This window comes from Curcuma longa, chromosome 1 (genome assembly GCF_044706935.1).
Source record: "Curcuma longa cultivar G26 ecotype Majalengka, Jawa Barat chromosome 1, ITB_CL_G26_1.1, whole genome shotgun sequence".
In the NCBI taxonomy this organism is placed as follows: Eukaryota; Viridiplantae; Streptophyta; class Magnoliopsida; order Zingiberales; family Zingiberaceae; genus Curcuma; species Curcuma longa.
This window is the reverse complement of record NC_133861.1, coordinates 23,244,804-23,316,892: the sequence shown is the minus strand read 5'-3', so window position 1 is coordinate 23,316,892 and position 72,089 is coordinate 23,244,804. Positions and strand designations below refer to the sequence as shown.

At 37.3% G+C, this 72,089-nt stretch overlaps 5 protein-coding genes across 8 annotated transcripts; 4 read left to right on the top strand and 1 right to left on the bottom strand.

The window, feature by feature from the left end:
• The first annotated feature begins 4,150 nt into the window (after nucleotides 1-4,150).
• LOC141839656 (putative inactive leucine-rich repeat receptor-like protein kinase At3g03770) lies at nucleotides 4,151-9,663 on the top strand. 2 transcript variants are annotated; one of them, XM_074727465.1, is made up of 7 exons: nucleotides 4,151-5,835; nucleotides 6,796-6,929; nucleotides 7,584-7,824; nucleotides 7,903-8,114; nucleotides 8,240-8,286; nucleotides 8,537-8,648; nucleotides 9,176-9,663. In XM_074727465.1, exons 1-7 carry the CDS (start codon nucleotides 4,488-4,490, stop codon nucleotides 9,401-9,403), a joined length of 2,322 nt encoding a protein of 773 aa, XP_074583566.1. In that variant the 5' UTR covers nucleotides 4,151-4,487; the 3' UTR covers nucleotides 9,404-9,663. The 2 variants fall into 2 exon arrangements, with proteins under 2 accessions (XP_074583566.1, XP_074583559.1); XM_074727458.1 differs by having other exon boundaries at nucleotides 9,173-9,663.
• Nucleotides 9,664-13,292: 3,629 nt separating this feature from the next.
• On the bottom strand, nucleotides 13,293-19,081 carry LOC141811887 (uncharacterized). Its single transcript, XM_074699964.1, has 7 exons — nucleotides 18,944-19,081; nucleotides 16,934-17,288; nucleotides 14,853-15,080; nucleotides 14,423-14,777; nucleotides 14,211-14,335; nucleotides 13,998-14,133; nucleotides 13,293-13,774 (listed from the first exon to the last, which is right to left on the bottom strand). Exons 2-7 carry the CDS (start codon nucleotides 17,275-17,277, stop codon nucleotides 13,535-13,537), a joined length of 1,428 nt encoding a protein of 475 aa, XP_074556065.1. The 5' UTR covers nucleotides 17,278-17,288; nucleotides 18,944-19,081; the 3' UTR covers nucleotides 13,293-13,534.
• Nucleotides 19,082-32,060: 12,979 nt separating this feature from the next.
• LOC141813081 (protein HHL1, chloroplastic) lies at nucleotides 32,061-36,894 on the top strand. 3 transcript variants are annotated; one of them, XM_074700980.1, is made up of 6 exons: nucleotides 32,061-32,394; nucleotides 32,859-32,996; nucleotides 34,587-34,673; nucleotides 34,786-34,833; nucleotides 36,313-36,455; nucleotides 36,734-36,894. In XM_074700980.1, exons 1-6 carry the CDS (start codon nucleotides 32,095-32,097, stop codon nucleotides 36,744-36,746), a joined length of 729 nt encoding a protein of 242 aa, XP_074557081.1. In that variant the 5' UTR covers nucleotides 32,061-32,094; the 3' UTR covers nucleotides 36,747-36,894. The 3 variants fall into 3 exon arrangements, with proteins under 3 accessions (XP_074557081.1, XP_074557087.1, XP_074557095.1); XM_074700986.1 differs by lacking the exon at nucleotides 36,734-36,894 and having other exon boundaries at nucleotides 36,313-36,459; XM_074700994.1 differs by lacking the exons at nucleotides 36,313-36,455; nucleotides 36,734-36,894 and adding an exon at nucleotides 35,738-35,892.
• A 9,283-nt stretch (nucleotides 36,895-46,177) lies between these two features.
• On the top strand, nucleotides 46,178-47,860 carry LOC141812821 (adenine/guanine permease AZG2-like). Its single transcript, XM_074700784.1, has one exon. The coding sequence runs from the start codon at nucleotides 46,178-46,180 to the stop codon at nucleotides 47,858-47,860; it is 1,683 nt and encodes a 560-aa protein (XP_074556885.1).
• A 12,784-nt stretch (nucleotides 47,861-60,644) lies between these two features.
• On the top strand, nucleotides 60,645-61,499 carry LOC141841577 (uncharacterized). Its single transcript, XM_074729754.1, has 2 exons — nucleotides 60,645-60,823; nucleotides 60,908-61,499. Exons 1-2 carry the CDS (start codon nucleotides 60,718-60,720, stop codon nucleotides 61,357-61,359), a joined length of 558 nt encoding a protein of 185 aa, XP_074585855.1. The 5' UTR covers nucleotides 60,645-60,717; the 3' UTR covers nucleotides 61,360-61,499.
• Nucleotides 61,500-72,089: the final 10,590 nt, after the last annotated feature.

Genomic DNA, 72,089 nt, shown 5'->3' with positions numbered 1-72,089 from the left:
AAGGTAGTTTTATGTTATCACTGTTGTGTCAATTTTAATTAAAACTTTTATATGTTATAATAACTTTATTTAAAATTAATATAATATTATTTAAAATTTGTTTAAAATACATGGTTATAACGTATAGTAATTTTGTTTAAAATTATTATAATGTAGAAAATTTAATCAAAATTGCTTATAACAATTCAACTAAAATTATTATACCTAGAATTAGTTTTAAATAAAATAAAATCGACTAAAATCATTTAATAGTTTTAATTAAAATTAGTAATTTTAGAATACAAATAAGAAAAAAAAGTCCAATGTCCAATAAATAAATTATATATATATATTCTTTTTTTTTAATTTCAAATTCACATGTACTGAAGTTCTCGGACAACTTGACCTTTTTTTATTTTTATTTTTTAAAATTAGTATTGGATATTCATTTCTAATAATCGATTATTTTTAAGGATGATCGATCCGACTTTATAAAATTTTTCATCAACTATTAAAATAAATCAAAAAATAATCATAGAGGTTCATGCAAACCATTAACATTCTCATGGACGTCGCATTTGAGACTCAATTCTGAAATATTTGATTATCCATTGAAGGACTTAACCATTGCACTATAGTCCTGAGGCAACTCTAGGATTCTTATGTCGCAAATAGAGATAACGCTCACCTTAAACATCTCTCAATATCAATTCTACAATGATTTAAAGGGAGTAAATCATAGTGACTAAACGACCTTTTCATATAATAAAAATTTTATTCCTCAAGTGATTGTTTTTTCAAAAATTCAACCTATGTTCTCTTATAACAATCTACCAACTAAATATCAACTCAACTATATCCACGGAGGGCACATGAAAGGAATTATGGAATCTTTTTTAGTAAAAGGTAGATTTTGACATCCCACAGGTCTCACATGATCGTCTTCACAACTATTTATGAGGAGGTAAATTAAAAAATTATAATTGACCGCTAATGAGATAGATATTTTTTCGACTTCGTCAATGTTCCGGGGATAAACCAAGGGGATAACTATGATCAGACCTGAGTCTCAAGTTGGTTCCTTCATTAGGAGGCCCCACTAGCTGGCCGGATCCTCCTATCCGGCAGGAGCCGGACCGGATCCTCTCAACCGGCAGGAGTCTGGCCGGATCCTCTCAACCGGCAGGAGCTTGGCCGGATCCTCCTATCCGGCAGGAGCCGGACCGGATCCTCCTATCCGGCAGGAGCCGGACCGGATCCTTCCATCCGGCAGGAGCCGGCCACAACCCTAGCCGAATCCCCACTCGGCCACATCCACCGCCGAATCCCCATTCAGCTTTAGCAGAAGCCGAATCCCCACTCGGCCACATCCACCGCCGAATCCCCATTCAGCTGTAGCAGAGGCCGAATCCTCATTCGGCCGCACATCCACCGCTGAATCCCCATTCAGCTTTAGCAGAAGCCGAATCCCCACTCGGCCACATCCACCGCCCGAATCCCCATTCAGCTGTAGCAGAGGCCGACTCCTCATTCGGCCGCACATCCACCACCGAATCCCCATTCAGCTTTAGCAGAAGCCGAATCCCCACTCGGCCACACCCATCACCGAATCCCCATTCGGCTGTAGCAGAGGCCGAATCCTCATTCGACTGCATACCCCCGCCGAATCTTCAATCGGCCACACCCCTAGCCGAATCCCTATTCGCCCGCATCCCTCGCCGAACCATTCGGCCATAGTCGTAGCCGAACTCCCATTCGGCCATAGCCGTAGCCGAATTCCCATTCGGCCATAACCGTAGCCGAATTCACATTCGGCCATACTCCTCACCGAATCCTCCTTCGGCCATATCCTTAGCTGAATCCTCATTCGGCCGGAGCCTAATCGGATCCTCTCATCTGGCAGGAGCCTAGCCGGATCCTCTCATCCGGCAGGAGCCTGGCCGGATCCTCTCATCCGGCAGGAGCCTAACCGATCTGCCGGATCCTCTCATCCGGCAGGAGCCTGGCCGGATCCTCTCATCCGGCAGGAGCCTGGCCGGATCCTCTCATCCGGCAGGAGCCTGCCCGGATCCTCTCATCCGGCAGGAGCCTAGCCGGATCCGTCCATTCGACAGGAGCCTAGCCGGATCCATCCATCCGGTAGGAGCCTGGCCGGATCCTCTCATCCGGCAGGAGCCTGGCCGAATCATCTCATCCGGCAGGAGCCTAGCCAGATCCGTCCATCCGGCAGGAGTCTGGCCGAGTCCTCTCATGCAGCCGACACCTCGCCGGATCCTTGCACCCGATATCTCGCCGAATCCTCCCCCTTCAACCGACACCTCATGTTGCCTGTACTTACGTTTATCACTGGCTACATTTTCCACTGTGCCCTGGCCCACCTCATCATGATTCTCTGACAAGCCCACGCCTCTTATATTTAATGCCATCTCTCTGCGGCTTGCTCCGCTGTACAGCCAGACAGTGACCGGAGATGACTTTACCGGCGATGGGATAGTAAAATCGATTATTCCTGCCATCTCATTAATCATGATGAGACCTTTCTTAAATGATGACGTGACAGGTACACACGTTCATCCCTCTATAAACAGACCACTCCGCTCCGCAGGTATCTCTCTCGAACTCTCACTCCCTCAACTTCTTTACGCTCAAGCTCTACTGTTCATCTTCCTCCTCCTTCTTGCCCTAACTTGAGCGTCGGAGTGGTCGCGCCGGGGCACCCCTGGCCTTCCTACTGACGTTCTTCGTGATCGTAGGTTTCCCTGGAAGCTGGTGCTGCTCATCATCGACCCCGACGAGATCTCCGGTGGTTGTAGAGCTGTTCTCTCTCCCCTCATCAGTTCCTGTTCCTAACCAACAGCAAGGAGGTTCGGTGACGTGTCCTGAAGTAGTTCTTAATCGGAACAGTTAATATTCAATCCTTATTTATTATAATAATATCTATTCCGTAATAATCAACTCAATAATGCTTCTGGGGCAACTTCAAAACTCTTCCATCTATGGAAAATGGTGATTGAAGCATCAATCTGCCATCTCATCGAGGCAGCGGAAAGTATGTATATAGTTCATGGACAGGCTGTGCCTGTGTGTGAAGCATCATCAGTCTCTTTCTTGGAGCTTGTTACACTTCTCTTTTGATGGCAGCAGGCAACATGGGGCAGGGCACTGCCAACTTGTGATTTCATTTTTTTTTGTTTTTTTGTTTAAATTTTTTCTTTTCTGCCAACCACAACATGCAGCTTTGGATGGTTTCCCTCTGGAATGAAACTATTATCCTTAGCTTGGATTTATGATATAATAATAATGCAACTTTAATTAAAACTGCTTAAAAAAAAGTATTATGGGATATTTTAGATATTAAATTATAAATGAGATGTTTTAGTATTTTTTAAAAAGTATTTTTTATAAATACTTAAGGCAGCTTTTTTAATTTTCTACCTGCTCTATTAAATTTAAGTAGATAATAGGGTTTAAACATTAATATATTATTAAGGAGAAAAGTATTGAATGAGATTCCATGACATTAATTTATAGTACCAGGACTTTCTTTGACCTTTGTCTTTATCTTATTTTGTTCATCAACTTTTTTTTTTAAAGAAAATCACTTTGGATTTTTACAAATTATTTTTATCATGTATATTTTTCACAAAATATAATTGTGCTCAATCCTCTCAATTTCTTGAAGAAATCTATTTAAATATCCATGAATCTCAGAATTGAGACCTCTTCTTCTTTGTAATGTTGTGGACTTTATGATGGAGTGGAGAGAGAAGAGGTTTATCCCCAAAGATTGGATTTTTATGCTCCAAAACTCTGATTTTGATTTCCAGTCTGCCAAGCCTGTGTGCTCGCCTGTTCGCTACTGCGCTGTAGCTGCTGTGACCTCTGCGGCATTGCGCTGCTCTGCCCGCGACCGCCATTGGTGAGGCGGATGCCTCTCGTTTCGGGCGGAACCCATGTGCCTTCTTTATTGCGCGCTTTGCGTCTGTCCTCTGTCAAAGCCCTGGCCAGCTTCCTGAGTACTAGAGATTCCGAGGGAGGGTCGGTCTGCCATTAGTGTTCTTCCTGATTGGTTGGCCCTTTTCCTGTGCTGTTTCCGGTCCAGCATCGCGCGCGGGGTGTGATGGAAGGCGTTAGATTTCTTCCTTTCGTTTCCCCGCCGTTTTATTAGAGGTTTAAGCTGGGGTTTTTCTGGAAGTGGAGTAAACTCCTCTTGGGGCACGCCGGTGTCGAATTCCAGGCGTTCTGCTCCATTTTGGTTTTCTGCCGGTGGAATTACAGCTCATTATTGCAATTGAAGACACGGCTTGCTGCTTTTCTGGTATTATCCCAGCCGCCGCCGTTTTCCTGGACCCTATGCCGCCCTAATTAGGGCAGAGAAAGCAAAAAGATTTCAGATTTGTACAACTTTCATTTCCGTGGAAAATATCTTGTTTTCCCCTCGAATTGAAGGAACTGAACAGCACGTCAGCAAGGAAAGACTTCGCTTTCTCCAAGAATAGGAGCTGAAGATGACGCCCTCTTCTGTGTTCCTAACAATCTTCTTATTTTGCTTGTTCTTGTTCCCTCTAACGCAGCAATTCCAATCAACGCACACCCAGTTGTTGCTGCAGATGAGGAAGCAATTGGAGTACCCAAAGCTGCTTGATGCGTGGAATACCACTGACAATCTGTGTTATTCACCTTCTTCGCCAAACTTAAGCGTCACTTGCAATGGAAGCTCAGTCACAGAGCTCAAGATTGTGGGCGACAAGCTCGCGAAGCCTGGCAGGTATGACGGTTACTCAGTCCCAGGCAAGACACTATCCGAAGACTTCGTTGTCGATTCTTTTGTCACAACTCTGACTAGGTTGACTACTTTGAAAGTAGTTATCTTGGTTTCTTTGGGAATTTGGGGTCCTCTTCCAGACAAGATTCATAGGTTGTATTCACTTGAAGTGCTCGATCTGAGCTCTAATTTTTTCTACGGTTCCATCCCTCCTAAGATATCTGCCATGACAAAGATTCATACATTTTCTCTCGATGGAAACTATTTCAATGGCACAGTTCCGGGTTGGTTTGTATCATTGACGAACCTAACGGTTTTAAGCTTGCAGAGAAATAGCCTCAAGGGGCCGATCCCTGATTCAATAGGAAGAGTTAGCAAGCTAACAGAACTTGCTTTGTCCGGCAATAATATTTCTGGTAAAATCCCTGATCTTAGTAGACTAAGCAATCTTGAGATGTTGGACTTAAGAGACAACCGGTTAGATGCTGAACTGCCAGACATGCCAAATGGTATGGTTACCATCTTGCTTAGCAGAAACTTACTGGCAGGTGAGATTCCAAAACAAATCGGGGTGTTGGATCGGCTTCAGCAACTCGACTTATCATTTAACTTCCTTGAGGGCGTTCCACCTGCTGCTTTGTTTTCTTTGCAAAACATAAGCTATTTGAACCTGGCTTCTAATATGCTCAGTGGATCCCTCCCGGAAAGTTTAACTTGTAGTAGTCACCTTGGATATGTTGACATTTCTACTAACAGACTCACTGGTGAATTACCTTTTTGTTTGATCTCAAATGCTAATAAGATGGTTTTGAACTTCAGTTGGAATTGCTTGTCTATTGATGCTCAGAATCAGCATGATTCCAGATTCTGCCAATCAAGTTCCATGAATGAGAAAGATTCCAGAAAGAACAGACCACTGTTGGTTGCTATTGTTGGAGGAGTTCTCTTTGCGCTAGTATTGGCTTTGTTAGTTCTTTTTGTCTCTTGCAGAAGAAACTTTCATCGAGCTATAGTAGAACAACGACTGTTGCAAAAGCCACCACCAGATAATTCAGCTGCAGGAATATCATCTGAGCTTCTTGCCAATGCAAGTAAGTAGCATTCTAATGGTTTTCTTCTATTTTCGACACCCAATATCCTGTTTTGACGCTGAAACATGATTATAACAAACATTAGAGGATTTTATGCTTCACAAAGTATGTGGCGGTTGCTTTTTTCCTCTCTTTTTTTAATGCATTCCATTTTAGCTGATTCTCTGTCTTTATTCTTCTTTCTGAAGAAGATCAAACATTACGTAGGCGAAATACTTTTTCTTTGTTTGACTGTTAGGTGCTATTATCAGCTAAATGTAATCTTTTCTTGCCTCTAATGTACTTTTAGGCAGTTTTATGTTTTGAGTTTCATAGTGATCTTTACCGTCACTGCTCTAGTTCAAAGTAGCCATCAGGACTACATACGATTGATACAAGTGCTATCACATACTTGGACAGGACTTAGATCTACAGCTAGTTGCATTCTTATATAACCCTTATCTCTTATTGTTTATCTTTGTGGTAGCTGTCTCGAGAGAAGTACCAGTAAGTCTTAAATAAGAGTCAGTGACAGAATTTGTAGCCTGCACATGAGCACTTCTGTTTTTGTCCTTTGTGATGGTTTTTTATGATTAATATCTCTTGCCATCCTTGGTTTTATTAAATTCTTGAAGCAACTGCTATAAAATATTTTGGTTGAAGTAAATGTTAAGAACAACGTTCTATCTTGGTGTTGCGCATTTAACATATTTTCAAGTTTTTCTCAGAAGATCTTTTGGTTGTGCGAAATTACATGTGCAATACCGTTTCTTTTTTCAAAAGTGATGAGTGATACATGGATACTAGAATCCTGGATTTGGAATTAAATTGTGGACCCAAACACATTTCCTGTTATTGTTGAAGTAGTGTTTGATACTTATTTCTTCAGTCCATTGCTTAGGTTATTATTATGCAGAATGTGCCTTGCTATTTCTGACATTTTTGAAAAAAGAACTGATTGTTGTTACTATCCTTTTTCAGGGTATATTTCTCAAACAATGAAGCTTGGAACACAAGTATTGCCAACATATCGGACCTTTTCCTTCGAGGAATTGAAAGAAGCTACAAACAATTTTGAACAATCAGCATTTATTGGTGAGGGGTCAATTGGAAAGGTGCGTATATAAGAAACTTTAAAATCTTGCATGTACTTATGCTTTTATACATTTCATATTCAATCAAAAAACTCAAGTGTTGGTAAGATGTTCCATTTTGAACTTTTTTTATTTACTGAATTATAGAGATTGAAATGGAAGGGGAACACAAGTTCTCCTATTCGGAGGAACAGCAAAACACATTCAAGAAGTAGAAACAAATGAATGTGGAGGAAAAGTTATTCCTCCCCCTCTTTCAGTTTCATTTGAGGCAATATACACGTAAATATTGACTTGAAACTTGTTCCAACACCTCATTATGCTTACGATCAGGTCTAACTGTAACGCATAGCTAGCCCAGAATCATCCCTAATCGGTAGCATGTGAGACCCAATGGTGGTTACATCATCATGCAGACAACCCTTTCAAGCACCTTACTATGCCTAAGAATAAGGCCCACTTAGATGAGAGATCCATTAAGCTTATAAAATGCTTAAATCCAAGTTGACAGCGAACTCATGTAAGCTTATAAAGCGATTAGCCTACTACGCATCACGTGAGACTAAATTTGGGTGCTACATATTTCCTACCCTTTTTCTTGTGTATTTACACTTTCACTTTATATAACATATTTGTACTTCTAAAGCTATGGTACCACCACTGTCTTTGTTTCAGTTGTACAAAGGGAGATTGGAAAATGGAACCTTTGTAGCTATACGATGTTTGGCATTGTTCAAGAAGTACTCAATTAGAAATCTGAAGCTCCGTCTGGATCTGCTATCGAAACTTCGCCATCCCCACTTGGTCTACCTCTTGGGCCACTGCATTGATACTGAACAAGATGATTCTAATGTAAATAGAGTCTTCCTCATCTATGAATTTGTTGCTAATGGAGATCTCAGCACACATTTGTCTGGTAAAATTCTCCAGAAACATCAATGGTTTCTATTGCCTGTGATTATCTAGGGACTCATTTACCATGAACTTTCTGCAGAACACAGACTGGAGAGGGCTCTTAAGTGGTCTGATAGACTAGCAGTTTTAATAGGCATTGCGAAGGCGGTCCACTTCTTGCACACAGGAATAATTCCTGGCTTCTTCAACAATCGACTGAAAACAAACAATATCTTACTTGATGAGCATTTGATAGCTAAAGTAAGCGACTATGGGTTGTCAATTATAACAGAAGAAATCTACAAGCACGAGGTTGGTTTCTAAGTTAACGGAATTAACAATAATTATGCATTTATTGCAAGTATATGATATTGGCGGGATATTTCACATATTCGATTCGTTGATGCTTATGAGAATGTGCTTCTCCTAATCTGCAGGCAAAGGCGGAAGGCCAAACACCTAACTACAGAAGATCGCCACATCTGTAAGTATTGTCCTTGTGCATCCATGTTCAACAGCTACTTCCTGTTTCAGACATTGTGCTTGAATTTCCTGGTAAATTACATAAATCTTGATCAAATGCAAAAAAGATGACATATTTGAATATCCACATGCAACAAACTTACATTCCTGAACATGAATGCAAAAAAAAAAAAAAAAGAAAACTGATGGTTTTTGTAGTGTGCAATTAGCTTTTCTCCTACTAATATCTAATTATACATTCTGCTTTGCAGGGAAATGACACACTTGGAAGATGATGTTTATTCATTTGGCTTCATTTTACTTGAAGCACTCATGGGACCAGCATTTTCCAAGCAAGGTGCTGAACATTGCCTGAAAGAACTGGTAAGCTTAACTCTTTGTTGATATAATTATGCGACTGCAATTATTCGATGAGTATGTATGATTCAGATAGAGACAGCAAAAAGGAGACCTATATGTTATAATCTCTAACTACTTGACTACTTTACCTATACCTTGATTAAGGAGTTGCTTAGAATCCAAAGTAACTGACTATTATTGTAAAGCAACATAAAGCTAAATCCAACAATTATGAGAAATGAAACTAGAACAAATATGTTTCTGACAGAAGAAAAGGTTAATTCGACAGTCATGAGAAACAATTAGTGTGTACAAGGCTTTCAACAGTGACCAGTGCAGCTTCTAGAGCAACAATGTCCAATGGCACTTCCAAACTTTTTTTTTTTTAAACCTTTGCCATTCCAATCTACTACTACAGCATTCCATGATCCTTAAGCATATACCCTTTACAGGAAGTGATTTTATTGGTTAGTTTTTGGCACTTGTCTTATTGAAATTTGAAACATACTTTGCTTGCTGAAAAGAATTCCTTACGAACTTGATGTTAGCAGGCCATGTTATACGCCAGCCAAACAGAGCAAAGCCGCATTCTTGATCCAGTTCTAGCCTCTTCCTCTCAAGAGTCTCTATCAATTGTGATATCTATCACAACCAAATGCCTGTCCCAGGAGTCATCTCGCCCCTCGATCGAGGATGTCTTATGGAACCTGCAGTATGCCGCGCAGGTTCAGGCCACGTCTGATGGGGAACAGAAGTCAGACATCATATCACAAGCGTGATACTGGATTCAAATGCAAAGGTCATAAAGTTCGAACTTTATCAGGTCCTTCGACGCTCGACATAATTCCAGAGCCCGAGTACTTTGTCATCTGAGCTTGGGTGAGCACCAAGAGATGCCAAAAAGAGTGTCATTCCTTGGCCATGCATCTCAATTCGTTTTCCCTTAACTAGCTTATTCTTGTTATTTTGATGTACATCTAATTGTTCTCTGTAACAAATGTTGCTCATCAGAAATCAAAGTTGTTATTTTGATGTACACCACAAATATTGTTCTCTGTAACTTTATGGACGCGTGCTTAGGATTGGGTTCGCGACCAGTTTATCTTCAAGTCGAGCTTGGAAGGGGGTGTAGGAGTCTTCGGTTCTTCGGGAGCCAATGTGGTTGAGTGGCCGGTGCCCACAATTTAAATGGTGGGCAGCTTCGATAGTGAGCTTTTTGTTATCATAGTCTTCAATGTTATCGCATTCCAAGTGAAGCAGCTGATATGTTCTGTCTGACATTGAAAATATATGAAAAATATCCTTGCATTATAAGATTGAAAATATCTCATTGGTACGAGACCTTTTGCATAAAGTCTAAAAATAAAAATACGAGAACGTGGACTCAAAGTGGATAGAAAAAATCCTAAAATTTAAGTCCCACATTGAGTTAAAAATAAATGAAAAATATCCAAATCAAATTGTCACTTTGTTATCAAGTCTCCTAAAAGAATGAGCTAGAAAATGATTATATTGTCACTTTGTTATCAAATTGCCACTTTGTTATCAAGCGGGTTGGCTGCTGCGTGCGCTTCTCGATTTATCCTGGTGGTCGGTGGGAAACTTCCGTGGGACTGGACCGGTCACCCTCAGGGATTGAGTCAATACGACTGATTGGGATTTATCATTTTTTAAAAAAATGATTATATTACATTACATTATTGTATCAAAATTATGTTTTTTTCTTTCTATCTCTTCAAAAGTTCAAGACTTAAGCATGTTTAGTAAATACAGACCATACTAGACTTGTATATGTGTGCAAATTTTATTTTAAATTAAAATAATTTTGAGTCATTAATCCATTTTAACGTAAAATTGTTTGATAAACCAAACATTTATAGATTATAAACTAAGACCAAGAGCATATTGCAGTTGCCACGCTCCTAGAAACACATGATGAGCAATATGAATCATTTTAGCTCATCAAATAATTTTAAATTAAACCTACTTGTTTGATTAAAATATTTTATACCGATCATCCAAAACTTATATATATGCTGTTATAAAAACTCATGAATTTTTTTTATTAAAATTGCACTAATCGATGATATTAGTATCAACTCGATAATCTTAATCTTCTTGTAAAAAACACTAGAAAAACGAAGGAAAATAGAAACTTAATCTTTTAAAAAACACACTAATTAAACAAATAGTCAATACAGAAAACACACAGCCATAGAAAAAGAGAAGTAAACAAGGCGAGGTTGAAGGCATCGATCGTTTACTGCCTGCCTTCCTACATAGACGAAGGGTCACAGACAACGCAAGCCAAGAGGAGAATAGCAGAGCAAGTGGCATCCTCCTCGTCGCTGAAGCTGCTCCTCTTGAACTTGCACACCTTGTGCAGCCTCACCACCTCCTTCTTAGCAGTTGGCTCCTTTCCCCTTCGCCTCATCACTCCACTCACTCTGTTCCTTGCTCCTCCTCATGGACTCCTGCCTTCTCAGCCTGGACTCCTCCACCTTGGACACCATTTCGGCTCGCCCCTCAGGAAACAGAGCACACAAAGCAGAGTGAGGTGGCTGTGCATGGGGAGGGAAGAAGCCTACATTTAAGGAGCTTTTATAGATGACTAATTAATTGGAATCACGGGTTAATTATTCCTTAGTTAGTTTTGTATGATTACTTTTCTAATTATAGAAGAGACTTGAACTGCCCTAAGCATTTGTTTTCAATACTCTAAGCTTAGCTTAACTTTAAAAAGAACCCATAGATTAGTTTAGCTCGGGGTTTAGGGTGTTTAAGCCTATTCATTTATTTGATTGAGAATGTTTAAGTTTGTTTATTAAAAATTTTATTATTATTATATTATAATTTAGATGTGTTATATTTTTCATATATTCAGTAACTTTATTTATTTGATTGTGCTAGTGAAGTAGGCACCAACGGCTCTTAGTCCATGACATAAATTTCATTAACTTCCCTCTCTATCCTGAGGGCTCTCCACCTTGGTAAACAAGCCCAGAGATTGTTCAGGAGGAACACCTCCTAAATTTTAGTTATGTAATACAGTTGTAATTATGCTCTCAAATAAATAATCAATTCAATAATCTATGAATTGCATGAATTGACATGTAGAATATTGAACGATCAATATATTTTTTTTCATCAAAAAATAATGCAGGCTGTTAATAAACGAACAAACAAAAACAACGGCAAACCACATGATTGGCATGTTATGCAGCTGACAAAAGGACAAGGGCATGAGCCTCCTGTGATTTACATCAATAATAAAAAAGGGGGAAATTTTATAAAACGAAGGTAATTCATTGATTCTAGTCTCTAGCTACTGTTTTTTTTAAAACAAAACAAAAATAAAATTGTTTTACAGTAAAAACAATAAAAATAAAGAAATTGCTTCACACTCCATGAGAACTACCTTTCATGTGCATCTCCATGTGAACATGTTTTTTTTGTGACCCTACCTCATGTCTTGGATTCTGATGCCAATTTTTGTTCATTTAAGTATTGCTTTTCATATGTTTTTTATAAATTTGTTAACCATAAATTATCAATAATAACGTGGAAGGTGAGCAACAATTATTGATAATTAGAGTCAAACACAAACTCTGACTGTGTATTGAGATAGGATCTCAATAATACATGTTTTAGCTACTATAGCTCTCACCAAATTTGACATCCAATTATTTTTCTCTATGCTTAAAGGAATCCTATGTGTTCGGCCTTAAAAAAAAAACTGATTTCCATCAGGTGCAATTCATTGATTGAGCCTGCAGACACTAGATGTTCACTTAGTCCGGGATTTTAAGTAATTGTTAGAGTCTAGATGATGCAATGTGCAATGTTACATCACATTCCTCAACAATGAGAAATCACATGAGTCTTTATGAAGGTCCACCGCTCAGCCATCATCTAAATTTAATTCTGGTCGTTCGATGAGTAAAATCACCGTAATGAGTGCTAGGAACACAGAGACAAGAGACACAAATTATGGGTTCAGAAAGGTTTGGTTTCATGTCCCATCCCGCCCACATGTGACATGTCTTGGGTTTTCTAACAATAATTACTACAATTATAACAGAATAATTGGCGTAACTATCAAATTGAAGGCCATGTTATTCATCAGGAAGATCCTTTATTGAATATGGGTGATCAAGTTGAGTAGTAAATCGGTCTATAGAAACTAGAAGACTTACTTGACTTAACTGGCCAGTCTGGAAGTAGTGTCGTCTGGTGTTTCTTTAATAATAACAAACAATGCAAAATGTAGCATCTGACCCCGTAGGTGTGTTCTCCCACGGCCTCAATTATCTGTTGGTGGCGCAAGCTGCAGCAATAAGATTAGGATGAAGAAGAGTCAAAGAAACACAGTGGCAGTCCAAGCATGAACTGGCAGGGCGGCGGCCGCTGATGTTTCAGAATAATTGGAGCATACAGTTGGAGATTAAATAAGTACAATCTACTTCGACCCAAATAAAAGTACAATGTATATGGGGAAAAAAACAAACAGCATGATAAGATTGTACCTATCGGTGTTTGCCATCCATAGTAGAAACATTGTGGATGTTTAATTTACCTTTTTCTCCGTTGGGGGAATATTGCAAAGATATCTGGCTGGGGCTCATTAGAATTTGTAAGCATAAATTGGCATCAGAACATGAGACTTAATTTGGGCAAAAAGAGTTAGAAATTAAGGCGTCATTACAATTCAGGAATTGGCCCAACTGTTAGCTTAAACATACACTGACTAGACTAGAGCAGATCTTATGTAGACTGTGCCGGAGAAAGTTTTAGAAAAAAACTTGCATTTAAGCATGGGACTCAGACTAAGATTGACTAACTGTTTCAGTTTAAATTAAATCTGTCATGGGAGATTGAAAACCGCCAAACATATCATTAGAACTTCCAGATCACAGGCCAAAGAACCCAAGCTCACTGGCTCTCTCCTTCTCAAACGTCTCAAAGTATTGATATATGATTGTAACGGCGAGAAGGATTCCGGTCCCAGAACCAATTGCTCCCATGAAATCAGCTAGAACTGTCAATGCACCAATGCACACTCCACCGAATGCGGCAGCAGTAGGGATGTAGCGGTTCAATTCCTTCTGTAAGTTGGACTCCCGATGACCTGGCATAACCATTTGTTGTTCCTGTGTAACACCAAATTTAATTTTAGAAAATAATATAACAAATAAAAATAGTCAGATTCTTGGAAGCTTACTCACCTAATCCAATCTAATATAGGGATGGGCTGGAGCACCCAAATCAATAGAATTATTGTACATGTTTATTAGGCTTTTAGTATTTCTAGGTTTTGAATTGTCAATGCATGCATGCCAGATTCAATATAATGGGATAAGGTCAGGATGGTACCTTAAGTTGCTTGGCTACATCCCTTGCAGATGATCCAGAAACTTCTATCCAAGTTTTGGAGAAAAGTGCACAAGCTGTGAGCATAAAGACTATATAGAAAAGTGCATGAAATGGATTCGCTGCCATATCCGCCAAGCTGCATAGTGTAGTTCCAAATTGAATGTGAGAAGCATTACAAGAATATAGGATATCAAAATGGAGCAAGATGATCACCTTGATGGAGCAGTGATATAGTAAGCTATACCGCCAACAGGAATGGATTGACCAGAATACTCTGATTCTTTCCACTTCCCCAGCAGATTAACAAGGAAGTTTCCACTGTACCTTCTATACAGCAACTACAGTGGACATAGAAGAGTTCAGATATCACAATGGAACCTAAGACCACTACTAGTTTTACAAGCACAACTGCAAAGAAGATCTACCTGGGATATGAAGTAAAGATTTGATACAAGAGCAGACTGCAGGATGATGGGCATATTAGAGGTATAGAACAACTTGATAGGGTAAGAACCTTGCTGCCCACGAGCATTCTTCGACCTCACAGGCAATACAACCCGAAAACCTTGGAAGTAAATGACAATTAGAAAGACCAATACTGTGGCGAGTAAGTTGGTCACATTTGGAAGATTCTGACGGTAGAAAGCCTCGCGAAGAGCACGGACTTTGTCTGTCCGCGTAATTAATAGATGGAATAGGGCAATAACAGCACCTTCAAATTCAGCTCCACGCCCACTGTTGATGGTAGTTGGGCTAAATGCCTTCCAGATTATATTTTCACTGAAAAATAGGTACAACTGAATTAGGATTAACCACTATATAAAGGCAGGCATAGAAAATATTTGAGAGAATTACCAGATATTGGTCGCTATGAACAATGAAATACCAGATCCAAGACCATATCCTTTCTGTAAAAGTTCATCCAAACAGATGACAATGATGCCAGCAAAGAAAAGTTGAAGTATTATGAGAATGGCATTCCCAGTCCCAAGTTGGCTGACACTGCCGTACATTCCAGATAGAACATATGCAACTGCCTCTCCAATGGCAATTAGAATACCAAGTAACTTTTGCGCACCATTTCTGAAAAAAGAGAGCACCATCAGATAAAGAGAGCACATCATGATGAAATGTAACATATAATTTATCTGAAATTAGTGATTACTCTTCAGGCATCACTGGCACCATCCAACAGAGAAATGAGAGACAAAAGGGCAAAGATATGGAATACTTTGCATATTCAACATTTTCTGACAAAAGAATTATGTATTATACAGCAGTAATTAATTAAAGACCAAGACATCTAAGATATTCGATTCCCAAGTTATATCCATCATATATCCAATGTGAATTTAATCACTGTAAAACAAGCAGCAGGAGGAAAACATATTGCTGAAAATGGTTTCACCAAAAGGCGATATTTTCTTTCCAACATTTTGGGCAAACAAACTTTCTTTCTAGAAGACCTTCCTGCCATTAATCTAAGTACCTAACAACATGAGTTATCACTTCAACATAGGAGGATGATGTGATCTAAAATCCACTAACCACTAAACCATATTTTCCAAGGAAATAACAAACATATAGAAATAAACAAACCTCTATAAGATCAATAAAGACAACTAAATGACCATTGTAATCTTTGTGTATGTGGTACCTAAATAAATCTAAAACCTAAAAGTCTATCAATATTGACAACTTCAAAAATATTAGAAGGAGATTAAGAGATCTTATGACAAGGAAGTATTACCACTCTAGATTTATTGGTATATGGCTTAGGTCAATAGATTTATTTTACAAAATGGCCAACTCCTTTACAGCTTGTTTTTCATTGACCCAAGTATAGCTCAATTTCTAGCAAATCATGATAATGAAAATGAAATAGTTCTTCCATAGCTAGTTTTGTCTTATGAAAATTGAAGATAATGAAATAGCTCAATTTCAATGATATCATCATAATGAAATAGTCCTCTCTTCTCCAGTTTTATCTTTTTGAAAATTGAAGATATTAGATTTTCTGAGCACATTAAAATTATTCTTTATCTTCAACAGAATGTGGTAGGCACTTCAAGAAAATAATCACTGGAATAGGACAATAAGATTAGAGATTAAATGCAAGGACAACACATTTACTAAATGCATTCCTACATTGATAAATATGGACATAAAAAAAAAGATTGGAGTTACATAGAAATGATAATCAGAATTATAACTTATTAATTTACTAGAAATTCCTAAAAGTAATTACCCATTCAATAATTGACAATCATGTTGATTCATGGCACACATTAATTGGATTTTATGGAAACATGGTGGCCTTCAATAATTGACCATTAAGTTTCAAAGTTCAAGCGTATAGATATTAATATTATAATATATACTATAGATAGGCTCTTATAATATGATCAAGAATGCAATTGTGCTTTATAGCTACATCCGCTACATGCGCTCTTTTCCCCTTCCCAAGCATGCCAATTTGTGAATTAAGCTTAATACAGCCTGAATAAGAGAGTAGCATAATTCAACCGTTAAATCAATTAATTCAAGATCCTTAAGAGTCTACTTATACACACTAAAACAATTAAAGCTAAACAAAGAAATAGCTGGTGAAGATTTTCAATATGAAAAAGCAGAAACATAATAATGGGCTTATTTGTCTTGGCAGTTAGATAGTTCTTTTTTCCTTAACAAAGTAAGTAGACATTTAGTTAAATTTCCAACAAAGTCAATATTATGATATTGCCATCAAAATACAAATAGCTTTGAATGCTTCTTCAAATAAGATGGTAAACTATAACAAACAATACATAGAATTAGCTAACAGAAGTTGTTTGACATTAATATAACAATGCTAGAATCATGTAGCTTCAGCATGCATCTAATTTATGCAAACTCCAATGAGGAATATTCTCAAATAATAAACAAGCAACACTTACAAAAGAGCACGATCCTCTCGAACACTGTTATCAACTTCAATAATCTTGGAACCAACTAGAAGTTGCATCACCAACCCAGAAGTCACTATCGGAGTAATTCCAAGCTCCATAACAGTTCCACGGTTTGAAGCAAGAATAACACGCATCCAGTAAAATGGATCCGCTCCAGTTGTTGAATGAATGCCATAAAGAGGAAGTTGACTGCAAACAAGAAAGATAAAGAGAGAGATAACAGTGTAGATGACCTTTTCTCTAAATGGGATTTTTCGATCAGCACTTTGAACTTCAGGCAAGAAAGCCAAAAATGGCCTGACAAGATGGAGCACCCTGAATCCTCCTGCCATATCCCTGAAGCCTGGCACAACAAACAACAACTTCATAACAGACTGAACAAAAATCCATAATAAGCCTGACAAAACAAACAACAACTTTGAAACAGAATTAAGAAAAATCCAAATACAGTTTGCAAGACATTCCTACTGACTTGTCCACGTAGAGAGAGTAATAATGTTGTATACAATGTTTTGAAATCAGACCTGACCTGAGATTAAAATTGGGAAAGCTAGGGAGTCGAACCAGTCAAATCAGTCAAACCAGCTGACCCAAGAATAATATAATAAATATAAAATATATTTTTATATATCAAATATACTTACAAGAGTTATGTAAAAATATTGAAATAACAAAAAATGTTTTAAATAGTATAAATTTATGTGAAAAGATATTTAAAATATAAATTAATTCATTCAGCATGTAGTATTCAAATTTACACCTATAAAAATATTTAAAAAATAGAACTGAATTATGAATAGATATTGCAGAAATGCACATTTTAAAAAAATAAAATAAAACTAAAATATATATGTGTACATATATACTGCAGAACCAAATAAAATAATTTTAACAAAAAACTCAAAACTTTAATGCTAGGAATTGAAACTGTGATCTCCAACTACAGTTACAGATGCTTAAACCCTGAGTCAAAGAACTGTATGCTGCACTATATTACCGATTACGTTTTTTATCCAAGTTTTACCAGTTTGTACCTTTTAGACTACAGTTTATGGTAAACCAGACCAGATTTCCATCTGGCTCCTGGTTTAGCTGGTCAGTCTGCTCTGGTCTGAAAACATTGATAAAAGATGGGGATATGGACATATAACAACTATCTTTGTTAAAGATAAAGCAATTTACACCAAGTGAAAGAGACTTGCATATGGATAACATAGGCACGAAGTTACCCATATATATGCGCACACACACTATACAGATCACATAGAAGTTATATTCGAGAACAGAAATTTTACAGAAAAAATCTAATAAGAATTTTCCTACAGACTGATATTCTATTCAGCTGCCAAAAGTCGCCTGTGATCTTGTTCTGTCCTCAGAATTCTATAATAAGAAATTTCACCCACACAGAGAAATTATGTTTGAGAACAAAAAAGAATTTTATAATAAGAATTTTTCCTACAGAATGCTATATATTTACTACCAAAATTCCCCTGTGATCTCGTTCTGTTCTCCCGCATATCCAGGATTAGGTAAGGAATGTGAATTACCTTAAGGGGCACACAATACATTCCTCTGTTAATCAATTACTCATGCATGTATCAAAGTACGCAATGGATGGATCTTCAACATTCATTTTATCCTCGTATCACCAAAATTCTTATGATATGATTTGGGTACAACAAAATCATAGAAATTTTTGGTGTGAAACGATTTTTGATTGAAACCAAATCAAAAATAGCAACTAGACAACGAAATGTCGAAGTGAATCAATGAGAAATAAAAACGCTATTGGAGGAACAAAGTTAATCTAAGAAATTGGAAACAAAGCAACGAAAATCAAATTGAAAGCAAACAAATCGACGTCAAATATCACAGATCAACAGAAAGAACACGTCTGAAAAATAGCAGATAAATCAGCACATGACCGTACAATTCTAGAACGATTTTGCATGATCCAGATCTGGAAGAATGGCGGCCTGAGAGCTAAATCAATACCTCCAAGCAGCCACAGGATTCTGCGTCGTCCTCGATCGGTGGTTCTTCTTGTGTTCCTCCCTCTTTCCTTTCCTTTCTTTCCTTGAGATTTGTAGGGCAAAAGATCTCGTAACAAGCACCAGATTTATTAGGGCAGCCAGCAAGGGGGTTCTCGTTAGATCGAGGGAAGGCGGACGACCTCTACCGCTCCACGGAGAAAATAACCGGATCCGGATCGAGTTCCAAAATCCGACCCGCAAATTGGTTTATTGGACAGATTTTCAATTTCTGGAAATGCTCTAAATGTAAGATTTATATCCAAATTAGAATTTAAATAACGTAAGATTTATGATATTTGGATGAAATTATATAGAAGAAAAATATAAGAAGATTGACTCAAAAAAATAAAAATGGAAATTGAAAATTTCGTCATAAACATTATCTGCAGCAATAACGTTTTGAACGTTGATAAATTTTAAAACTACTAAATTTGTCACACATTTATTAAATTCATAATTAATTTATTCATACTATTTATTTTTCTGTTAAATTGCTATCAGTAGCTGCCGTATAAACATCTCATTCACATTACTTTCCTGATCGATTATATTATTTTATTTTTATATCTACAATAAATTAAAAATGTACTTATTATAGATCGAGATAAGATAATATTATTTTAAAAACTTTTCAGAAAATATTTTTAAATGAGATATGCTGTAAAATAAAATATTAATTTTAAGGTTAAATTTAATTTTAAAAATAAAATAAAATTTTTAAAACAATAGTCTAAGTGTAATGAGAAAAATGGTTTGAAAACTTTAGAATTTGGTATTGAGCGTTTTTCAACGTTTTCCATTTTCCTTTTCCAAGGAAAATGGAAAACGCTGAATGGTTTGTGATTTCCTTTTCATTTTCTAGAGAATGAAAATTCGTTTTCCAGAAAAACAGACGTTAAATCATCGTTTTCTAAAATCTCAGTTGGGAATGGAAAATGTGAAAACGCGGCGTTTTCCCTTCGATTCCACGACGAGCACAGCGAGCGAGCACATCTCTTCCGGGTTTTTTTCCTTCGATTCCGCGTTTTTTCCGGGTTTTCTTCTGCGGATTTCTTCCCCGAGCCGACGCCCTGATACTCTTCTCCTCCCGCTGTGCGTCGTGGCTGGATTGGAATCGCTGGAAAAGCTTCAAATCCGGCGATGTCTGGGCCGGCGACGCCATCGGAGGCGCCGCCCGAGCCCGGCGACGCCACCGGAGGCGCCGCGCAGGCCCGACGAAGCCTTCCAGGCACGGCCCTCGCGACTTCGATCCGCCCTTCAGCCGCCTGTCGCCTGCCGCCTGCCGCCTGCCGCCTGCCTGTGCTCAAGACGCCGCCCACCAACGCCGGAGTCGCCGCCGCCTGTCGACGCCGCCTCTGCCGTCGGTCCACTACCTAGTACCTAACGAATCGGTAAAGGAAGTTTATACAACTTCTATCCTTAATTGAGTTAATTAATTATTAGATTAATTAGTTAATTAAATCATTAGTTAGTTAATTAGTTTAATAACTATTAGATTGTTAATTAATTGAGGATTAATATGTGTAATTATAATTTGATAAAAGATTAATTGATGAATTGGATTAAGATTAGTTAATTAATTAAAACTCGTGGATTCGGCTGTTGTTAATTAAGATAATTAATTAAAACTCTATATTTTTATTTTAATAAAAAAATAAAAAATATCACTTGTTTTCTATTCTAGAAAATAGAAAATAGCCAAGATCCCAGTTTTCTGAAAACTAGACACTAACAGAAAATGGAAAATATTTTCCCAAACGCCCCCTTAGATTTCTATTTCACTACCTATAGTGGACCAAGTTTATGCAACTTCTATACATTAAGTAGATTTTAAAGACTTTGTCATTTGATCTATCATGATCGACCAACTACTTGATTTCTTTTTCTAAAAAGATGAAATTCGTCATCTTAAAGTATAAATATCTCCATATAAATAACTGTTCTTCTTCCAAAGACTAAACAAGCCGTCAATGTGATTGATTAAGTCCTGTACTATAGTTGACCAATATTTTGTTTTTTAAAAATATTAACAAATAAATAGTAAATGAATTAACAGTGAATAAAGATTAAATGCTAATAATATTGATCATCTCCAATTTTACTTTTGGATGATGTTTAATCATCCTTGATCTATTAAAATTTCTTACCTTCTATGTTTGATCTATTTGACCCACTTAAACTTCTTCTCATCCCTCAAATGTTCAATCCACCTAATCCATTTGGATTTATTCACCTCTACTAATTGTTTAGTCCATTTACCTGATTTGGGCTTTTACTTTACTACCTACTGTTGCTCTTTTCTCATTGCTTTTGTAATGTTCTTGAAAAGTTTTTTTACCTGTAATTGACAAACATTTTAGATCATATAATAATTAATTTTAAATTCTTTGTTATATAATAATAATAATAATAATAATAATAATAATAATAATAATAATAATAATAATAATAAGGGAAATGATTACTTAATGTCTATTTGCACCGACACTTATGTCACCATGTCACTAAATTCCTTTAAAATCTCCAAAAATTCAGAAAACAACACAAATGAGATTTAGACATTAAGTAATCATTTCCTTAGAAATTTAGTGACATGGTGACATAAGTGTTGGTGCAAATAGAGATTAAGTAATCATTTTTGCTCTCTCTCTCTCTCTCTCTCTCTCTATATATATATATATATATATATAAAAGCAACAAAGCAAAACTCCAAAAACATGAAAATTTAAAAATATAAATTTTTATTTTTATCGATGACCACTAATTTTAGAGAGGTAGAATAATTTTAAATTGTTATTATAATACTTTGATAAATTTTAATTGAGTAAAAATTTAAAAAATTATGTTATCATCCTATGCTTTTATTGAGTAAATTTTATAGAGAAAGAATAAACTAGCATTTAAGTCAATTCAATCTTTTTAATCTCGATTTAAAAGCCACTGTTGTTATTGAAATTGATAATACATCATAAGTTATTTTTGATAAGATCCTAAATTTTAGGTTATTAATTCTCCATCATGACAATGCATCAAAGTCAATTTCATCTTCATAAATAACACATCCTTCATTCAAGTATCCATCTAATTCAGATTTTACTTGTTCAACACTATTAACATTCTTAATGTAACTAGAAAATTGTGTCCTCACTTTACCTTTTCCTCTTCCATTTAAATTACTCCGACTAATAGAACTTTCTTTTTGAGTTTCACCTTGAACATTGCTGCTTCCAACGCTAGCTTTATAAGCTTCAACATATTCATTGTACAACATGATCAATGTCTTACGAATTGCAAAAATGTGCTCAATTACATCACCTAACACCACTTCTATAGAGATCAATAAGTTGTTAATAACCCCAATATTTATCAAATTTAGCCTTCATCTTATTAGCTATTTCTGTCATGAAACTTCCTTCATTTGCATTTGCTTCATTTAACAACTTTTTTATGGTGTCAAATTTAGTAAGGAACAAGTTAGACACTTCCCTAAAATGAGATGAGTTACTTCATTAAATTTCTTAAGAAATGAACAAACAACACTAACCTTCTTCCAATCTCCTCACTTGGAAAAAAAGTATAAGTTGCATCGCTTGTTGCATATCTAAAAAAAACATCTTTGAACTCTAAAGCAACGAATAACATGCAAAATGTTGCATTCCACCTCGTGCAATAATCCATAACAAGCTTCTTTGAATATAGTTTCAATTGCTTTGAAATTTCACTAAATATTTTAGCACGAGTCTCTAAGGCAGCTATTATTTGTTTCACACTTTCACGTACATTGAAAATAATATCTTGAATCTCATATGACCCATCTTGAACTAAAAGATTTAATATGTGTACACAACATCTTACATGAAATAATTTACCACCAAGACAAAGATTATTTTTATAGGAGAGGTTATCCTTCAACATCCTAACAACTATATCAGTATAGCTAGCATTATCAACTGTAACTAACCATACCTTATTTTCAATTCTGCATTCAACCAAGCACTTATTTAACACATCACAGATGGAAACATCATTATGAGGTGGAGGAACATCTAAAAAAATTTAGATTATGCTTTTGTAAATTTCAACTAGAGTCCATATAGTGATAAGTGACAACCATATACGAAACCTCTTGATCTGATTTCCATAAATCAATAGTCACACTAATCCTATTTACATCTTTTAACGATGTCATAACTTTTTTCTTCTCTTCTGCATAAGAAGTTGTGTAATTTGTTTTCACAATAGCACAACTAATCTTCTAATAATATGGAGTAGCGGTCCTCGTCAATAAATTAAATATTTTATATTCTGAGAAAAGAAATGACAACTTATTTTTTTGATAATTCAAGTATCCAACTCTTCGAATCGATTAATTCTAGAGGTGACCAGCTCAGTTCCACGAAAGTTTCACATCGATCAACAGGATAAATCGAAAAGTGCGAACGACGTGTTGCTCCATAGTTAGCGTTTATTGTGTTTGAGAGGTGTCCTAAGACAATCGCCTTACGGTTATATTATTTATTTAATAATAAATAAATATTTACTATTTAAGTGTATATTTTCATGTGTTTGATTATATTTTAAACTTATTTACTGAATGCCCGTAATACGATTCATAGCATGAGAGAGTTTGTGATTGGATCACAACTTGTGAGTATTGATGAGCTAGGGTTTTATTGATTTTTAATCGATTCAATTTTGGGTTTTTACATGAAAATAAATTATGAAATGAATCGATTTGATCTTAATTGTCCTATATTGCATAATCTGAGGTTTGATTATAATTTTCATGATTTAATGGTAATTTTTGGCATTAATTTGATTTTTATTGATTTTAGGGTTAAATCGGACCCGACTCGAGCTAAACCGCGGTCAAATCAAGTCAAATTGTCAAATTGATCGAGCCAACATGGAGGACATGACTCGGATCGAGCCTGATCAAAATTTCACAATTTTTGGAAACCCTAGACTGCCCTAGAGCTCAGATCAAAGTGCACCGTCGGATTCAATATCAATGGCCTAGATTCCTTGATTAATCAGCGGTATAAAATCAAAAACTTATGCGATGAACAGTGGCTGCGCCTCCACTGTTCACCGTCTTCCCAATTCGCGCCCGACGCCACGCCCCTGTTCACCGACGTAACTCCCAAGCCAGCCCCGTCCTCCCAAACTTATCCCATTGCGATCCTTGATCAACGAAGAGTCTAACGCCGGCCGATTGGGTACTTTTCCGGCGGCTGGAAGGGCGCGACGGAGAGGGTTTCTCCGGCGATTCCAACCTTTGTTTCCGGCGTTTCCGGCGGCCTGCTGCATCATCCGCGCCCGAGGTCTGAGGAGGGGTTCTCCTTGCATCGTTGAGCTCGCTTGTATCACCAGCAACACCATCGGAGCATCGAGAAGCTGAGAATTCCAGTTCGCCATCCAAACAGCTACTGCACAAGCTGATTTTCATGGCGGAGAGGGTTTTTCTGACGTTTTTCTTGGTTTGGGCAGCTAGCAAACACACAAGAGACCGACGTGAAGATTACTAAGCGATCAGTAAGGCTGGATTGACACCCAGCTGAGGATAACAAGCGGAGAAGGGAGAAGAGGATGAGTTTACCTTCATTTCTGATTTTCTGTAGTTGTTTCTGAAATTTCGAGTTCTGAATGTTCTGTTAATTCAAATGCTTAGAGACTTTGTGAATTTTGGGATGTTGTTCATGTTTAGTTGTTGTTTACATTTGAATTAACTTTAGATTTTGCCTAGTTCAGCTTAAACCCAAATTCAGATTCTAAATTCCTTGTCACTGTGCCATTTCCGTGCCAAAAATCAGTGTTCGTGCCAAGTTTCGGTTGCATACCAGATTTCCATTATGCAGTTTGAGTGTTTAGTGTAGGTGAAGTTCATTGCATTAAATTCATGTAGTTGAGTTACATTTAATTCATGTAGTTTAAGTAGCTAGTTTAAGTAGTTAGTGCTTGAATTTGAAGTTACTGTTCGTGCCATTAGTTCTTGATTAGGATAGATTAGTTAAGCGTTTTTATTGCATTCTAGGATTAGATGGTTAGTTTCAATAACTTTGAATTGTTTCGTTGCATTGTTTTGCATTACCAATAGCTTGCATTTAGGTTTACTTTGATAGTTTCAATTTTTAGATAAGGAATTGCATTTTTCATTTATTTTAATTGGCATTTCATTTCAAAACTCCAAAACCCCATTTTTATTCAGAAAAACCCAAAAACACGACACACGATAAGCTCAATTCATTCAATTTACTATTAGTCCTTGGAAAAACACGACTCGAGGCCCCTATACTTCATTTATTTGAATTTATTATGGGTTTTCGATAAAATCTATAAATTCTAATTTGAAGTCCTATCGTGACACCTAGTTAAGGGCTCTACATGTGTAATTATAAATATATTAAAATTATCTCTAGTCGATGAATTGATGAACGTGGACATCATCGATTCTGTTGAGACTAACATGTTTAAACTCTTTGGTTTAACCAGCAGCTGTTCTCACTGGCTGGAAACATTAAATGTTGAGAGTTAAACATGAATGTTGATTAAAGGTAACCAGTTCATTGGAGTGACTTGCTATGAAACTTCATATGGTTCGATTCAAATGTCAATGAATATCTCACTGTAGCTTAAGTGCGAGTTTCCTTTGACTTGCGGTATTCAAGTCACCTTGGTCATAGAGGTTTATACTTTGACATCTTAAGCAAACATCTCCAAGGAGATGTAGATCGGGATGATTGGGTATAAGTCGAAGTGTTTGAGAGTGTTTGAATATCCCACAGAGGATTCACTGATTTTTGAGACGTATACCTTACGACTGCTTGTTAGAATTGTTACTGAAAGTCTTTGACCAAAACATCACATGTCAAGTGTATGACACTCTTGGACACATGTACAAGTAACTTGAATCCATAAGACAAGAAAGCAGCTTGGGCTAGGTGTGACGTAGTCAATCTAGTGGAGACTGACACATATACACCATGTCCTGAACCAAGCGGGTATAAGACGGTGAAAGGAACAAGACACGTTCATTAAAGTGCTGAAAGGTTTAAAAATTATTTTAGAATCAATCGTTGATTTTTTTATCAATTGACAATCATGATGTACTACTAGGTGCCACTCATGATCGTTCCGCAATTAATGATTAATTATGGATGATCAACATAACCGAGAACCTATTGGATCACACGCACTACAAATTTTTTGAAGGACTTAAAATGAGTTTGAGAATTTGATTCTCATGTGTTTGTTTGGTTGGACCAAACAAAAGGAAAAACTGATTTGATTCAAATAGAAGATGGTTTTGTTATTGAACTAAATTGAACCAATTTGGTTTGATTTATAATAAAAATTATTTTGGCAAAATAGAAGAGATGAGGGGCTTCGTCTTGCAAAGACAAATTGAACAAAATTAGTTTGGGTTAAATTGGAGGTCGTTTGGTCATTGAACCAAGCGAACCAAAAATGAATCGATTTGCTACAATAAACTCTAAAATTCCAGTTTAGTTTAACCTGAGTTTTATTTCTTCTGGTTTGGCCCTCCTTCACCCAGTTCATGCCCATGCGCCGAACGATTTGCCACTTGTTCTTCACGCCACAACCGACATGCTGTGGCGGTTGATTCTGTTGGAATCGACGGATGGGGATCGCGATTTCTTCGTGATCCCACATCTACCGGGGAAAAACTCACAGAGGGAGGCTTTAAAAGGAGCCGCAAGCGCCGGGGGAAGGATCGAAGTAAACCCAGCTCTCCTCTCCTCTCTGTTTCACCGTCGACGACGCCTGTTAGGGCTTGATTCATCGTTGCCGCCCACCGGAGACCGTCTCCGTCGGAGGAGAAGTCGAATCCCACCAGATTTCTTATCGCGACCCTTCTTCTTCTTTCTCTTCTTGTTCTGTTGCCGTCGAAACCTCACTAGAACATCACCGGAATGCCGCCAAATTGGGTTGTCATCCTTTCCCTTGCTTTGTCGAAGCTAATTCCACCACCGGAGCCATTGCTAGTTGGGTTCATCATCGGAACGATCGGAGGATCACATACGAGGGGCTTTCTCATGGAAACTTGTGAAGTTTTCAAGGGTTTTTCCATTTTTTCAAAAATTATTCCGACCCTTTTTTTCCTTTTTCTAATTATCTGGAGATTCGATTTCTGATGATAATTAGAAAGCCCCGAAAAAATGATCACATCAAACGTTGTTGTGTATTCTTCGGAATTAGGTTTTTCTCTTGTATAGACCGTTGCTGTTCGACTGCTAGTACCGAAGACCGTGACGCGACTTGAGGCTTTGGAAGTCGTCCTGAAGATCACTTGGCGTGGATTATCAGTAGAGGCAGGACTTCGACGAGGACCGCTCGATTGATGCCCTTTCTGCTTAGCGTCATACTCCAGGTATGCGTAGAATAATTTATTATTCTGTAAAAATTTTAAATTTCTACCATGTCTTATACTTGTTATTTCCTATCTATGCATGCGTGTGTTGTGATAATTAGTTTTAATTATTATTCTATTTTCATTGCACACGTTTGTGAAACGTGTAAACACGCGCATTACACTGGGACAATCCCAACAATCTTCCCATTGGAGAAAATTAATCTACATTGTGTTGCAGCTAGGAATCGACCCATAAATATCTGGTTAACTATGGAAGTGTCTTGCCATTACACCGTAGCCCGGGGCAATGAATGACAACTCATGAACAATGATCATGTGAGAGAATCTTCCTTATCTTTCCATGATCATACTTGAAATTCTGGACAACACAATTTCTAATTTAACAATAGTTGTATAGACAGTAATATTTTTTTAATCTTTCTTACTAATCTGCTTCCTTATACAGCCCTTGAGGTGTCTCCAAAAATGGGATGTAACACTAGTCGTGTTCATTGTGAGCCGATGTTTACAATGAAAACATTCAGCTTTTGTTGTCTCATCTAGAAAAGTAACCTCTTTAAAGTCAACCCACTCTTTGGCCATTTTCTTTTCTTTGAAGCATATAAACTTTCATCCTCTTCTTCAATGATCTTGGGTTGCTGCACATTATTGCTTTGAGTTGCTTCAATGGTATTATTTGTTGAAGGTTGAATTTCTCCCAAAATAAGACTTGCAGTTGAATCTTCAGTTGGCAAGTGTGGAGTTAACATTGGATTGTCCCTCCTTTTTTAACTCACTACACATTAAAATATAGAAGTTAATAGCTACATCACTAATATTACAACATTAGTGAATAGAGTCAGAATTAAAAACACATAGAATCACGCTGAAAACTAAAGTTTTGATAAATATTTGTAGATATTCAAATCACAATTCTATTTTAGTTTCAACAACAACAACCAAGCCTTATTTCACTAGTTGGAGTCGGCTATATGGATCCTTCTACGCCATTAGGCTCTATCCCTTACTACATCATCATCTATATTTAAATAAATCTTATCTTATTTTATTATTGCTCATCGAGTCTTTTTTAATTTTCCTCTTTTCTTGTTTAATGTGTGTATTTATCATAGTTTTACATCGCCTAATTGGAACATATATTGGTCATCTAAGTACACGTCTGTACCATCTTAACATATTTCTCAAAATTTTTCCTCAATAGATGCAACTCCGACTTTCTCTCTAATACTCTCATTTTTTTATTTTGTCCATCCTCGTATATCCATACATCCATCTTAACATTCTCATCTCTACAACTCTCATCTTCTATTCATGTGTTCGAGTTATAGTCCAATATTCAACGTCTTATAACATAGCAAGTCTAACTGACATTTTATAGAACTTTCCTTTAAATTTTAGAGATACTTTATGATCACATAAAACACCCGATGCTCTCCTTTATTTCAACCATATATCATACTTGTGTTCTATATAAGATATCTCTCTCAATCCCTCCATCATCTTACAAAAATGATCATAAATACTTAAAGCTCTCGATTCCAGATAATTCGTCATCTCCTATCTTAACAATTATCTCATTACGTTTAATATTGTTAACTTAAATTTTATATATTCTATCTTTACTCTACTAGGCCTACAACTTTTCACTTCTAGTATTTTTCATCAAGATTCTAGTTTAGTATTTACTCCTTTACATGTTTCATCTACTAAAATAATATTATCTGCAAACAACATGCACCATATACTTATTTTGAATGTGTCCAATGAGTTTGTCCATGATTAACTACGAAACCATAGTTGTTACAAAAAGGATAGTAGCTACGAAATCAGTTCAAAAAATTAGGATTTAGAGTTTAGCCAGGAGATAATAGTACAGAATAGTACTAGATGATATTTAGGTAATTGTACATGGCTGAACAGTAAAGTATGATGCCTTTTGGTAAAAAATCAAAGTGGGATGTCCTTTTAATGATTTGGAAATAAATGGGCACCCGATTGACTTTTGCCCTTAATAAAATTTTTATCAATATGCTAAATAATTAAATAAACTCTTAAAATCAACCAACTAAATAAGTTTAAAAATCTAAAAATTTTAAATAATCAAACAAACTTTAATTGAGAGTATGGTAACATCTACAATAACCAAACTTAAGTTAAGTTTAAATCAAACTCAAGCTTATAAAAAAGAACCAACCCAATTTTGAACAACCATTTTAATAGTTTAGTTCATCTAAGGCTCAGTTTGACTTAGCTCAATTACCTTATTAAATAAGTTCGAATAATATAAAACATGACTAAGTTCGAACTCATTTACAATTATAATTTATAATTGACTATAATTAAAAATTATATATATATATATATATATATATATATATATATATATATATATATATAATCCACGTGAAATTATCAAAATGCCTTAATTTAGATGAATACATTTGGAAAACTTATAACGTTGGATCGTCCACCCAGACTCATATGCGCTTTCTAATTTATCCTCGTGGTTAGTGGAAAATTTTCATGGGGTCGAATCATCACCTTGAGGATTAGTCGAATCGTAAAAGTTGAATATCTGAATTATAAAAAAAGTATTATATTTCTACGCGTGCGGTCCTTCTAAATATGCATAAATTGTGCTTTAAATTTATTGGTGAATCGAGAAAACTTACCTATGCTTATCTTGATAATTAATCGAGATGAAAATTGAATATCTTGATTATAAAAAAAATACATTTCTTCACTTCAAGCTATACCAAGCTTATTGAGATCCAAATCAATAGTTCAATATTTTATTCTCATTGTTCCCAGACTATGGTACTATGGTAGGAGGTGCCTCAGGGATTGAGTCCATGAGACTGACTGGGATTTATCATTTTTTTTATGGTAGGAGGTGGGAGCCCCCGGGGCATAGCTGAGTTGGTTACGATCGCAGCAGAGTTGCAGAAGAGGGCAAGGGTTCGAATCCTGGCGAAGCCATGCAATACCCTTCTGCGTCGTGACCATACCTTCTCATAGATGGTCGTGGGACCGACCGTGTGGGGCTGCTAAGGTGACGGATTCCACCTTTAGCAGAATATGGTAGGAGGCGGGATGAATTTCATATATAACGAGGGTTCAAATCTTAACCATAACACATTATACATTAGAAATTTAAAAAACTTGTAACATTGGATCGTTTGTCATGACTCATCTGTGCTTCTCGATTTACTCAGGTGGTCGGTAAAAAATTTTTATGAAACCAAATCTGATCACCTATAACATTAATCTTTAAAACATTTAATCGAAATTTAGTTTCGATATATTAATGGATAAATTTTTTTTTAATGAACAATTGACTTAAGGATATTAGGATAATGGGTTCGTATGCGCTTTTCAATCTTTTTACCCTGGTGGTCGGTGGAAAACTTCTGTGGGACCGGCTCGGCCACTCTAAGGGATTGAGTCCATGAGATTGACTGAGATTTATCATTTTTTTAAAGATTAATTAGCATACATGGGATACTTAGTGTCAATTAAAAAAATATTTATTAATTTTTTAAAGGTCCAAATTGTTCGATTTCTTTGCTAATCTAAAAAGAGTCGGGCCATTTGGATCCCAACACAATTTGGGCTGCTCTGTATATAAAAAATTAAGTTAAAATTGAAAAAAAAATTAAAGTTATCTAATAATAATAATAAATTTAATATGATTTGTTTTTTAGTCAGATTAAAATTTTAATCTTAATTTTAAACAAAAACTATTTTAATTTTTATATCAATTAAATTTCATAGATACTTTTTATTATTTTAATTTTGTTTAGATAAGGTTTTTAAATATATTTTATAAATAAATTAAATATTATATATTACATATTTTTTTTTAAAAAAGTATTTTGAAATAAAATTAAAAATGCACCCTTTTCATCCACATTAAAGCTATTTTCTATAAAGTTTGTACAAAGCAACTTTAAAATAATATTGTTTGATAAAAAATAGTTACAAGTAAAATTATTTTATATAAAAGGTATTATTTTGTACAAAACAAGTTAAGTATATATAGGATTTTAGATAGAAAATATAAATAAAATATTATTTTAGTAATTTTTAAAAGAGGGATGGATAAAACAGAACGCTCTCTTAATTTCTACCTATTTTTTTTTTTTACATATTGACATAGTAAATAGTAAATAATACCACAAATAATTATATCATAATTAATTTAATAATTTTTTTTTTGTTCTCGGGACATATTTAAATTAATTACGATAAAACAGAATTATTGAAATGAACAAGAATCAAATCTTGATGAAGTTAAAATAATGATCTCACAATTATAACTTCTTTTACAATAAAATAGAATCGTGTAGTCGACAATGTGAAATCATTGGATTTTTTAAATTTATGCTGAAAAAAAAATGATAAATCTCACCAAAAATATTATCCACCGACTATCAGAATAAATCAGGAAGCGCATACGGCGGTCAATCTTTCCGGCCGCATGTGGAGTAATTAGTTATTTTTGTATGATCAAAAGTATTATCAGCCATGGAATCTTTTTCGGAAAATGAAAAATACATATGAACACTAGTCGCACACGTGGCAAGTATGTACTGGTCCGCCATTACTCGTCTCTCTCCACGGTGTGAACCGCGAATCCGATCTGGATGTGGAATCGGAAGTCTTCCTTCGGATAAGAAACCAAGTGGGCGAGCGAGAAGCGGACGCAGAGGAAGGAGATGGAGGTCGGCATGTCGATGCGCTCGCTGGTCCTCCTTCCCCCATCGTATCCTAGAGGAGCGCTCTTTCAGGAGGAGCCACGCTTCTTCTTGCGCAGCGGGTCGCCGCTCCCCTACAACAGCAGCAGCAGCAGCAGCAAGCTCGGGCAGCGGAAAACGCGGCGGAGTCTGCTGGTGGTGGAAGCCAAGGGAAAGAAAGGGATGATGTCAGGCCGCCAGTTTCAGCGCGCCCCTCCCCCTCTCCCTAAGATCGAGGACGACGGCAACCCTCGTTTTGTCATCTTCATCCGCACCTCCAACGTATCGTATTATCATCTCTTTTTCCTCATTCCATCTCTCTCTTTGTTTCATTTTCATTGGGGTTGAGGAAGACTGTTAAGTTTCGTTCAAAGGCGAGGACTTGCTAGTTTTCCCCTCCGTTTATTTGCTTTCTCTAGGACCGCTTTGATTTTCTATGGATTGCAAAAGGAGTTTGTTTCGAGATATGCATGTAGGTACATGGCTGTAAAAATCATTTCTGAAGAAAAAAAACAAAAAAATGTTTATGATATGTTGCATGATCTCTCCTTTGGTACCAAACTAGTATGATAGAGTCAAGTGTGATCGATATGCTTCTATATCTGAAAACTTATGCCATTGTCTTATTGATGCACATTTAGAACTTAGTAGACTTTACCGCTTGCTGTAGTTGAGAACCAACTTGTTTTTCTTGTATCTTATGAAATTGATGACTTGCTCATTTGCCAATCACAAACTGAATGCAGGTGTACCTTTGGTACCCTCTTAGTATAGTTTCTGGTGGCACAACTGCGAAGATTATGGTTGCGGCAAAGGATAACTTTCTTGGAAAATATATCTATAAAGATACTATTGCCAGAAATCTTGCAGCTGTTATATACAAAGTAATGTTCTTGCACCTTCCTGGTGCTTTCTCACCCGGCTTCTGTAGAAGTATAAGATGTGGGTCAGCTATTAGATTCTTTTATTCTTATTTTTTTACAAGAGATTAACTCTTGTGTTTTCTATTGCATACAAGTATTACCTCAGCTTCTTGTGTACTGTGTTGTTTTATGTTGTCCCAAAATGAACACGAGTTTCCTAATGTCTTAACTATTGGTCCTAGCAGTATATTGGCCCAAGTCTGCGTTTGAAACACCGAATTACTTCAATTTTTCTTTACCCATTTCATTTTTTAATCATCAAATTAGTTAAGACATACAATAATTATTTGTTTCAGTAATCACTCTAAGATAGCCATGTAACTTCCTGTCTAACCCTCCAAACTATGAAGAAATAGGTTATATGAATCATAGGATAGACCATGTACCGCAGAGAATGAATCTGAATTCTTAGTTCCATTTTTGCTTGAAGAAATGCAATAGGTTCAATGGCAGCTGTATATTTTGTTATCTGCTGACATTGTAAATTGTTCTTGAAATCTTAGTCAATGTGGTCATGAGATGTTTATTATGGGGTTAGTTTCTTTGCCTGCCTTCTATTTTCTTACACTTGTTTGGTGACTCATGTTACATCTTCAATAATGTCATTCTGCATCAACTAGTTATTACTGGATGCAGCTTCTTGTAATAAATGTGACAATCATATCACTCTATTTGCTAACTGCCCTCATCTTATTCTTAAAAATACTTTGTATGCTTAATTTGGATTAGTAAACCTACTGATGCACAGTTTAGAATTGAAGTAATGAGATAAGGATTTGGAACTCACTGTAGCTTGTGACCAAGGTTCATCAGAATGAGCAAGTTTCTGTAAGCAGTGCCTATGTGGGTTGCCCTGGAAAACAAGAAACTAGAAAGGGCTGAGAAGAACAATAAATTGGCAAGAACTAGACTTGGAGAGGTTTCAATTTGTTGAGATAGGTCGATTGGTATAATTGATCAGGAATTAGTCTGAATTTGAACATATTCTATGATAGATGACTATAAGCTCTGTCACAATTTTTTTTTAAGTCTCCCATGTTGGGGCTAGCTGTGAGTTCTTCCTAATATTTGAAATGAGTATCTTTTATAATATATACACATGTACACACACACATAATTTTTAGCACGGTGTATACCTTATAATCCTGAATAAATTTTGAAGCCTTTTTCTTTTCACATGTTGATTTTAAAAACCTATCAAGCATAGTCCAAGGGAACTTTACTTTACATTCTTATGTGTATGCTTTCTAGGTACTTCATCGTTGCTGTTTTTAATATCAATGTTTCCTTAAGTGCAAATACATATTCACAATCAATTATAATTTAGAGGCTTGTGAAGTATATGGTTGCCCCAATTTCTTAGGTATTTCATCTTCTGAGTTATTCTCAGCTTGAAAACTGTGATTCACAAAGTTTGGAGACTGGTATGATACAATCAAATTAGAAATCTTATACAGCAGAATCTTCTCACTTTGATTTTGTGTCTGATTTTTTTATATGGTTTTTCAGCCTCCAAGCATAGATAACTGAACGCATGCTATATCTTTGTAGGATGAGAAGGAAATACAAAAGACAGCATTTAAGCAATTCCGTGTTTTGAGATCTGCTACATCATTCAGATACGGTTATAAACTAGTTGTAAGACTCTATAATCCTGCAGAATCTAAATGTATACTGATATGATGCTTGACTTGGGAACTTTTTCCCTCCACTTAGTAAAATTACTGTTAATCTTCATTTATATATGCAGGAAAATAACAATTTGAGAGCTGCAATTTCCACCAATAATGTTATTGAGGTATGGTTCCCTACTCTAATAATATGAATTGCAAAGTATTTTATATTTCTTAACATTTATGTTTGCCAATAGATGTTTGAGGTCAGACAATATGTTCAAGCTTTTATTGCCTCTCTATGGCACACATATATACTTATTTTTTTCTTCAGGATAGTATGGCTAGTTTGCTTTGTCCAACTGTGGTCCCTACCATGATCTATATAATTTATTTTGAAAATCAAACAAAAAGTTACTTTCGTATAATTTATTTTTTCTTCGAGTTACTTTTGTTGGTAAATGAAAATTTGTTTTCTTCAAAAGACAAGTAAAGTTCTGTTTGCCACTGGCTGCATAAGCACTTTCACAGTGACAATGAGATTGTATCTACTTATGGTTGCATAAGGATTTACAGGCTTAGTGAATTCCTGGCTTGGTAAATGCCTTTTCATGTCCAAGTTATGCTAATTTGATTAAACAGATATTTGCCAAATATTTAAATCAAAGCTAGGTCAACATGAAAACCTTTTTTTTATGGCTTGCTTAATTGGATTGTTAAATCTATCAATCACTATTTATATCTAAATTTATTATACTGAGTTACGTGTCCTTTGGTTCTCTACCTCTTACACCTTTGTTAAGTAACTATTTGGTAGGTGTAAACTTGCTAAATAGTGGGGCCCAACATTCGTTTTTGTGGTTGTTATCTCGTAGAAATAGACTTGCAAGATTTCTAATAAATGATGGTAATGCAGTAGCAATTAATGTTTTTTTTTTTTGTCTTCACTACAAGGTGTCCTCATCCCACATTGGGTGTGAGACTATTTCTGATCCGAACGTAACCTAGCACTTAAATTGGCACACTAACTTCATCCAAAGTAAATATGTTTAACAAATAATAATTCTTATTTCCCATGTCATGTTTTAGTTCGGCAACATATTGTAAGATGCAAGCTGTATACATCAAAAGCCAGCAGCTTATTGTGAGATGCAGCTCAATCACTCAACAAGGCAGCACAAGGCTGTGCCTCTTTGCGTAGCCACTTACCTCGAGTGAACTGGAGTTGCTCTGAAATGCACCAACATGCCAAAACATTGGGCTGTCGAGCATCATTTCCATCCTGATATGCAGCAAAATCCAACTAATAGCCAATCCATAAGCACTTAATAAGTGCATCAGAAAGTATAGCTTATACATGAATGTATAATGTCAATCTTTTGAAAATGACAAAAACAGGCTCATGCTTTTCTGTCCTCAGGTTTGTTTGAGAAGCTTTATAGTGCATCTCTAGTGCACCAATAGGATGCACTTTGAAGGACATATAGCATGCCTGTGTCATAATTAGTCTACCATATCTGTTTGTGAAAGCTCATATGGCCAGCATATGCACCTTTGCATTCTGTTTATGAAATTTGGCATAACTTCTGAAAATTTTCCATTTTACTGTTTCCAATACCTTGTGGAATGCTGAGGTTGAACAATAAATTTGTTTTTCCTTTCAGCTCCCACCACAGGAAGAACTAAAAACTGTGGTCGACAAGGTGAAAGACTTCTTTGGTAATGCTACAACCGGTGCAAAAGAGTCATTTGGAAAGCTAACTGCCTTGGGCTCATTGACGGGCGAGGAATCAGAATCCAAATCTGAGTGAGTATCAGAATAACAAGTCATTCCCTTTTTGTCATATGTGAAGATTAAGCTAGGTGCTTTAGTGAAGCCCGTATGCCTGCTTTAGCTTAGCCCTAGTTCGAATTGGAAAAAACACTATTGAACATGTACCTTTCAGTATATAGTGCACGAAAAACTAATGCTTGTCTCAGAAATCCTGTAACTAGACTAGAATGCCAGAGTGCACACATCTTTCATCAGTTTCAATTTTTACTACTGATATCTTTTAACAGTGGTTAAGTTTTTCCTCTTGACAGGGTGAAGAGTTAGGAAAGGTTTCTGAAACCAAGGACAAAGATCTCTCAGCCGTTGTCTTTTTTTTTTTCTTTTTTTTTAAAAGTTGGTAGTACTCTTAACAGTGACAACTTTTGTTCATATTTGTTGTAGATCATTTTGTCTAATATTTCACGCTTTCTCCTCTTATAGCTCTTAATATGTTACTAAGCAACTTGCTCACACTAGTGGATTGCACAATTGTGATATTGATCAGTTATAATTCTGATTAATAACATGTACGATTCGTATTAGACAAATAATGTAGAAAAGATGCATCAAAAGCCACAGGTGGGCAATCAAAGAGCAATTACCCAAGTTAGGCTCTTTATATTTCAAAATTGCAAAGGCGGGGCTCATAATTTTTTATTCTTTAATAACATTTTTCATCAACATTTTTTAAAATAATAAATAGATAGTTTTCCCTCTAGTCTCTACTGCATAAATTCAACGGTATTTTACCGAATTGCGTATTAGTCAAAATGTGTATCTCATTTTTGAATTTATCAAATTAAATTTCTCTCTCGCATAATACTTTTCTTTTTTTCACTGTTCATCCAAATAAAAAAATCTAAAATGTTTTATTTTTTCCGTTAAAAAAATTAATCTCAGCCCTCCTTCGTCTTCATCTCGTTAAGTTTCCACCATCATCTCTTTCGTTTCTGTCCAGCAGTGCAAAGAGATACAATAAATCAACGACAGTTTGAGATCAAGGTTTGAGCTTTGAATTGATTCATGATCGACTTTGAGAATCAGTGGTGTTTCTAATCGAGATTTGAAAAAAAAAAATGAACGACATGGAAGCCATGGTGAGATATGTCAAGGGCATCGAGCTGCAGCTTGGTCTGCTGCGCTCTAATGCATTGGAGAAGCCGTCACGAGGGGTGGAAAATGAGTGCTTTCAGAGGATGAGACCGACTTCATTGATTTTTCCACAGAGGGTGACTTCGATTGCAGGAGTGTCGGTGTGTCCTTGGTGGTCAAGTAAGTTTTCGATTTCAGATAAAAAATGTGAACTTTGTATTTGTTAGAGTAGTTCTATGTTTTTAAGTGGTAGTTATTTGATGAAATGTCAATGCACGATTGAAGGCAGAGACGAAGGTGGACGCCACCTGGTTGTTTGTGAAGGTTAGCATGGATAAGGCTCCTTACTTTGGAAGATTGACCACAAGGTTTACAAAGAGTAGAAGGAGCTCAGGGAGGCTTTGAATAACATGTTCAAATGATTTTCCCTAGACAAGCAAATATGACTTAATTATTACTACTATCACAAACTGATGTGTTTGTATTTCTCAATAAGTATTGTTACAAATGATTGATTCTCACATCTTTTGTAAGAGAGTATAAAAAAGAAGATCACAATGGATGTGAATATGTCATCTCTTATAAAGACAAAGATGATGATTTGATGTTGGCTGGAAATGTTCATTTGGATTGAGTGTCATGTACTAGCCCCTGGGATATAGTTGAATTGGTTATGATGGAGCAGACTTGCTGAAGTAGACAAGGATCAAATTTCGGCGAAGCCGAGGCAATGCCCTCTCCCATCGTGGCCAACTATAGCTTTTCGATTTATCTCCTCACAGATGGTCGTGAGGCCGACCGTGTGGGGCTATTGGGGCGACGGATTCCACCTTTTTACTAAAGAGTGTCATGCACTAACTTGTGTGTTTGAAAAACTATTCCTTTTTCTTGTGAATTAATAGGAATCTCTTTAATTGTTATTTATAGAATATTATATCTTTTTACAAAAGATTTAAAATAATGAAAGGATCTGAAACAAGAAGTTTAGAATCAAGACAGTAAGAAGTCAACTAGTCGTACCAAGAGATACGAATGGAACTTAAGCATTTACTTCATGAAACTAATTATTTTGTTCAAGTTCATAGATGTTGAACAGAGAAAGGAAAGATTGGAAGTGAATTTCAGATCACCTTATCGTCCCTATTCAGAGAAGAACTTAAAAATATGAAAAAAAAATTGCAAGACAAGATCCTAAATGTTATTCAAGTATACATTTAATTGAGAATACTATGCATGTTGTATATAAGATGTGTTATTATTGTGTAAAAGAAAAGGAAACTATCAACTTGATATCTATTATTGTTTATCTGTTATAAATTAATATTTGGTATATTATAAAATGATCTTATTTTTTTATTTGAGAAATATATTATCTTAATCTATGTTGGTATTGAATTCTTATTGTAAATTAATATTTGAGAAACTATTAAATGATTACTTTTATAAAATGATCTTAGTTTTAATATATTAATGAACTCATTTTTGATATCTGTCAGTGAATATGATCATTGTGACCATAATAATGAGCTTTTGATATTATTTCTCATGCTTAAATTGAGTTGAAAAAATTATTGCTCTCAATATCACATTGTTATTTGAGGGTATGGCTATATTTAGAAGCATTAGATTAATATAATGCATAGGTCTTTGTTTAAAATCATTCAGAGTTCTCTAGGTTCATCAGTCACTTTTGGATGAAACTGATTGATAGACCTTTGTTATTAAAAAAAATCAAAAATTTGATGTCTTAAAAAAAATAGAAGTTGAAGGAACTCATTTGTAGTATCAGTCAGTGAGTAGGATCATCATGACTCTTATAATGTATTTGTGACATCATTTATTATACTTGAATCAAGTTAGAAACATTGCTGCTCTCAATATAGCATATCATGAAGGTATTTGATAGTATGAGTGTAATAAAGAGACTAACCCAAATGCATAGGACTTTGTTTGGACTAAATCAGACATATCTAGATCCATCAGTCACTTTTGGGATGAAATCAACTATGGACCTAGGGCATTCTAAAAATAAAAAATTTAATTTTGTTCAATATAAAAGAGTTTCATGAACTCATTTGTGATGTCGTGCGTATCATTGTCTTACCATTTACAATGAGTTTCCGACATCATTTCTCAAGGCGAGAATGAGTTAAAAAAAATGGGTTTAATATAGTGTATCGTGATAATGTTTGACAACATGAGTGTAATAAGAAGATTGAGCCGAGCACATATGACTTTATTTGAAGTGATTCGGACATCTCTAAATCCATTAACCACTTTTGGGATGAAATCAACTAATGGACCTAGGGCATTTGAAAATGTATCAGTCTGACATCATCTCTAGTCTTTCTATGTTACTAGTCTTTAGAAGATCAGCAACAACGTGTTGCTAATCTTTTGAAGACTAGCAACACAATCTTCTATAAATATGAATATTAAATCTTAAAGTTTGAGAGATCATTTTGACTTGGGTTGAATCATGGGATGCAAAATATATCGAATCGAAGCTCATTTAGAGATCTTTGATTTGATATATTGTGTCTCATAGTTCAATCTGAATTAAAAGTTATGACCTCTCAAAGTTTAGAATTTAATATTTATGTTTGTAGAAGACTGTGTTGCTAGTCTTCAGAAGATCAACAACATATTATTGCAAATCTTCTGAAGACTAGCAACACATAATGACTTAGAGATGAAGGAAGACTAATACATTTTCGAATGTCCTAGGTCCATTAGTCATTTTCGTCCCAAAAGTGATTGATAGACTTAGAAATGTCCTAATCACTTTAAACAAAGTCTTATATGCTCGGCTCAGTCTCCTTATTATATTCATATCATCAAACATCATTGTGATATGCTATATTGAAATCTTTTTTTTTTAACTCATTCTTGCCTTAAGAAATGATGTCGGAAGCTCATTGTAAATAGTGAAACGATGATATTCACTATCGACACTACAAATGAGCTTATGAGATTCCCCTATGTCAGAGAAAATTAAAATTTTGATTTTTAGAATATCCTAAGTCTATGAGCTGATTTTGTTCCAAAGTGGCTAATGAACCTAAAGATGTTCGATTCACTCCAAACAAAGTTCTCTATACTCGGCTTAGCCTTTTTATTATACTCATGTCATCAAATACCATTGTGATATACTATATTGAGAGAAGTGATGTTTTTAACTCGATTCAAGTATGATATGATGTTAAAAGTGCATCATAAGAGTTACAACGATCATACTCACTAACCGACCCCACAAATGAGTTCCTTGAACTTTCATTTTTCCAAAGATATCAAATTTTTGATTTTTTAAATAACGAAGGTCCATCAGTTAATTTCATCCAAAAGTGGCTGATGTACCTAAAAAACTCAGAATGATTTCAAACGAAAATCTATGTACTCGTCTAATGCTCTTGAATATATCCATGCCTTCAAACAACAATGTGATACACTATATTGAGAGCAGTGATTTTTTCAACTCGATTCAAGCATGAGAAATGATATCAAAAGTTCATTATTAGGGTCACGATGATCATACTCATTGACTGATATCACAAATGTGTTCATTAATATGTTAAAACCAAGACTATTTTATAAAACTCGTCTGATAGTTTCTCAAATATCAATTTATAATAAAATTTAATACCAACATAGATTAAGATAAAATACTTCTTAAATAAAAGAACGAGATTATTTTATAACATACTAAATATTAATTTACAACAGACAAACAATACTGGATGTCAAGTTGATAGTTTACTTTTCTTTCACAGAGCAATAACACATTTTATATACAACATGCATGATATTCTCAGTTAAATGCATACTTGAACAACTTTTAACATCTTATCTTGTAATTTTTCTTTTCATATTTTTAACTTTTTGTCTGAATAGGGACGATAAGGTGATGTAAAATTTACTTTCAATCTTTCCTTTTTCTATTTAACATCTATGAACTTAAACAAAATAATTATTTTCATGAAGTAAACGCTCAAGTTCCATCTGTATCTCTTTGTACGACTGCTTAACTTTTTGCTATCTTGATTCCAAACCTTTTATTTCATATTTTTTCATTATCTTTAATATTTTACAAGAAGATATAAATATTCTTAAATAACAATGAAAGAGATTCTTGTTAATTCACAAAAAAGGAATATTTTCTCAAACACACATAAGTTAGTGCATGACACTCTTCAGCAAAAAGGTGAAATCCATCACCCCAGTGGTCCCACACGATCGACCCCATGACCATCTGTGAGGAAGTAAATCAGAAAACTACAGTTGGCTACTACGAAGGAGGGCATTGCCTCGATTTCGTTGAGATTCGATCCATGTTCACTTCAGCAAGTCTGTTTCGCACTAATCAACTCAACTATGCTCCGGGGGCTAGTGCATGACACTCAATCTAAAGGAACATCTCCAACCAACATCAAATCATCATCTTTGTCTTTGTAAGCGATGATATATTTACATCTATTGTAATCTTCTTTTCTTGATACTTCTCCTGTAAGAGATGTGAGAATCAATAATTTATAAAATAATTATTAAAAAATACAAATGTATATCAGTTTGTGATGGTAGTAACAATTAAGTCATACTTTCTTACCTAGGGGAAATCATTTAAATATGCTATCCAAGGCATCTCTGAACTCCTTGTATCCCTTTTAAACCTTGAGGTCAATCTTCCTCAAGTAAGAAGTCATATCCATGCTAACTTTAACAAACAATCAAGCGGCGTCTGCCTCCGTCTCTGCCTTCCGTTACGCCTTGGCATTTCATCAAATAATTTTCGATAAAAAAAATAAAACCACCCTAAAACATACAAATTTCACATCTGATCCGGCAGGGTTATTTGGTGGTGAGGTGGACATCGAGTATAATGAGATATGAGGGGAAAAGAGTAAAAATAAGCATCGATTAATTTTCGAGAGCTATTTCAGGAAACCCCGACCTCCTTGGTATGCTTCCTTAAGCATGTGCCAACCTCCCATTCTGGTCTCGATATGCTTCCTTAAGCATGTGTCGACCTCCCATTCTGATCTCGGTATATGCTTCCTTAAGCATGTGCCGACCTCCCATTCTGGTCTCGGTACGTTTCCTTAAGTATGTGTCGACCTCCCATTCTGGTCTCAGTATGCTTCCTTAAGCATGTGTCGACCTTCCATTCTAGTCTCGATACGCTTCCTTAAGCATGTGAGCCTCCCATTCGGGTCTCGGTATGCTTCCTTAAGCATATATCGACCTCCCATTCTGGTCTCAATACGCTTCCTTAAGCATGGGCTGACCTTCTATGCTGGTCTCGGTATGTTTCCTTAAACATATGCCGACTCTCTGCTCTGGTCTCGGCATGCATCGACCTCCTGACCCGGTCTCGGCATGCGCCTACCTTTTGACTCGGTCTCGGCACGCCTCCCACATCTTGTGCCAACCTCCTGACTCGGTCTTGGCACGCTTCTTGCATTTTGCGCCGACCTCATGGCTTGGTCTCGGCACGCCTCCCACGTCCTGTGCTGACCTCATGACTCGGTCTCAGCACGTTTCCTGCATCCAGGGTTAACCTTCGGCACGTGATGCTTATTTGAAGACATGATCGTTCCGCCGAAATCGAGAGGAGGCAGAACTGATTCTTCCGAGGAAACAGGAACGCATTCTCAAATATATATCAACGAACGAATCTTTCTAGAACAGAACAAGTATGTTAGAATATTTCTTAAACATTGCTAATATTTCAGAGATCAACTACTATAAAAAGATAACTCATGCTCATGGGTACAAGTATGCACACATAAACTCTAACTTCCCCAAACCCTTTAAACTCCTTCCTCATGTCAAACCCTAACTTGAGCGTCGGAGTGGTTTGCCGGGAACTCCCTTCTCGGCGCTATTCTAACTCTCTTTTTGGAGTGTCTTGCAGGTCTTTTTTTCTCTTTCTGCAGCCTCATCACAGGAGCGTGCACGTTGGTAGTCCTTGAACCAGTGTTAGAACCATCAACGGTGTATTGACTAGAACAACATCTTTGATTCAAAATCAAAAACTCACTCACCACCAGTGACACGCCAACACTCCTACAACTAGAGTTGCCCTCTAGCAAAGAATTGACGAAGTTGGTCTCATCCTCTAGAAGTGCTCATTTTTTGTCCTTCATGATCAGCTCCTCCGACGCATCATAGTCTGACAGACCAAGTCATAGTTCGGTGCCCTTGACGTAGCTTGCCACAACTTCCATATTGTTCACTTTCTTCTAAATCTTGATCAGAAACACTACTTATTCCTAGAGTTCACCACGAATCAATCGAGAGCTTTAGCCTTGATCTCAAACTATCACTGACTTGTCTTGTTTCTTTGTGTCACTAGAGGAAGGCGTAGGGGACGATAATGGAAACTCGTCGAGACGAAGATGGAGGAAGGCTGAGAGATTAGATTTTTTAGCAAAAAAAAAAATGCTTCAAAGTTTTTTTTTTTCCGAGTGAAGTGAAAAGGAAGAGAGGTATTATGGGAAAGAGATACGTGTTTTGAGTAATACACAAAATCAAGTACGTGGTTTAGTAAAATATTGTAAATTTAAAATATAATCTATGCATATTTAAAAATTAATTTCTAAAATATTTATTTTCAAAAGAATTCGAATTTTGATTCTTTTAACTGATCCTAATACTACTGAGTACACTCATGGAACACATTTTCATCCCACATTTTATTTTTGATAACTCAAATATTCAATTTTTAATAAGTCTTAAGATGACCAACCCTGCTTTATGGAAGTTTTTCATCAATCATCATCAGAGTAAATTCAAAAAATACTGGTATTTTTGGACACCAACGATCGACCTTCGTAGTTTGCCCACATTGATGAGAGTCATGCTCCACCTGAGTACTTCGTCATGGGCTGCAACGCAATCGTTCAATCAAATGGGTCCATGGGCCCTTGGATAATCGTACATGGCACTGGATACCATAACTTTCCACCAAATAAAGCATAAGTATACTTCAATTGAGGATCAACCCGTGGTGCTATGAAAATCCACCAAGCATCTTTACCACTGATAATGGACTCTCATGTTGTTTTTCTTTTCTTCTTCCCCAACCCACCCCTACATGAAGGATTTACTCACCGTGAGTGTCACGATGAATTCCACATAAAATTTTATCTGAACAACAAAATCTATTGCTTTATCTAGATATTTGAACGAAGTCGATACAGATTTCTCAAGCGAATGTGTTGTAAGCGAGTCATCATAATTGGTACCAAAGTGGATGAATCAAACGCATGGTGAAGTGTTGAAAAGGGCTACTTGAATGATAGTGTAACCACCATCAAGTCTTACACTATGATTTGAGTTATGAGTTTGGCTACGGATGTTAACAAGGACATTGATCTTGAAGCCTATGACTACCAATTTTATCTCATGTGATGAGTTGTGAACTAGTTATGGAGGCTCTATAACTTTTGATAAAGTGAGCTACAATTATCTTGAGCTGAAAAATTCTAAGTTATACATACACACACACATACAACTAAGTTCTGAGTTAAGATTCTCACACCAATTTACCTATATCATTCCACTAATCCAACTCAACAAATCCTAGTGTCCTTGTCAATTCTTCTCTTTTTAGTACTCACGTCAATCTAACAACACTGCAACTTTGGATTGACAGAAGTGAAAGAAGTTTTTTATATTAGTCTTCCCAAAGAACACACGAACATGGCATCCATCTGCATACTGAACACCTCAAACAGCTCCCACCATCATCTCATCATACAAATTAACAGATGGGTGGAATCATAGCCTATGCCAAAAAGAGAGAATAATGCGTCCCTTAAAAGGAGAGAAAGCCTAGTTATGGCTGTAGTGCAGGTCTTAATTATCATCCACCTCTGTTTGACCAGAAGCACTATAATTAGTCTCAATACATACAAAATGATGACAGAATCCCTGTTGCATAATTATACTACAATTTCAAAATGAGGACTCAAAAGCATCTCCAGGCAGACTTTCTTTTGAGTTTTTGTTTTCTGAAAAAGAATACACTTTTCAGTAGTGTAAAAAAACATACCTAGAAGCTCTCTCTTCTCACGCATGCAAGAATGCAGTGTCCCTTTAGTACTGGGATGAATTAAATACCCGCAAAGCAGGGACTGAGTGCAAAAGGAAATGTTAGAGTAGATAAAGATCGAATCTGTTTGAGTTCCAAGAGTTCAATGCACTTTTGCCCTTTGATTCAGTGAATATCTTATTCCCAGTGGCACTTTTAGTAGCTTTCTTCTTTTTAATTTGTACAAGTTTTAGTTGGAATCCTGCGATCTGTATCTCACTAATAATAGTGTCTGTCCTATGCAGCAAAAAAATATATATATCAGTTCATCTGCCTAATTTATATATATAATAGGTGAATCACTGGCTGGATGGTCATCTCTAATCACTGATCAATAAAGCATATTATGCAGCCATCAATTACCAGCACAATTATGTGCAGCATTAATTATGATTTTCAAGTTTAAAAATGTCTGAATTGTTCATCACAGTTTTGAAATTTCATCTATAAAAGGAGCAGACTCATTCATCAACTAATGCACAAATAGAGAACGATTTGTACCTGTTTGTTTAGCTTGCGAAGTAGCGAAGCAATGGAGGTAGGGGCATGCAAAGGCTTGGGAGAGATGAGCAAAGAGTCGTACAGGAGCCTCTCTGGTTCATGGCGCCGGGCTGAGGGCGCCATCAACCGCGCCGTCGCCGGCAGCCGCGTCGGCAAGTACTTCAGTATCGAGGCTCGCAAGACTTCCTTCACTAAGGAGCTCCGCGCCGGCGCCGCTACCTTCCTCACCATGGCCTACATCGTCTCCGTCAACGCTGCCATCCTCGGCGACTCCGGTGGCCCCTGCACTCCCCGCCACTGCACACATGCGCACGCCGTCGTTGCCAATTCCACCCACTCGCGCCACGGCGCTCCAACCGCACACCCCTGCGACCTCAACGCCGATCCGGAGTACCAGAAGTGTCTGGAGACGACCAAGAGCGACCTCGTCATGGCCACCATTGTGGCCGCCATGGTCGGCAGCTTCGCGATGGGCGCTGTCGCCAACCTGCCGCTCGCGCTGGCCCCTGGCATGGGCGCCAACGCCTACTTCGCCTACAACATGGTGGGTTTCCGCGGGAGCGGCCCGGTGGCGTACGAGACCGCCATGGCCGCCGTCATGCTCGAAGGCTGTCTCTTCCTCGTCCTCTCGGTGCTGGGCCTGCGCGCCAAGTTGGCCCGAATGATCCCGCGTTCCATCCGCCTCGCCTCCGCCGCCGGCATCGGGCTCTTCCTCGCCTTCACAGGCTTGCAGGCCCGCGAGGGCATGGGCCTCGTCGGGCCGAGCAAGTCCACACTAGTGGCCGTGGCGGCCTGCGCCAGGACCGACGCGGCCACGGGTGAGTGCCTTGGCGGCGTGATGCAAAGCCCCACCTTCTGGCTCGCCGCCGTTGGCTTCCTCATCACCGCGGTGTGCCTCTCGAGGGAGGTGAAAGGCAGTATGATCTATGGCATTGTGTTCGTCACTGTGATCTCCTGGTTCCGAGGGACGAGCGTCACAATCTTCCCATACACCGATCAGGGGAACTCTCATTACCATTACTTCAAACAGGTGGTGGGCTTCCACATGATCAAGAACACGGCGGGGAGAATAAGCTTTCGCGGCTTCAACAAAGGCAGAGTGTGGGTCTCCGTCCTCACGCTGCTCTACGTCGACGTCCTCGACACGACGGGGTCGATGTACTCGATGGCAGAGTACGGGGGGTTCACCGACGAGAGGGGCGGGTTCGAGGGGGAGTACCGGGCGTTCATCGTCGACGCGGGGGCCACCATCGTGGGGTCCGCGCTGGGGACGACGACGGTGACGACCTACATAGAGTCGACGGCGGGGATGAGGGAGGGTGGCCGGACGGGGGTGACGGCGATGGCGGTGGCGGCGTTATTCCTGGCGTCGGCCTTCTTCGCGCCGCTGCTGACGAGCGTGCCGCCGTGGGCGGTGGGGCCGTCGCTGGTGCTGGTGGGGGCGATGATGATGGTGGTGGTGAGGGAGATCGAGTGGGGCGAGACGAAGGTGGCCGTGCCGGCGTTCGCGACCATGATCCTGATGCCGCTGACGTACTCGATCGCGAACGGGATAATCGCGGGGGTGGCGCTGCACTGGGCGCTGCATCTGTACGACTACGTGGTGGCGGCGTGGCGGTGGGTGGAGAAGGTGAGGAAGGTGATGGGGGAGGCGCAGAATCAAGTGTCCGCCGCCGCCGCTGCGGACATCATCCCCGGCACACCACCTGTTTGATGTTATGCTATATTATTATTTTGTTTTGTTTGTTTGTTCATTTTAAGAAGAAGAAAAAAAATCGTCCGACTGCTCTTTCTATATTTGGAAGGCCATTTCTGAGTTGAAGAAAAGTTGGGAGGTGCTTATTTTGCTTGTAATATCTTGATGCTTTAGATTTCGTCTTCGTTAATTGTCTTGTTTCTTTGGATTTAAGGGTTCCTGGACAGCGGTCAGTGGCTTGACTGACTAGGCGCCATTCTGACTAATTACAAATATAAAAAACATAAAGAACAAGCTGTTATGTGGACTTTAGCTATTTGCAATTTAAAAATTAGTATAATTTTTATGAAAGGGTACAATTTTTTTTCATAAAGATCTAAATTTAGGTGTTTAAATCTTTTAACTTTTATATTGCGCGTCCACAATCATTTGTAAAATTATCAGATAGACATTACTCAAATGAACATCTTATATCTCATTTAAGGTGAACTATCTGAAATATTTTTACTTTTATCTCTAGTTTAAAAATTTTATATTTTTAAATTGAGTTTAAATTTTAAACCTTATATAGAAGTTAACATATAACTTCTAGAACACATAAAAGTTGATTATTAGTTTCGTGTAAAAGTTGATTGTTAATTTCTATAATAAAATTAGTATATTATTTTGATTTTACTTAATAGAGTGAAAATTTAATCAAAATAATATTTCAATAAATAAAACAAATAAAAGGACTCTATGACAATCATTGCATTTCAAATGAATATTATTTAATCACGATTGATCTTGTAGAAGCTAACAGGTAATTGCTATAACGTGTAGTACCTAATTGCTTGAGCAAATAAATAAAGAGAACTTTATGACATCCATTATATTTCAAATGAATATTATTTAATCATGATCGATTGTATAAAAGATAACATATAGTTACTACAAATATATAAAAGTTAATATGTAGTTGTTGCAACGTATAACAATCGATTGTAATTTAAACCCTTAAATCCAGTTCAAAATTTAAATTCGATTCAAGCATCCAAAATTTTAAATCAGATATAAAGTAAGTGTATTTTGATCTTTATATTAAATGAGCCGTCCATTTCATTTTAATTGAAAAAAAAATCAGTCGGACTATATTATAAATGATGAGTGCCCTTTTTATTTTCATCCTATATTTATTTCATTTTTAATATAATTTATTTTATTTAAAACATATAAATTGATAGCATTAAATTATTTGTACGAACTATTATAATTAATATTTTCTTTCCAGCTATGTCTATCTGGCCTAATTTATTCCGTTTACTCTAGAAATGTAAAGCTACAATTTACAAAATTCTCAATTGTATTTTTTTTTTTTTGCTTTCTAATTCCTTATTTTTTTTTAAAAAAAAACATTTTATCGATGCAAATCAACTGAATTGTTCGATGGCCACTTGAATAGATGACCATAAAATTGTGTCCCGCCAAACGGTTATGATAGTGCAACAGTGGCTCTATGGCCACTTAGTGGCCACAAAATGGCAGTTAGATGACTGAGCTAGTCGCGATATTGTAACTGAGTTAGCCATGCAATCACAGTAATTAGGTGGCTGTTCTTAGCCAACTAATCCCAATTTCGTGGCCAGGTGATTATGAAAAGTTAGCTGCCAAGTCATGACCAAGCGGGCGAGAAATCATAGCCATGCGGTCACTCATGCCTCGACCACATTGCAACCGTGATTTTGTGACTGCATCGTTGAATGATCGCTTGTCAAGAGACCGCTCCACTATAAAATCACGACCGGCAGTCTTTTTTTTTATGAAAGGTAAATATGCATATTATCAAAGAAATTGCACAACCATATAGGAGCTCCCTTGGCGTCGGCTCATATCATGTCTGACAAACTGTCAGATCTGAGCAGTCACCAAGGTATGCTGTACATGTGCTCTCATGGGTACCATGCTCATATGTCTCACACTCTAATCATGTGTACAATAACCGACGAAGTGTCTGATGTCCTCTGCAGGTAGCCCTCAGGTAGTCGTGCCATCTCGTGAGGGGGGGGGGGGGGAGGGTAGCCCTCGCCCATTTGCTCAAACGTGCGTACCCTCTGCTCGAGTACATCAGCTCGCCAACATCCACGGTGCTGCATATGAAGTCTCCATCGGCAACCATGTCTCTCGTGTGGCCTCGACATCAACTGTCATCACCAGCAAGTGTAGTAGAAACTCCTCCATCTCAAAGTCTCCTCCTCCAGCTCCCCAACTACAGGAAACTGTCCCGTCGACTGCCTCCACCAGCAAGTGTAGCAGAACTCCTCCATCAACACTCCAGCTGCATGAAGCCATCCCGTCATCCGCCTCCACCAACATGTGTAACAATGCTCCTCCATCACAAAGTCTCCTCCATCAGGTCTCCAACTGCACCAGCCGCTAGAAGCATCCAACCGCCATGAAGCAGGAAACTGTCCCGTCGACTGCCTCCACCAGCAAGTGTAGCAGAACTCCTCCATCAGCACTCCAGCTGCATGAAGCCATCCCGTCATCCGCCTCCACCAACGTGTGTAGCAATGCTCCTCCATCACAAAGTCTCCTCCATCAGCTCTCCAATTGCACCAACCACTAGAATCATCCAACCGCCATGAAGATGCACACTTTTAGCAAGTGGTCAGTTATCAACGGATTTGACGTGTCTTTATCGTAGCCATTTCTATGGACTAGATAGGTCATTATCGGTGGACCTATTCACCATCATAGGCTTTTTGGCAAAGCCTCAGCCATCAACAGATTTGGGACGTCTTTATCGCGAGCCGTTTGCTGCGGACTAGATGGATCTAGAGGGGTGGATCCATGCACCTTGACCCTAACTAATTTTTTTTTACAATGCACAGTATGCAATATGCATGAATGTGGTGAGTGCCCTATATGTGAGTACCAGAATGAATACAAATGCAAGGACTTTCCTAATCTATACCCTAGTCTATGTTATGCACTGTGCATGTCTACCCTAATGCGCTACATAATGATGCGATGTAATAAATAGAATGTTGTTAGGATCGTCCTAGATCGGAGGTCTGCTCTTGTTTTTATGCATTTGCAGGGCGGAAACGGAGCAAAAACGGGTAAAACGGAGTTTGCATTGAAGACAAGGCAAGACAGGGTCGTGCCTCCCAGGCACGGCCGGGTCTAACCCCCAGAAAGAACCAGAAAGCCAGGCACGGGCGTGCCTCTGCCCGTGCCCCACTCCAGGAGAATTGCTGTGCTGGGCCGTGTCTTACAGACACGGCCGTGCCCCAGATCAGAGCCATGCCAAGTACTGGCCGTGCCTCACAGGCACGGCCGTGTGTTGTAACAGAACAGGGCCGTTTGGCCGTGCCTCACAGGCACGGCCGTGCTTCACACCAGAGCAAAGTCAGTGTCTGGCCGTGCCTCACAGGCACGGCCGTGCCTCAAGAAACAACAAAGACAAGACTTCAGACCAGAGAAGGGCCAGCTCCAGGCCGTGCCTAACAAGCACGGCCGTGTCCTGCACCAGAAAAGAGACAACGCATGGCCGTGCCTCCCAGGCACGGCCGTGCCACTTTTCCAGTACAGAGCGTTGCTTGGGCCGTGTCTCACAGACACGGTCGTGTCTTCTGCCAGAGCCTCAACTGTGCCTGGCCGTGCCTCACAGGCACGGCCGTGCCCTATTCCAGAACGAAGACCACACATGGCCGTGTCTATCAGACACGGCCGTGTGTCTCCAGCAGGCCGTCTCCAGAAGCACGTTTTGCCCTGGCCGTGTCTATCAGACACGGCCGTGTGACGGGGCCGTGTGCAGCGAACGAGAGGGCATATAAATAGCCTCTTATCAGCCCTAAACAAGGGGGAGAGACCTTGGGGAGTGTTCTTGAGCCGCCGTACCACCATCCGGAGCCGAAATCGACGATCCAATCATCCGATTGGAGCTATTCCTCCGCCTCCGTTCCGCCGACGAGAAGATTGCAACCCAGGGAAGAAGATCTTCATCGATAAGTCCTATTTCCCCTTTTCTTCTTCTAGTTTAGGGAATAGGATGTTTTCTTGTATTTCTTCTCCGATTTGTATTCTCTCCGTCATGGAGTAGTTCCTTTGATTCTAGGATGTAGGAGATTCGAGTGTATTGGATGATTCTTCTTGTGGATTTGTATTTACCATGTCTATGATATATTCCTGCATTTGCTTTATGGATTGTTTGTCTATTGTGCTTATATAGATGATGTTATTGAAAAATGGACTTGTCAAATTTGCATAAGGATAGGGATTTATTATGGTTTGATGGTGTATTAGGCCGTAACTGCCGGAGTGCCTGTGTGACAGACACTTGAGCTAATCGAGGGCCATCGGATCGTGACCATGAGAAGATGAGGCGATAGGAGATCGACAGATGACCATATACCTCTCCCCACTCCTTTCTCTCTCGCTGCTCCCGACATGGTGAGGCGTATTGCCGCCTACATGTCCCTGATGTTCTCCCCATCTACCGAGAAGTCCGCCGTCGGACCTCTCTACCACAATCTGTCCAGTCAGTCGGACTACGCTTCCTTCGACTACACTTGAGGGGGATGCTTTATGATGCGGGGAGTCAAGGAAGGTGACGTGGTCTCCCTTGAAAGCTTCGCCAGGTCAAGGTCTAAGCCACGGTGGCGAGCCCTTTCCTCTCGGCAGAGAGACTCCCGTCTTGGCGAGCCCTCCCCCTCTCGGCAGGGTAGACTCTCGTCTCGGCAAGCCCGCAGGGTAGACTCCCGTCAGCGAGCCCTTTCCTCTCGACAAGGTAGACTCCCGTCTCGGCGAGCCCTTTCCTCTCGGCAGGGTAGACTCCCGCCCCGACAAGCCCTCTTCTCTCGGTAGGAGAGACTCCCGTCTCGGCGAGCCCTCCCCTCTAGCAGGGTAGAGAGCTCCCGTCTTGACAAGCCCTCTCCTCCCGGCAGGGCAGACTCCCGTTTCAGCGGGCTCTCCTCTTCGGCAAGGGAGAGTCAGCTCAACTTTCCCCTTGATGTCGACGCCGAGGCAGCTTGCCTCCCGGAGAGTTTCGTCCTGTCTCTTTCACCTCTGTCTATAAACTCGGCCACTCCACCTCTACCAGGATAGACGTTAACTCTAACCCTGACCTTCTGACACCGACCACAGGAGTCACCGCTGAAAGAGAAGGACCGATCCGCTGCTCAGACGCAGCTGCTTCTGGCCCCAGTCCTTATTACTCCGCCGCATTTAAGGCACTCCCCGTCCTTATACGTGGCTTCTTCCTCTAACCTCGTGGCTGGTACGCATTACCATAAAGGTGTATGGGAGATCGATTTCGGGCTTCCCCTATGAGCTTCCCCTATGCCTATAGCCTGGATAGAGGGGACAAAGGGAAGGTTCTTCTGGTGACCGTGTGTAGGCTCAAGGCGCCTAACAGCCATCTTCTCGTATGGAATCCAAAGGTTGGTTATAAAAGGAGTAACTCATCGCTATGCAGGAGGTCAGTATCGAAGGAACTCTCTTACTACTATTCTTACTACTACTGCCTTTTACTTTCCTCGGCAGGAACCCTAACTTGAGCGTCGGAGTGGCTTACCGGGATCCCCCGGAGCGCCATTCCAACCTCTCTTGTGGAGTGTATTTCAGGATTCTCTTAGCGGCGGACGCCCGAGGTGCCCTTAGTTGAACTTACTGCCGAGTCACTTGCGTCAGACGGTTCGTTGACTGGTGGCTTGACCTTCCGCGATATTTGATCGGAACAAAAGATTAAATGTGTACTCATCTAGATATTTAGTTGCGTGGTTCATTCACCAAATTGTCCAACAGAGAATGAAGCTTGAACGTTCATCACTTGGACTTGAAATTTGTCTTGCACTATACGTTTCCTTGTAACGCAAAGTCCACGTACGCGCAAAGAGGAGAGATCAGGTGAAGGAAAGATGGCGGGCATAGAGCGTGCTAGAGTGGTCTTTTGGATTACAAGCTTATTATGTTGCTTCACTCTTCTTCGTCCAGCACTAAACTACAATCAATCACTCCTCGAGCACAGTATAACAGTAAAACGTTCAACAAATTAATTAAATATTTACAATTTGAATCTCAACTACAGTCATATTATGATATTGATATTTTTCTCCAATGGTATAATCAGCTAAGATGGCTTGGTGATGGGATCAGGATATTATAATTAAAATAACTTTAATCAAAGTTGCTCTAAGTAATTTTAATCAACTATTTTCTTAGATATAATAATTTTAATTACAACTATTCCAATTATAGAGTTTGATCAAAATTACTCTTCTAATAATATTTGATTAATTTTAATAAGTTGAATTAGTTTTAGTTTTGATATGTTAAAATAATTTTCACTAAAACCGTTACAATAACATAGAAACAAAGATATTTTTAAGATAAAAGATCTTTTTAAAATATAAAATAGTTTATAAAATGATATATCCTTTTAATGATAATTGATACGGGAAGGATAGTTAACATCCACGTGGCACGGATAGATCAAAAGTCAAACTAAATTATAAATTAGAAGTCTTACCAAGCTCAGCCTAGCCAATGCAGGACTTGAGTTCAGACCTTTAGAGGCCCGTGCAAGCCTATTAGACTCAGTCTGACTTGATTCCGAGGAAGCAGTGACATTACCACTCGACATCTGCCCCTGACTACCGAAACCTTAGCCACTCGATACCTGTCTCTCGACCACAAGAACCTCAGTCACTTGGCATCCATCTCTCGGCCCCGAGGACCGATGACGATGTGTTTTGTATATATTTATTTGATATTTTATTTGTTACACACACCAATCAAAATTACAATTTATAATTTAACCACAACCCCTAATTGCCACTCAAGTAGCATAGTAGAGGTACGGGTTGTCTCCCTCATGGAATCAATGATAGGGAGTTATCTTAGACAACATGGTGCGAAGTTTTTATTGTTAACCTTATTCAACAAACATCCTCCTAAGTATTTACAAAATCCCTTTATTAACAATTAAATACTACACTTAACAAATGAATATTAATTATACATAATTCATAAATTAATATCTATCATACATCCTAATCTCAAACTTATTCAAACAACACCCAAATTAACAACCTCATCCCTAATTCACATAATTACAATTAAATCCCAAGAGTTAGCACAATTACATTAAAGTACAAAACTTTAAAAAAATTATAATTTATTTAATTAGAAATTTACAACTAAATCTAAGTTATCTAAACATCCAATTGCCTTAAATTAACTCCACATTCAATTTCTACACATCAATTCCATTCCTATCAATTTCAAAATAAGTAACAAACACGTTCTTTATCAACAACTTCAACAAACACAACATCCATTCATTTTCACACCGTTAACATGAACCGGTTCATATATCAATAATTATTCACCATGCAATGCAAGATGCTCAATTCAACATTATCAATGAATAATTATTTCCATTCAACAACATTTTATATAAGAACATTATGCTCCATTATCACACATTCAACAATATAACTTAAACAACCCTAATTTAACACTACAACTTCTAGATTCAAACTAGACAATAATCCACTTCATTATCATAGATTCAACACACAAAATAGAAAATTCAACACACAAATCAGAACATGAAATTATAACAGTTCAATGAACCACACAATCAACAATTCCATTCAAATTCAACAATCTATAACATCAAACAAATTCGAGTTCAACAGCCATTCACCTAATTCGGAATCACACCAACAAGAACAAAATCAAAATCAAAAAATCAAACAAGTGGGGGGGGGGGGGGGGGGGGGGGGGGGGGTAAATCTTTTGAACAGAACAATAAACAAACAAAAATCAAACTAGGGTTAAGAAATTGAGTTTTTCATGTCTGCACAGAATGAAGACATTGGCACCACGCTCAATTGCTTTGCGCCAACAAGGACGTCCACTTTGGGTCTAAGCCCTCATGGCTTTGTTGTTGGGCTCTTCCCAAAAGGCCTCATACCAATGGAGATACTTTCTATCCTTTTAATCCCATGATCTTTTCCATGTACTTTAGATGTGGGACTATGTTTGCACCCTTGCAACCCCAACAATCCCCCCTCAAACAAAGGACCACAGGCCCCCCTCAACGTCGTTTTTGATGTCTGAATCCTCGACCCACCAGGACTTTTTGCCCCTCGGTCCACCCGATCTACTAGGACTTCCCACCTAGCCGCAACTAGGACTTTTTGCCCCTCGTTCCACTCGACCTGCTAGGACTTCCCACCTAGTCGCAACTAGGACTTTTTGCCTCTCGGTCCACTTGACCTACTAGGACTTCTCACATAGTGTCTGGTCCTCTTGATTTAGACACGGGAGCACCCACTTCCTTTGTTTAAGGTTCAAACCACATGGTTAGATCTGGATCATGGCTCATCCGGCGGTTAGTCCGGTGAAGTCCGCTCTGCCACTTGTTAGATTCAAAATATTTCCACAATAGTATGATATTGTCCACTTTGGGCCTAAGCTCTCATGGCTTTGTTCTTGGGCTCTCCCCAAAAGACATCATACCAATGGAGATACTTTCCATCCTTTTAACACCATGATCTTTTCCACCACTTGCAACCCCAACAAAGGATACATGAGTCGATCACCACTCTGCCCTAATCCCCTGCTGCAAATCACAGACAAGGAGTCAACAACCACAATGGAACCCTTACCTCGTGTTCTCGGTGGCTGAGATGGTTGAAGCTGAACAAGAATCCTCTGCGGAGCTTCGGTGAGCACGAAGGGATAGAGAGCTTACCGGAGCAACCACTCACGACTGATGTCCCTACTGTGCGGAATAACGTCGGCCACCAATCGTCGGAGCTGGCCACTCTCAGCAACCGATCCGTGATCGACGGGGGTGAAGAAGTCGCTCGTCAGAGCAAACCATTCATGCATTTTGGATGACTCTTAGGAAAGTTTACAAACTCTTCAACTCTAACATAATATTCAACTCGGATAAATTCATTTTCTAATCTATTGTACATATTCAAAGTTTTATTCATATACATATAAACTTCTACAACAATAAATTTTCATTGAATAAAAATAATATGTAAAACTAAACACACATTGAATAGAAATTTCAATTGTAAATCTAACAAATCATAGTTAATATTAACCCAATTAATGGTTATATATTTGATCAGTATTTTCAAATTAGTTAAGAATTAAAATATATTTGGCTACCAAATTTAAAAATATATATATACTAAATAATTTTTTCAAAAATAGTAGCAAAGGAACAAAAGATCATTCTAAATAGGTAGATAATTATTTACTGTTGATATTTGATGTAAAAAAAAACTATTCTATTTATAAGTTCTGCTTTGGTATTGTACTAGCATCCAAATATTTTAGATGCTTTTCACTATGAGACGTAATTTTTCCTCGATCATCTTTTACCCCTCACTTCTAACTCTACTCATTTGTCAAAGGTAAAGGAAAAGGTAGGTATTTTAAGAAATCATATCTTTTCTGAATTTGACCATCATTGTCTCTAGTATACTATTGTCATGACAAATTGCTCATCTAACAAATTATGAAAGTGAGCCGAAATAAGATTTTAGTGTTGTAGCTAGATTTAAGTTCCAGTTTCAGTTCCAAAATAAAGATTCAGTATTGTAGATTTAAGATACAATTTCAGTTCCAGTTTCATGTTGTAATTAGTAACTAGTCTTTTATGTATATCATCTTAGCTTTATGCATGGGTAAATTCTTATGCTCATAAAATATTACACTAGCAGTATTTGACAAACTCTAATGAAATAAACTTCCAGTTATAAAAATTATACAGTTATATTATACAACTATCAGTGAATTCTATTTTTCATGCAATTGGAATCAATTTAATTTCAACATACTTGGATATAAATAGTCTGGAGAAGCACAAAGAGATTAACAAACAAAATTGGTTCAATTGCAAATAACCTAAAGTCATTCCCTTTCCACTACAAATCAGTTGGGATCAAAATCAACATGACAATTACAAGATCAGCACAACATATTACAAGATAAACAGACAAAAAAATTTAGCATCACAACCCTAAACCTAACACTGACGAGCTCGGCCAGGCCAGGTTTGCCGCCGACGACGTTGGCCAAGCTGGGCCCGACGCTAGCGATCTCGCCCAGAACGGGCCTAAGGTTGTCGATCTCGCCCAGAATAGGTCCGATGTTAGATTTAAAGATTGAGCTTGGCCTAAACCCTAAAGGGGACGGAGATCAAAGGAGCTTACTGACATCGGGAGATTGGAGATCGATCGGGAGAGGAAGGCCGGAGACGATTTCTGTGGTGTCGGCGTCGGGAAAAAACCTATCGGGAGAGGGAGACCAGGAGACATATCGCGAGGGGAAAAAGTTTTGGCCGAAAAATCCTAAAAAATATGATATTAACAACGTTAATTTAGTGACAGAAATAAACTTTCATTGTTAAGTTAATAACGAATATAAATTTTTGTCGCTAATACGACGATGGAAGTCTAATATAACAACGGAAATAGACTTCCGCCGCTATATTAGAGACAGAATTAAAATTTCATTGCTATATTAGTGACGGATAGTAATCATTCGTCGCTACTGTAGCGACGGAATTAAATCTCCGTCGCTAAAATATAACATATCAACGGAATTTTGCTAATGTAGCGACGGAAGCCTATTTTCATCGTTATATTAGTGAAGAAATTAAAATTTTATTGTTAATTCTAATAGTATTCTTGTAGTGTTCATCACTTGGACTTGAAAATTGTCTTACACTATTCGTTTCCTTGTAACTCAGAGTCCCCGCAAAGAGGAGAGATCAGGGGAAGGAAAGATGGGCAGGCATAGAGCGTGCTAGAGTGGCGTTGCATGCATGCATGGATGTTTATTTTGTTGCTTTCACTCCTCTTCTTTGTGGAGCACTAAACCACAGTCATTGGTATTTACTGGAGAATAAACAATGAAATATATAATATCAATGCCACTTTGATTAAATATAAAATCTTATCTTATTGTCAAGCAATTAATAAACTCGTTACGTGTTTGAAAATAAACAACATATGTAATCACCCAATTGATAAATAGGGAGTTCCTGGGTCCATAAGTCAAACATTTGCCTTATAAAAATGCATCCAGTTACGTGCACGCAATAATACAGAGATCGCGCAAACGCAAAAGAAAAGAAAGGAGTAAAAAAATTATGTTGGAGAAGACTCACACTCATCTCCCTCAATTTTAATTAATAAGAAAGGGATGTTTCTTGGGCAAAAAATCAACCCCTTACTTTTATCATCCTTCAAAGACACTCTATTTTTTAAAAAATTTCAAAAAAATATTTTAACATTTTTTGTATTTTAACGTTAAAGTAATATTATTTTTTAAATTTAATTTTTCAAAATTACTATATAAAAAATGTTATTAAATTAAAAGAATTTTAACTAAATAGCTAATTAAAAAATATTTTAATATAATAATTTTAATTAAGTTGAAGTAATTTTAATTTATAATGTAAGATTTATGACTATAATTATTATAAAATAATGGTATTTTTTAAACTAAAATATCCCTTTACGCTATGTTTGGATGGGGTGAGAAAAAGTTCATTAATGGAAGGGAAAGAAAGGAAGGGAAGGGAAGGGAAGAAAATGAAAGAGAAAAGGAGAGGAAGTAAAATATTTATGTTCTAATTGTTTAGAAGGGATGGAAGTTTCAACATGTGTTACCTTATTTGGGAGGAAAAGAAGGAGAATAAAGATTAAATATATAAAATTATAAAAATACTCTCACTTCTTAAAAAAGACAACGTATGTAGAAGATGGATGGAAAACTATAAAATTTTGTCAATATTACACGTAAAAGTTAAGATATAAAAGGTCTTAAAATGAACAACGCATGCTCTTTGAATAAGTCCCTGCCATTGGAGGAGGAGGAGGAGAAGAAGAAGATTAGGAGTATCTGTCTTCGTCCTCTTGAATCTTGTCATCGAAAAGATTTACGACGAGGGCCAACGTCAACGTCGACATCGTGGAGTACGAGCCATTGGACACTGGGCGGTGACGACGTGCGTTGTGTGAAGAGCGACGACGCAAAGATGAGATATCTAAATAAATGAGTTAATTTGAGAATTAATATTTTAAAATAGAAATAAAATTAAAATAAAATATTTTTGAGTTCTCCTTCTCCTTTTTATCTCCATATTTGAGTGTAAAAAATTTTAACGATTTATAAACATGTAAAGGTGGAACTTATTTATCTCTCTTTCCCCTCCTTAACTTTTCTCTTTTCTTCACTCCCTCCCAAATAAAGAATAAGAGGCCTACAAACTGTTTATAGGTGTGGTGCTGTAATAAAATAAAAAATAAATAAATAATTAAAATTTTAATTTTAATAGAGATGAAAGCCTACTTCTATGTAAATAAAGAATAAGAGGCCTACAAACTGTTTATAGGTGTGGTGCTGTAATAAAATAAAAAATAAATAAATAATTAAAATTTTAATTTTAATAGAGATGAAAGCCTACTTCTATGTAAATAAAGAATAAGAGGCCTACAAACTGTTTATAGGTGTGGTGCTGTAATAAAATAAAAAATAAATAAATAATTAAAATTTTAATTTTAATAGAGATGAAAATCCTACTTCTATGTGTCAAATTGTGATTCAGATAGACGAATAAACTATCTATGATCATGTGAATAAGGAGAGGTAGGTGGAGATAACCTTGAAATGAGAAGATGATTTTAGGAAATACTTTTATTTATTTATTTTTTGGCCAATTATCTTTTCCCAGACATTGCTGTCTGATGTGCTATAAAGAAGGCAATCGATCCCCCACTCCAAACGTACCTCTCTATTAAAATCACTTTAATAGATATTTATCATCGACCGACTTCTCTCCATCACCAGCAAGCATGGCTTCCTCCGCGCTCCATTACCTGCTCCCTCTGCTGCTGATCTTCTCCAATCCTCTGCAACAGCCCGCGTCTGCATCCTTTGCCTTCCACCTCAACTTCGCAGGTTCGATCGCAGACAACCAATCAGCTAATTAATCCTAGCCTCTTCGATCGTTAATTATCTATCCACTTGAAATTTCCACTTCAGGAGAAGACAACCAGCGCTTCCCCGTGATGCGGCACCGCCGAAGCAAGATCTTCCACCCTTCGACCGGCCTGTGCGTGATGCGCAGCAAGATAACGGAGCCGCTCAGGCTCGGCCCCTGCTCCAAGGCCGACTCGTGGCGGTACACGCCGCAGCAGTTCTTGATGGTCACCGGCACCTACTTCTGCATCGAGCCGGTGGGGCTCGGCGACCCGATCAGGCTCTCAATCATCTGCGAGTCGCGGTGGGCGTTCGCGTCGGAGTCGGAGTCGGAGTCGGAGGGGCCGACGCATCTGACGACGGAGCTGGGGGACGGCAGGAAGGTGTGCTTGGACTCGGACGCCGATGGCATCCTCGTCGCCAATTCGTGCAACCAGTTTGACGGAGACCAGGCGGTAAAGCAGGGCGTGGATAGCCAGTGGTTTAAGCTGGCTACGACCGTCACTGACTCGTGAGGATGAATTGTACTGGTGTTAATTAGATATGTATATATATATATGTTTGTACCTGCAAATCCCATCTGGTCGATCGTCTGTATATAAGTTTCGAATTACAAGAAATGAAACAGCATATGGATTGGGGAAATTGTAGCTGATATTCCGGTGTCGATTACTGAGGTGAGGATTGAACAAGGAAGGAATTCAACGTGGAAAAAAAAGATCCTCAGAATAAATAATAAAAGATGGAAAAAAAGAAAGAGGAAGAAGTAGGAAAGGAGATCGGCCGGCTGTGATTCTGAAAAGTTTGCAGCGGCCTGATCCGAGTTCGCGGCCGCCGCTGGAAGAGATTCAAGCCCTAACTGCCAGTCATCCGTGAGTAATTTCCCATGAGTGAGGTCATCGAAGTTGACTAGGGAAGGAAAAGAAAAAATAATAATAATTGTATCCGATTTTAGATGCACGATTTTTTTTTTATAATCATTTCTCTTAAATAGAAAATCATATTTTTCCCAAGGATGCATCTAATATTTTGAAGTTTCCAAAGGGGTTATATACTTTGCCTTTTTTACAGAATATTCCCAGAATATTCCTCTCTCCGATAGTTGTTAAGAGACTCTGCATGCATGACCCAACTTTTTTGATGCATTTTCAATATCAATTTGGTGTCATTATAACACTAAATTTTTTTCAACTCCAACCAATACACACCATTTCCTACACTAAAAAGAATATTCCTTAGAATATTATATTTTTCCATCTTATAATTTATTATTTAACATATATCACTACAAAAAAATCATGAAATAGCGACGGAATTAGTATATATATTAATTTCAACATACATATTAATTTATTAAATATTTTTATTGTGATCATAATTATTATTAAAATTAATATTTTTATGGTACATAATAACTAATTTTTATAATATTATATTTTTAATTATAATAAAATAAATATTAGTATCTTCTTTTTTAATTATGGTGGAAATAATTTAGTAAACATACTGTTATTCAAAGATAATGCACAATCATAAACAAATATTTAATAATATTACAAATATTTTAAATACTACTCATTTAAATTAATAACTAATATAAATTTATAATATATAAAATTTACAAAAGAAATTTAATTTAATTAAATAATATTAATTTATAATATTTAAGAATATTTTAAATATAGATTATATTTATTTAAAATAAATAATTACTTGCACCATTTTGGTGCAAGTGAACAGTGGTGTTACACTGTTCACTTACACCAAAATCTTTGAGATATCTATTAGAGTTTATTTGATATTTTTTTTACACTAAAATGATGAAATAGGGCATTCATTGGAGATGCTCTTAGAGCTTCATGTTTGCAGGTGGCGTGGTTTACACATAACTCTTTCCAAACGAAACACTATTTCGATTTCGGTGGTATAGCAACTAAGCAAAATCTCCATTAAATAGAAATAATCAATCAAATCGATTTAATTTAAAATTTTAATTAATTTGAAAATTATTTTTTAAAAAAATCTTGATTATTTAATTTATTCGACTTCGATCTTAATTTTAAATGTAAAATTTTAATTAAATCGATTAAATCAAAATTTTTTAAAATATTAAGTTGACGGATACAGTAGTATCATTCGACTGTCGATTTAGGTGTGAAATAATCCTAATAATCTCCAACGACGATCCTATTGCGAAGTCGCGATTCATTAGGATTTATCAACTACTCGACTAATAAATCGAATAGTAAATTTAGCAGTCGAGTGGCGCAGCCTATTGACATCTATAAATTGGGTACAATAAATTTAGCAGTTGATGGTTGACTATCCACATAACAGTTGATTATTGGAGAAGAAGTAGTTGACTATTGATAATTTAATCAATTCGATCGATTACCAAATTAATCGATTTTATATCGGTTCGTGTTGTTCAATTTTAGTGATAAACTTTAGTTTATTCAATTTGCCCAAAAAATATCGATTAGTTCAGTTTCAATTAGTTCGGTCGATTCGATTTTAATCAAATGCGCAACCCTAATAGCAACCCATGAAAAAGTTAAAGACTATTTTTTCTACAAAGAAGACTAATTAGGGTTTACTTTACAACTCGGTGCATATCATTACTTGATATATAATCTACTTTTTTTTTTTCATTTATTCTCTTCAAGACTTTCTAATGTAATTTTTTTATCTTTTCTATCGGCTACCGTCTTGAGTTTATTTATATTCTAAATTTATAATATGTAAAAATATAATGTATACAATTGATTTGTCTATAAACACTTTGAAATATTATTTTATTTGAAGTCTAAACTAAATTATATGTTTGAAACTCAAAAAAAGTCTTCGTCGAGTCAAATATGATTGAATTATGTAGTGACTAATTAAATTATCATAATAAATTAAATTATCTAATACATGTATTTATTTTTAAAAAATATAATAATAAATTTAATACAGGAAGAATTAAATTATTTTTGAACTTCCTTTCCTTTGTCATGGCCATATAAGCTAAGTTGTAGTAGTATATATATATATATATATATATATATATATATGAGAGAAAAAGTTAAATTTCTTTATTAGCTATATTTCTTTTCTAAATTGTTATACTCCTTTTCCATCCCCAAATATTATATTTTCATCCCCTTAAATTAGTATTAGAGTGAGGTGGGGTTTAAGAAAAATGACAGCTAGAAATATTGTTACTCCATTTCCACATATTTTGAATAGAGAAGATTAGCCCCCGGGTATAGCTGAGTTGGTTACAATGGAACAGAATTGTACAAGAGGGCAAGGGTTTGAATCTCGACAAAGCCAAGACAATACCCTTCTCCGTCATGGCCAACTGCAATTTCTCGATTTACCTCCTCACAGTTGGTCGTGGGGTCGACCGTGTGGGGCCGTTGGGATGACAGATTTTACCTTTTGTAGAAGAATGGAGAAGATTATGATTATTGGAGCGGTAAATTTAAAATTTGATTGAAAATATTCAATTTGTGGAATATAATCGATAGAGGGTTATTAAATCTGAAAAAGAAGAAGCCTTGAGAGATACTGAAAAGAAAACTTTGGTGGATAATCGTAAGTACACTTATGCTCTCAATCAAATCAATCTTGGAATAGACAAAGTGATGTACAAGAAATTCTGAAAAGTAAAAATATCAAAACATGCTTTAGAAATTCTTTAAAAAAAACTTATAAAGGTGATGAGCAAATGAAGAATGTTCAACTTCAAATTTGAGATCAGAATTTAAAAAATTAGAGATGAAAGAAAATGGTAATGTTGTTAGGTATTTCACCAAAATTTGTTATATAGTGAATCAAATGGCTTCTAATGGTGAAATTTTGGACGATTTGAGAGTTGTACAAAAGGTATTTTGCTCGATCTCTTTCTGAAAAATATTTATTTTGTTACTATTATTGAGTGGACAAGAGATCTAAAGAGCATGATTGCAAAAGATCTACAAGGCATTCTGAAAGCCCATAAAATGAAGATTAATTTATTATTACTCCCATCAACACTTTGATAAGCTCTCAAATCCTAAGTTTCTATTGGAGGCCACAGTTCAACCTATCGCAGTAGGGGCAAAAGTTTCAGAGGACGTGGTGATTCAAGCTCTCAAGGAAGAGGAAAAAATAATCAATAATACCATCAAAATGACAATAATGAAAATTGAGGCTTCAAGTTTCAAAGAGGAATTAAGAGATAATGGTTATTATAGAGGTCGAAGACATGGTTATTAATTCGGCAGGGTTATTTATTGATTACGTCGACGTTGGGTGAAAGGGAGTAAGAGGAAAATAGGGTAAATATAAGTATCTGTTAATTGTTGAAGGTTATTTCATGTACCCAAATAAACCTCTGACATCTTATTCTGGTCTTGGTATGCTTCCTAAAGTATGTACCGATCTCCTGTTCTGGTTTCGGTATGCTTCCTAAAGCATGTGCCGAACTCCTGCTCTAGTCTCGGTATGTTTTCTAAAGCATGTGTCGACCTCCTGTTCCGGTCTCGATATGCTTCCTAAAGCATATGCCGACCTCATGACTCGGTCTTGGCACGTCTGCTGTGGGTCATGCCGACCTCATCACTCAGTCCCTACATGCTCTCTGCATTGTGTGCCAACCTCATGACTCGGTCCCTACACGCTCCTTGTATCGTGTGTCGACCTCATGACTCAGTCCCTACACACTCCCTACATCGTGTGCCGACCTCATGACTCGGTTTCTACATGCTCCCTGCATCGTGTGCCAACTTAATGACTTAGTCTTGGCACGCCTCCTACGTCACATGTCGACCTCATGACTTGGTCTCTGCACACTTCCTCCATCCAGGGTCAACTTTTTGGCACGTGATACTTAGTTGGTGTTAGATTTGAGAGGTGTCCTAAGGCAATCGTCTTACAATTATACTATTTATTGGATAAATAGCAATTCACTATTTGAGTGCACATTCCATATGTGTTTGATTGGATCTTAAACTCAAATACTGAATGTCCGCAATATGATTCATAACATGAGAGAATTTATGATTAGATCACAACTCGTGAGCATCTCTACATGTGCAATTATGAATGTATTGAAATTATCCCTAGTCGAGGAATTGATGAGCACGAATATCATCGATTCTGTAGAGACTATCACGTTTAAACTCTTTGGTTAGCCAAGCAGATGATCTCACTGCTGGAGACATTGGATGTTGAGAGTTAAACGTGGATATCGGTTAAAGGTAACTAGTTCATTGGAGTGATTTGCCTTGAGACTTCATATGGTTCGATATAAATGTCAATGAAGATCTCAGTGCAGCTTAAGTGCGAGTTTCCTTTAACTTACGATATTCAAGTCACCTTGGTTATAGAGGCTTATACTTTGATATTTTAAGCAAGCATCTCCGAGGAGGTGTGGACCCGGGATGATTGGGTATAAGTCAAAGTGCTTGAAGGTGTTTGAATAACCCACAGAGGATTCACGCTCCTTGAAAAAGGAGACGTATACCCTGCAGCCGTTTGTTAGGATTGTTACTAAAAGTCTTTGGCCAAAGCATTACATGTCAAGAGTACAGTACTCTTGAACACATGCACAAGTAACTTGAATCTACAAGACAAGAAAGCAGCTTGGGCTAGGTGTGACGTAGTCAGCCTAGTGGGGACCGACACATAGACCATGTCCTGAACCAAGCGGGTATAAGACGGTGAAAGGAATGATGCACGTTTAATTGGAGCTGTCGAAGGGTTTAGAAATATTCTGGAATTAATCGTTAATTTTCTGATCAATTGGAGATCATGATGTACTACTAGGTGCCACTCATGATCATTCTGTAATTAATGGTTAATTACGGACGACCAACATAACCGGGAATCTATTGGGTACACGCACTACAAGTTCTCCGAAGGACTTAAAATGAATTTGAGAATTGGATTCTCAAAATGAGAAAAATAAAGTATGGTTGGACCAGACAAGAGGACAAAATGATGGAACTCATCTTTCAAAGATGAAATGAACGAAATTGATTTTATTCAAATCAGAGATCGTTTGGTTATTAAACCAAATGATTCGATTTTAAACTAAATTAAATTAACTTGGTTAATTACGGACGACCAACATAACCGGGAACCTATTGGGTACACGCACTACAAGTTCTCCGAAGGACTTAAAATGAATTTGAGAATTGGATTCTCAGAATGAGAAAAATAAAGTATGGTTGGACCAGACAAGAGGACAAAATGATGGAACTCATCTTTCAAAGACGAAATGAACGAAATTGATTTTATTCAAATCAGAGATCGTTTGGTTATTAAACCAAATGATTCGATTTTGAACCAAATTAAATTAACTTGGTTTGGTTCATGATGGAAGATATTTTGGTAAAACAGAAGAGATGGTGAGATTCGTCTTGTGAAGACGAAACGAACAAAACTAGTTTGAGTCAAATCGGAGTTTGTTTGGTTAGTGAACCAAGCGAACCAAAATAAATCTTGCTACAGTGTTGGTTTGACTGAATCCGATTCAGTCTGATTTAGGGTTTTTCAACTTTGGTTATTTTTGGTTTCTTTCGGTTGCCGCAAGAAAACAAAAATAAGGGGAAAAAAATCCTAAACATTGTAGCTCCTCAATAAAACAAAAATCGCGAAAACACCTATCGCTATCTCTGTTCATCCTCTTCTCGCGATGATGTCTTCTTCCCCGTGCACGCGCCGGCGTCCTGGCTCCCCAATCACAGCGGCGTCGTCCCTGGCCCACCGTCTGCTCGATGGCCGCCGTGCGTGAGAATGGTTCCAGCATCCTGACGTCGTTGCCGGCTCATGTGGCTTCTCCGTGGCACGAGAAGACAGAGGAACGGTGAGGAGGAAGAAGCTGCACAACGTCGTCTACTGATTCCCCGTCACTCCTTCGCCTGAGGACAACACTCTTGCCGGCGCCGCTTCTCCACCCGACGCTGCTTGGTCGTGAGAAGGGTTCTCATCGTGCGAGAAGGGGACGGAGTCTTCGTCCGACCTCAAGACTGCGGATCGTCTATGTTGCTCAGTTTCGGCTGCGCCAGAGAAAGGAGGGTGCCAACAGAAACATTAATCGTGAAGCTGTGATCCCCTCTTCCTCTTCTCCCCTTCCTATGCTTTGTTCACCACCGCATATCGGATCTCTTTGCTTCGCCGGAGAGACTGCTGCCATTGGAGAAAAGCTACTGCCTTTGCTGCCATGGAAGGAGAGCGTGAAGGAGAATGTCTCCGGTGTGCTTGTTCACCCGAGCTCGGCATTGGATGCAAAGACTCTGTTTTGGCCGCGTGAAAAGAGGGAGAACACAGGGATTGTATTAGGTTTAGACGTCATAACTCTCTGTGATTGTTGGAAATTATTTCTGACAATTAGACAAGTTATTCAGACGCTATCAATCAATCCCAATAGGCTGACGATCATCTACAATCCTCTCGGAAGCTTACGACGTTTCCAGAGAATTGTTCCATCATCATCAGAAAGAGTTTTCGATTGTTTGTTCGCTATCGGCGGTCAAAGGTTGACCAAAACTATATCGAGAATACGATTCCCAGTGATAGTTATAAAACCTCGAAATGATCGTGATAAATATTGTTGCATGGTTTTTGGATTTAGGTCTTTTTCTCGATTCGATCGTCATCGATCATCAGCTAGTACAGAAGACAACGTGACTCATGATTTCCGAAGCCGTCCAGATGAGAGCTTGACGTGGATCACTAGTAAAAGCAGGACTTCGACGAGGACCACTCGATTGATGCCAACTCCGCTCAACGTCATTATCTGCGAGGTACGCGTTTAGAATAATTTACTATTCTAAAAATTTTAATTTTCTGCCATGTCTTGTATGCTGTTATTTCCTATTATGCATGCGTGTGTTGTGATAATAATTAGTTTAATTATTTATTTATTTTCTGCTGCGCATATTTGTGAAACGTATAAACACACGCATTGCACTGGGACGATCCCAACAGTAGTATCAGAGCCAGGTTGTGCAAGGCCTACGTGTAAAATGGTTTTACGCGTAATAGTTAGTCGTGAATCTAATTTAGAAAATTTTAAGATTTAATTTAGAATTTCTAATTATAGAAATTTCCTAATTAGTTAGGAGATTTCGTATTAAGAAATTTATTTCCTAAATAATTAGATTTTTTCTTAATTAGAATTTTATTTCCTAAAAGAAAATATTGAGATTTAATTTAGAATTTCTAATTATAGAATTTCTTAATTTGTTGGAAAATTTAGATTAGGAAATTTATTTTCTAATTAATTAGATTTTCTTAATTAAAGATTGTATTTTCTAAAATAAAATATGTGATTAGATATGGAAAAGTATTTCCTAATTAATTAAAGAATTTTGATTTGTGAAATCAGATTCTTTACCATATTATATTAAATAAGATTTATGATAACTATGGCTATAAATAGTCATAATTAGTTGCATTAATTATGTTATGTCATGTCATTTGCCATGATTAATTACATTAATTATGTCATGCCATTTACTACCATGTCATGTAGATAATTTATTATTTGCATGAAAAGAGGATGAGACCTATGAAAATCTCTTACAAATAATTAAAGCTAACACTTTCTGTTAATATGGTTAGAACTAGAGTTTAATTTCTTGTTTGGGTTGTTGGACTCTAGACCCGACTTGAAGTTAAACATGTTAGAACCATCGAGATATGATCTCACGATTAGCGGGCTGGCTTTAACTTGAAGCGTTGATTTGTTGGACTCTCTCCAAGGTCAATGCGGATAGAGGTGAAGTCAGGTGTTATACATATGATGTATACGTGTTAATGCATTAACAACCCGATATTTATGTGAACATTCAATTAGTTGATAGTATAATGTGATAGTTATATATACGTGATACATAATCGATATATGATACATACCGTTGTAGCTAAGAATGACTTATTGGACTCTCTCCAAGGTTGTTCATATCTAGAAATGGATATCAACCCATTTGGAGAATACCTACAATCTCCCGAATTCAAAGTAAGGGCTTTTGAATTCGTAAAATAAATGAGATTAATTAATGTATGTAAATACATTGCAAATCATCTCTCTTATTTACTCGATTACATTTCTAGATTTAATTGATTACGCATGTTGTCTTTTATTACGCATAATTTAAGATACCAATAATTTGGCTGACTTAACCTTAAGGACTGGTATCGAAATTTGAGAATTATTCTTAAAATTTTAAAATTATAAATTTTATCTAGAGTTCATAAAAGGAAAGTAGGCATGTGATGTCTCTTCCGCTTGATATATTTCATAAATGGATGTCATACTATTTCCTCGTCCACTCGGGTACTGGATACTAAGTGTAACTTTTATATATGTGATAATATATAGGGCTTAAGGAACAGTAAAAGACTTGTTTTGAAATTATTACTATGTTTGGTTTTAATAAAGAATATCCTTTCTATTTCTTGTTTAAATAGAAAAGGGCCCTATTTGATTTTAGGCAACAATTGTTGTTACCTAATTTGGAATGGAGTTCTTTATGAGATCGGAACATTAAGTAATAATGTCTATGTGTTAGATATTTCCAACGAGACATTCAATATCGAAACAAACAACAAGCATGCTCGAAAAGATAATCAATTAACCACCTACTCGTGGGATTATCATCTTGACCATATAAGTAAGAAATGCATGATCGAACTCCAAATGGTTGACAATTTGGAATGATTTAAATTATATTCATTTGATACATGTGAGTCATGCTTTAATGGCAAAATAATTAAGTTACCAGTGACTTAATTGTAGTTACCAGTGACCATACAAGTAAGATAATTAAGTTTGGATCAAGTGTGGATTGGTTGAGGCTAGTCAATGGTATGTTGACCAGTGACCTAATTGTAGATTGATTAGGGTTATGTGTAGGTTAGTAGAAGTTGTTTAGGGTTTGTATGTTGTTCTAAAATGGGGTTAAGTTGGTTGAATAATGGAATTAGATTTATTAATGGAAATTAATGGGAGTTGCTTGTTGTTGAGAACTGATGTAAGGTGAGTTTAGGTTAGGTTTAGTTGTGGGTGGCTAATGATCAAGATCTGGATTGATCATTGAAGTGTAGGTTGGGAGTTTGATAATCCATTATTTTTGGATTTATCAATTGATGTGGGAAGAGGTCGATAAATGGATTAGGTTAAGGATGGATTAAGGATCTGTTCCGGTGGAGTTTCTTGAGTTTAGGTTAGTTTATTAGTCAGATTGGGGGTTCGTTGATTTTTAGGTTGTGGTTAAATTAGGTTAGGTTAAATTTGATTTAAATCTAGGTATGGCTTTAGTGTGATTTTATTAGTTTAATCGTTGTATTTAGGAATATTATTTATTCCTTTTTTAGGACCTTGATTGATTGGTGGTCCTGTATTTCTGGGGTTCGATTGTTGACGATCGTCTGATCAGGTGGGTACCCTGTACTTGGTCAATACAGGTTTATTTTCTAGTGCATGATTTGTTGTTGCTATTTTATCTATCTTGTTGCCATTCATGCTGCTTGAGATAGTTATCTAGCTTATATCTTTTGATAATCGTTGCTTGACACTTATAAGTTGACCTTGTGATGATCTATTATTACCATGATGATACTCTTGTTATCTAGATCATTTACCCTGTTGATACTCGTATGATGCGTTGCTTGATACATGTTGAATGACATCTGATTGATCTATCTACTGTAGAACAGTCTAAACCGTTGTATTATCGATCTATGTTGACTTCTCTTGATTCCTGTTGAGCATGCTAATTAATTATAGCTATTACATGTTGGGATGATCATCATACATCCATATGCTAGTTGTAGGTGTTGATGACAGCATTGTTGGCTGTTTTGTTGGCTCTTGCCTGACACCGTGTTGTGGTGGCACATGAGTGAGAGCAAATGTTGTACTATAGTTGGGTGCGACCAGGACTGGCTATATTGCCCTCCTGCTACACTGCTGCTCCCTACTAGATTGACTATGGTTAGTTGTTGGAACTTGTGCAGTATGTCTTGTTGTGCGCTCTATTTCACTGCCCTGGGGGGGGTGACTGGAGATGACGAGTGCAGACAGTGACTTGCATTTGATTGCGATGGTTGTTGCATATTTACATGCATTTGTTGGTAGGTTATATATAGTTTATGTTATTCATATGGTTGTGGTTGTTGCACTTATTTGCTATGATTGTTGCATTGTGTGACATTTCATACATGATTACATATTGATGAGCGTAGATCATATATAGTATTTTAGCCT

Excerpts from the sequence above, each read along its gene's own strand:
- LOC141839656 (XM_074727458.1), top strand. The coding sequence starts at position 4,488 with ATGACGCCCTCTTCTGTGTTCCTAACAATCTTCTTATTTTGCTTGTTC. Across the intron at positions 8,115-8,239 it reads AAGAAATCTACAAGCACGAG|GCAAAGGCGGAAGGCCAAAC; the intron begins GTTGGTTTCTAA and ends CCTAATCTGCAG. Across the intron at positions 8,649-9,172 it reads AACATTGCCTGAAAGAACTG|CAGGCCATGTTATACGCCAG; the intron begins GTAAGCTTAACT and ends ACTTGATGTTAG.
- LOC141811887 (XM_074699964.1), bottom strand. The coding sequence starts at position 17,277 with ATGGCAGGAGGATTCAGGGTGCTCCATCTTGTCAGGCCATTTTTGGCT. Across the intron at positions 14,336-14,422 it reads ATCTTTACTTCATATCCCAG|TTGCTGTATAGAAGGTACAG; the intron begins GTAGATCTTCTT and ends TGTCCACTGTAG. Across the intron at positions 13,775-13,997 it reads ATGTAGCCAAGCAACTTAAG|GAACAACAAATGGTTATGCC; the intron begins GTACCATCCTGA and ends GGTGTTACACAG.
- LOC141841577 (XM_074729754.1), top strand. The coding sequence starts at position 60,718 with ATGGCTTCCTCCGCGCTCCATTACCTGCTCCCTCTGCTGCTGATCTTC. Across the intron at positions 60,824-60,907 it reads CTTCCACCTCAACTTCGCAG|GAGAAGACAACCAGCGCTTC; the intron begins GTTCGATCGCAG and ends TTTCCACTTCAG.
- LOC141812821 (XM_074700784.1), top strand. The coding sequence starts at position 46,178 with ATGGAGGTAGGGGCATGCAAAGGCTTGGGAGAGATGAGCAAAGAGTCG.
- LOC141813081 (XM_074700980.1), top strand. The coding sequence starts at position 32,095 with ATGGAGGTCGGCATGTCGATGCGCTCGCTGGTCCTCCTTCCCCCATCG. Across the intron at positions 32,997-34,586 it reads TTGCAGCTGTTATATACAAA|GATGAGAAGGAAATACAAAA; the intron begins GTAATGTTCTTG and ends ATATCTTTGTAG. Across the intron at positions 34,674-34,785 it reads GATACGGTTATAAACTAGTT|GAAAATAACAATTTGAGAGC; the intron begins GTAAGACTCTAT and ends TTATATATGCAG.